Source organism: Ixodes scapularis, unplaced genomic scaffold (assembly GCF_016920785.2).
Source record: "Ixodes scapularis isolate PalLabHiFi unplaced genomic scaffold, ASM1692078v2 PGA_scaffold1__304_contigs__length_218370807, whole genome shotgun sequence".
NCBI classification, from domain to species: domain Eukaryota; kingdom Metazoa; phylum Arthropoda; class Arachnida; order Ixodida; family Ixodidae; genus Ixodes; species Ixodes scapularis.
Genome location: NW_024609846.1, coordinates 86,338,052 through 86,398,757, shown reverse-complemented (window position 1 = coordinate 86,398,757; position 60,706 = coordinate 86,338,052). Strand labels below are relative to the sequence as shown.

At 43.7% G+C, this 60,706-nt stretch overlaps 3 protein-coding genes across 4 annotated transcripts; all 3 read left to right on the top strand.

The window, feature by feature from the left end:
- The first annotated feature begins 10,795 nt into the window (after positions 1–10,795).
- On the top strand, positions 10,796–40,926 carry LOC8052798 (cytochrome P450 2J2-like). Its single transcript, XM_042290261.1, has 9 exons — positions 10,796–10,817; positions 10,931–10,952; positions 11,125–11,255; positions 17,318–17,424; positions 18,831–19,132; positions 25,506–25,621; positions 29,646–29,904; positions 39,174–39,364; positions 40,748–40,926. Exons 1-9 carry the CDS (start codon positions 10,796–10,798, stop codon positions 40,924–40,926), a joined length of 1,329 nt encoding a protein of 442 aa, XP_042146195.1.
- An 8,499-nt stretch (positions 40,927–49,425) lies between these two features.
- LOC121835771 lies at positions 49,426–50,127 on the top strand. The gene has a single exon (XM_042290260.1). It carries the CDS (start codon positions 49,426–49,428, stop codon positions 50,125–50,127), a length of 702 nt encoding a protein of 233 aa, XP_042146194.1.
- Positions 50,128–50,235: 108 nt separating this feature from the next.
- LOC121836104 lies at positions 50,236–53,987 on the top strand. Of its 2 annotated transcripts, XM_042290830.1 has the most exons (5): positions 50,236–50,273; positions 50,528–50,599; positions 51,405–51,610; positions 52,292–52,451; positions 53,618–53,987. In XM_042290830.1, the coding sequence occupies exons 2-5, from the start codon at positions 50,545–50,547 to the stop codon at positions 53,773–53,775; spliced, it is 579 nt and encodes a 192-aa protein (XP_042146764.1). In that variant the 5' UTR covers positions 50,236–50,273; positions 50,528–50,544; the 3' UTR covers positions 53,776–53,987. The 2 variants fall into 2 exon arrangements, with proteins under 2 accessions (XP_042146764.1, XP_042146765.1); XM_042290831.1 differs by lacking the exon at positions 50,528–50,599 and having other exon boundaries at positions 50,254–50,273.
- The last annotated feature ends 6,719 nt before the right edge of the window (positions 53,988–60,706 follow it).

The window sequence follows — 60,706 nt, the reverse complement described above, 5'->3', positions numbered from 1 at the left end:
GGTCACGAGTGAGACCCGGGCGTTGCATTATAGCACGTTTCTCGTAATGCTGCGCGCAGTTACGCCTACGCCGACGCCGACGCCGCTCCAGCCGGAAACGGGCGCCTAAGAGGTGCGCTGTAAAAAATCACTGCACCAGGCAAGCATAGACGCTTTACAGCAACTATGCATGGAATCATTCTGGTATCACGTGAACGCCGCCCTAGCCTCATGCTCACCTCCACTTTTTATGTCAGTGCAGTGCGTCTTCTGCTGTGCCCGCTACTACCGGAGCTTTCCTCTCGTGTTTTAACGCATTCTAAACTCATTTTATTTATTTCATTCATTGATATCGTCAGCCCGTGAGGTTTTTTACAGGGTGTAAATTACAACTTAAAAAAAAAACACATACATGCAACCAGAAATAGTAAACCAACTATACAGACGGTCAATAAAAAAACGCCAGCAGCGGATCAACAATGGCCAGAACCCTCAGAGTTCCACGGTTAACCTTGTTAACAACTTTATTTCGTGTGAGGACTAGCTGTATATTATTCCTTTGGTTTGTGGAGGACAATATATAGCAAAAACGGGGAGGTACGTTAACCACCGGCTTCGATAGCACCACTTAGAAGTGTCGCGGTGTTCTACGGAATCGTACCACCCCATCGTCGTTCATGCCCCCACTTGTCATGACTGTGCACGGTCTTTCTATCAGACTAGAGTTGTAGTGAGGCACCAGAGCAGATACGGTAGAGAAATCAACGAATCATACACAATGAGCATAGTCCAAAATAACATCTCCGCGGCTTCCCTGCGTCTTTCTAAAGCTGAAATTGAATTCTTGACGCCAGAAGTGGCCCGGATGCACGTCCATTCTCCACCCCAATTCAAAAACGTAGTTTTTAGGGCAAATCTTTTTTTCTTTCTTTACTTTTTTTTCTTCTTTTTATAGTTTTTAAACGCGATTAAATAACTTTACTCTCCCGATTCACACGTTCCTTTCGCTCACTTTTTTACCGAGAGGTTGGACTAGACAAAATGACTTTGGAGTGATTTATGTTGTTGCGAGGTGAAAGATTCGCCACCCGTCCCAAATGTGTGTTTCATTCTTTCAGCGCCAATTTCTATGTATAATAAACGCTTAGGTCAAGTGGTAGAAAAATATTAAAAAATCACACACATTCACCTCAATCGACACCACCAAAAAAAAATAATAATAATGTCACAGACAAAACGCGATATCTAGGGCGCATCTCAAACAATATTTTCGATGCATTTGAAAAAAATTCACTGAGGGATGAAAATGACATAACTTTATCGGCGAAGCATTTCACTTTTTGATTGGTCTATGGAATGAACTTAATTTAAAATAGTCATTACGAACAGATGGATTTGAATAAACATGGTGAGGTGATGCCTTAAGGATTTGCTTGAGGGTGTTTCGACGTCACATTGTACAATGAGTATACAGGTAAATTTTCCTTTAATTGCTAAATGAATACATGTGAACGTTTTGTTCTTGGGAGGAAGATTCAGGTACATGTCAAAGCCGTGGCTAAAGTTTTCCTAGATATATTCAATTGAAAATCTCGAGGCGTGAACATTGCCGAGATTTCTCTAAGGCAATTTGCACTGCCGCCAATGTCAAGACAACTAAGGCAAGTTGGTAAATTTTTTTTAAATATATTTATAGACAATTTACAACAAGCACACCATATACTAAAATTCGCTTTAATTTCGCAATACAAAAATTTGTAAACGTCTTTTAACTTTTTTTTTAATTAAGCTTCGCAATAAAATACGGCAAAACGATATATTCTAACCTTGTTTCGGCAAACACCCACGTCAAACCAAGCACATGGAGGTTCGTTGTTATGAAACTCAGCTGTCTCCAATGGCTGTCGAGAATTAGTGTTGCTCGCGCTGACAGCATTTTTATTCCACTAATTTACGCGAACTGCACAGCACGTGATTTTGGCGGATCTTGAAGGACCACAAAAGCTAAAGAAGAACATATTTAAAGGCAGTTTTTTAGTTATCTAAGTTGTTCGTGTCATTTACGACTGCCTGCACGGGAATATTGGATTCCAAAGTGACCCCCACCCCCTCCCCCATCCTCGTTGTCACCTGCAGAAAAGTGGTCATTGCGCAGCGGCTTGGGGTCGTCACTTTGCCCAAAGGCTAGTCACTCGCCTTTCAGGGTAGTCAAAGCCTCCAAAACGCCATTTTTACTAACCAGTGTAGTCACCCTTTTGTTATAGTGTGGCCACTGGTGTCGCGGCCACTCTACCGTGCCTCTGGACCCTAAGCCAAGGAGCCTTTTTTTTTCTTTCCGCCTTCTTTTCTCCTCAGAGATTGCTTCCTTTCATATCTTCATCTTATGCAATCCGGTGTCGCACACTGTGTTCAACCTGTAGATAAGTGAAAAGCTCGCGTCACAACAAAAATGTCGTGCCAGCTGGTGAAGCAACAAAACCTCTTTATTCGGAATAAATAAAGTCATTATACAAATGCAATTTAGCAAGCCTAACCGGGGCTAAAAAAGAAATATTCCAAGGATACCTAAGGACTTCTTATGAGTTATGCATGCGGAAGCATGCACGTCATTCTTCCGCTCCCTTAGTTCGTCTGCGGCGTAGTGCCGTGGACGGCCAGGTTTCGCTACTACCGAGGTTGCGGCCGTCGACGATATAGATGCCTCAGGCGCCGCCATGTTCCTCGGCGCCGAGAGAAGCAAAGCGGCCGCAGTCCCTCAACCCCCCCCCCCCCCCACCTCCCCCCGCAACGCCTGACACGAGAGCGGCGGCCGAGCGCGCGCTGTCGTGAAGCGGCCGCAGCCCCCCCCCCCCCCCCCCCCCCCTTTTCCGGAAAGGCGTGACACGAGCGGCGGACGAGCGCGGGCTCTCATGAACCGGCCGCCAATGTCTATCTGGGAGCCGTTTCGGCCAGCCATTGGGAGAATGGGAATTTATTTTGCGTTCTTTCGCGGTCAAAGACCGCCGCCGGCTCCGCTCAATGGAATAGTTAATGTTTTCGCATTAAAAAGTTCACCAACAACCGGGAATTGCACCAAACCGAGCGGAGCACGTAAGAGACGATGTGACGCTACTGTGCCCGCAAACCTCCAGACCGAAACCGAAACCACCCAAGAACCCTTGGCGTTGGACGCGCCATCTGTGAGAAGCGGTTGCAAACCGCGGCGTCCCGTCCACTGCTTCTCCCGAGCGGCGTTCCCTCGTAAACAAACAAGATTATTATTTTTTTTTATTTCTAACATTTTGTTTTGGTAATGGTAAGTGTGGAAACTTTGGCTTCTTGCTCGAACAACTGGGCCTACGTTCTGGTGGAGTTTGAGCTCTCCGCGATGTGTTGTTTGTTTTTGCGGTGCGAAAAACCGGGTTTTGCATTTCTTGGAGACATCCTGTATGTATTGCTCCAGGGCACAATATTACTACATCATCAGCGATAGCTGCATTTCTTGCGTGGGCTTACGAAGTATGAATACATTTGGACAGAACGCTGAAATGCTCCCCCCAACAAGGTAAGCTTAAGAGCATCGTCATAAACGAGGCGCGTATAACTTATGCCTTTTCCCGAGAGGCTGGAACAGACGGGATGTCGGCGCTCGAAAAATGAGGCCATAAAATGCACGCGTGTGCTGTGGAGAATCGTTGACTGCAGTAGATTATCTGTCTTGTGCAGCAAAAACAACAGGATATGTGCACAGATTGCTCACAGGATGTGCCGTTCAAAGTTTATGTTATAGTCAGCAGTAAACTAGTAGAAAATGTTGAGAACATCCTGAGACTAGTTCGCGCTTTGGGTGTTGTGTATTGTCCTACCGGTATAAAATATCACACGAGTGAAAGCGCCAACGGATTGGGCCCACAGATTTTAGTCGAGTGCTATTTCAACTGAGATTAGAGACGAATTCTCCTCAATTCCAAGTTTCTAAATTTAAACGCACCACACATTGCCAAATAGTCGTTCAAGTATATACTACCATGAACGATAACTTAGATCTCGAGCACCACACATCAGAGGTCAGTACAAATTAATTTTTACCTTTGTAATAATATCACCTATTTACCTAAAGCCTATTTTACTACTTTGTGCGAGATTTTTTTTTTTTTTCTCTCGGCATAAAACTTCAATTGCACAGAAGTGAGGTCGAAGTGAGACGCACGCAAATATTATTAGGGTAACTTTAAAGGCAGCCAGTGGTATATTTTATTTATTTGATACATTGGCATGCCAATCTATATTTTAAAAATAATGTCCAGAAAGTTCGAAGTTTATATTTTTTGTTATATCTTTTTTTTGTATATGAACTCAAAACGGGTACCAGTACATCCTGAAAAAAATATTTCATACTTAATGAGTAGAATGCAAAGGTGCAAGCGAGCTGGACAAGAATGATGAAAATGATCGCTGGAGAAGAGGAACAAGAGGGACAAAGGACAAACACAAATCTCCAAACACCGCTAGGTGACTAGTGCGCGACCGACCTTTTTTTTTTTTTTTTTTTTTTTTTTAGATATTTTGATTCTACGCCAAAATTAATATTAGTTTTCGAGTCGGACATTACGGTTCTTGTTTGAACGAAACTAATAGCATCTGGTTCGAACCTCTAGAGCAATATTTGGCCGGAGAAGGAGCGTTCGGCGAGGAATAGTTTATTTTTGAGGTAAAAAAAAAACAACTGTAAATTGTTTCGGGGTGAAACCCAGCTAATTTTCATACATTCTAATTAACTTTAAGATTAGACCTTTATATATCAGGTATGAAACGCGCTTCAACAGAGTAAAATCACGCGATATAAGCATACATATTTTCCGTACATAAACAATGATTCTTTTTCTTCTGCGTAACAAAATCTGCTTCGTAAGTCTAAGCAGAAACCAGATGCGTATAATTCGTGATAAAGTTGAGGTTTATAAGATTCATTGGTACATCACCACGAATCTTCAGAAAGACAGCTTTTAATATCTTTCGTACATGCATTCTTGAGTTCAACAACACTTTAACTAAATCAAGGGAAAATAACACCACAAGTAAAACACACTATTTTTTTTTTTAAGCGTGAATGTTTGTTGTGATTTCTGGTACGCAGTAAGACACTTGGTTAGTGTTTTATTAATACCTATTTTCTACTAAAATCGCAGAGCTCGGAACTTTTTGAATGGGCGGTCAGCATCGTTGCCACCGCTTTGCTATGCTGGCTGGGTCTAATAAGCCTACGTAGATTCGTTCGACCTCAAGCCAAGAAAGAACCTCCTGGACCATGGGAAATTCCGCTGATCGGAAGCTTAGGCATCAGCAACACCGCATCGTTGTCTCGAAAATCTGTTGAGTGGACGAAGCGTTATGGTCCCATATTCAGGTAAAATATTTCCTGTAATATAAATCATTACTTTATTTCCACAATGACCCAATGTTGGGGGAGTCGAGCGGAAAAAGCTCTCATATACAGCTTTACTTGCCCCATGCTGTTTCCTCCCCCCCCCCCCCCCCCAAAAAAAAAAATGATAACAGAAGAGCACGTATCTAATATGTCGTATTACACATTTACAAGAAACGACAAACAAAAAATCATTGCTGTACTTTGTGGGGTTATTTCATCTTAGAGTACGCCCGACTCGCAAGCCACGCTCCAGTCGTTTCCAAGGAAGTCTCACAACAAAGTGAGGGCAATCAAACGGCTCACTAACTCATATTCCTACGCCCCAAATCCCGTTCCCCTCCAGTGGCGGCTGCAGCTGAGCGGCTCCCTCCATTAATCAAGACCATCTACTAATGAATATTTCTGAGTCGAGACTCGCTCTAGTCAAAACCTCCGATAAGATCTCCTGATAAAAGCCTCATCATGACTGTTCCTTAAAGGCACTGAAGACCGTAAAACCAGGACTCTCAAATGAAGAATTCCAGTGAAGACCTTCAGTGAAGACTGTCAGTGAAGACCCCCTAGACTCCCGCCTGCTATATCCTTATATAGCCAGCGAGGCCCCTTTGTCTGCTGCTCCCTCTCATTCCTACCGATACTCTCATGCCAACATAAGGCCACGGGCGTGCGCTACAGCACCTGTCCAGCGAGAAACTCCGGCTCAGCACGGTAACGCGAACCTCTACGGAGGTTTGGCAGTAGGAAAGCAAATCACGCCATCTTCGGCGCTGTTTACGTGGCGGGCGTTAAAAGTTCCCAAACTGGCGGGGGATGGCGGCTTGGGCACTGTAGACGATGAAGGTGTCATCAAATGTTCACATTGGCGGGGAATGTGGGCTTTGGTAACGGACATGTGGAGGCAAAGTCTAAGGTGATCCACAGCTTATACATTAGAAAAATATTCACTGTACATATATGTAAACAAAGGGGGAAAAACTCGCTTGTGCACATAGCAAGCTGCCGTTAAATTAGACGATTAGGCTAAAATTTTTTGTGTTCGCCAGATGTTTCCCGCTATGTAGTAAATCTCAGTATTTCTTGCGCAAAACTGGTTGAGAATGTCGGAATAGTTTACGTAGCTGAATGCTGACCGTAAGATATTTCTAAAGGTTTTCGCTCAATATAATTCCACACTTTGTCAAAGATTAGGCTAAAATTTGTTGTGTTCGCCAGATATTTCCCGCTATGTAGTAAATCTCAATATTTCTTGCGCAAAACTGGTTGAGAATGTCGGAATAGTTTACGTAGCTGAATGCTGACCGTAAGATATTTCTAAAGGTTTTCGCTCAATATAATTCCACACTTTGTCAAAGATTAGGCTAAAATTTGTTGTGTTCGCCAGATGTTTCCCGCTATGTAGTAAATCTCAATATTTCTTGCGCAAAACTGGTTGAGAATGTCGGAATAGTTTACGTAGCTGAATGCTGACCGTAAGATATTTCTAAAGGTTTTCGCTCAATATAATTCCGCACTTTGTCAAAGATTAGGCTAAAATTTGTTGTGTTCGCCAGATGTTTCCCGCTATGTAGTAAATCTCAATATTTCTTGCGCAAAACTGGTTGAGAATGTCGGAATAGTTTACGTAGCTGAATGCTGACCGTAAGATATTTCCAAAGGTTTTCGCTCAATATAATTCCACACTTTGTCAAATAAAAAAAAAATGTTTGACATTCATTCGACTTAACAAATGCTTCTCATTATATTTTAATATGAGTATATATTGCAGATCAATTTATTTAAGCAGTATCCCATACAAGGTAACCATAATTTATATGGAAAAAATTATATATCATCTACTTATTGCTGAACGCGGTAGCATTTTTTTAAGTGCCCCCGTGAAATATTTCGGGTGCACCACGAAACGCGTGCGTATACGCTAAACAGTCAGGGGCACGTGAGTCCTTTTCTCCTGAAAGGATGCACGAGCGGGTTCTGGGACTATAGCGCTCGGTGGATGTGCCGCAGTCCTCACGAAGACCTAGCAAGAGCAGTGAGCGGATCGAAGACGGTGAACGACGTTTGGCTGGAGATAAAGCGTATATATAATCCTCAGTCACCCGCTATAGAGTTCGTCGCAATTTAAGCAACGAGATATAGCCTCCGAAGAAAACAAAGAAAGCTATCTCATATCTACTTACTGAAAGAATGGTCAATGTGTAGGCGAGCTGGTGCGTATAAATCATTATGTTTAAAACCTGAGACTGGGAAGGAAACTTGAGGATATACAATAAGAGACAGATGAAATATTACCGAACTTGTGGGACGAGCTTGGAAGAAGGGTATAAAAGCGTTCGTTGCATGAAGTGAATTTTGCTAGCTGTATTTGAGACGCTTGTCTGTTTGTTATCTTTCTTGTGTCTCTTCTAGTGTATCTTCAAGTTTCTTTTTCAATCTCAGGGCTTAAACATCATGAGTTATATCTACGTAATTGGCAGCAAAGCACTGCAGTAATATAGTACCAGTAGTTCTTGTTTAGTTCATGTGTGTGTGTGTGTGTGTGTGTGTATAGGGGGGGGGGGGGTTATTGTGCATTCGTTAGTTTGAGAAACTACCCTATTTTGAGTATTTCATTTTAATACGCTATACATTTACAAAGCGCATGAATTAGAATTGTTCAGCTAGTGTCTTGGTGGTTGGAATCATTGAAGCGCTGGTCTCGTATCGAGCTTCTCGCGACTGTCGTTAGGTGCGATGATGTTTGTATCATGAGCCACTCCAGCCTCATTTTCTTCCTCATTGTCGAGGTTCCTTCGAGTTCAATCATATCTCCCATGACGTATTTGCGGTAGAATTTAAATTTAACAAATTCGGGTAGAACACGATGCACATTATCGCGTTTCATCAAGATCACGGCTCATATTTAGTTAGGTTTTTTAATAATTCATATTGCATTGAAATTTATTGTGTCATATTCAGTATATAAAGATATGCTCATTGTGTTGCGCATTCCAAAATTTTGCGCGTTCAGAGCGCTCGTTCACGAATAACCACAGAAGCTTTTTGTGAAAGGATTTTCTTTATCCGCCTCGTTGTTTTCTTCTTTACGTTCCCCTCGTCCTCTCACGCACACGCGCACACCACGGAGAAATTTCGCCTTAATTTACAACAAATGCAATTTAATGTATTACAGTGTTTAAAAAAAAAGTTACGTATCTTATTTTACCGAAAAAAGAAAAACTAATAACCACTGATCGCGGAACGCTCATTCTTCACCCAAATGTAGCCCTGGCGGTTTGAACCACATGCCAAAGTTTAAAAGCAAAACGTTATTTTCATAAAACGTTGTAAGTGATTTTCTGAAATCTTAATAAGAAAACAGCGGCCCACGGAGTCCTTAAATATATAAAGCTGAAAAGCGCCAGTTGCCAAAAACGAGCTCAATTTTCCAATTGAAATTTTAAGAAGATCACGTATGACTTTTGAATAAGATAACGGTTTGTGCAAAAACTTTGGCATTCGATTCGGACCGCTAGCGCTACTTTTAGGCGGAGCATGAGCGTTCGGTGATGTGTCGATTATTTTTGCGGTGAGAACAAAAACATGCAAACTTCTTCGTGGAAACAAGCTGTATTTTTAGTTTCTCAATAGAAGTGGTTTCGTGTTGGAGCAACGAGTCAATACAATATTGCTATACCAACTTTGCGCACTTTGCGGCAGTAAATATGGCTGAAAAAGAATTACCCGTTGTTTGGCCACACCGTACAAAATCGTTATATAAAGAATACATTTTGAAATTGGTAAGTCTTGGTGTAATTCTTGATGTGCCGAGACTCGCGCGGCAACTTCCGACAAGAAGGCAGTTGGTTGGACTCTAAAAAATAAATGTTTAGTCTTCATTCATTCATTCATTTGTTTATTTTCTGTGTTCATCAAGAGCTGACGCCTTGGTAATGATGCACAACAAAATGTTCACAGGTTAGTTACAAAAGTCATAAAAGCTATGAAATTTGGGTTCCACACTGCGAGTCTGGCGCGGCGAACCGCGCCAGACTCGCAGTGTGAAAAGGGAAGACGTGGCGCGCTGCTTGTAAGAATGCGCTGCGTGTAGGAAAGTTTTCGCATTCCTACATGTCTAAGCCGAATTTTATAGGCATATCATCTATACGTTAGGCATATAGTAATCTTGCAGCAAAAAAGTGACGAATGGTTTTGAACCAGTTAAAATGAGCAAAGGAACTGCATTCACTGTTCTTTGAAGTTTCAAAGAACATGGTTATTTGAGTATGCGAATGCAAGCTAGCCACACCAAATAAAGCCTACTCAAATCCCTCAAGAAAATAAATGAATATGATGATCATTAAAGTATAGAGATTATGGCAGTATTTTTCTCCCCCTCCCCCCACTGGAAAAAATTTGAACGCCAATGGTCACGGAAGTAGGACCGCACTGAATCCATGTGAATTTTCCATTTTTGGTATATAAAAATGTGTCTAGCTCTTATTGGCTTCCAATAAATAGATATTGAATGACATTTACTCTAATGAAACGATAATATGAGTTATTATGGTAAAGAGGTCTTCGACCTTAAATATAATGCGTTTTCCGCTTCGCTGAGATGGCGAGATATGGGACACCTTGTGTTTGGTGGAATCATAAAAGACAATAAACGTAGAGTTTGACAACGAATGTCATGGACTCGCGCGAGACTTTATATCCGATTTTTTTTCCATTGCTCTTCTAGCCTTGCATCAAGATACTAAATTTAACACCCAACGGTGATTGCCAGTACTTAGCCAAAAAAGGAAGTTTTAAATTTAGAAATGCCATACACTCTAAAAAAAGCCCGTACGTCTACTTTCCCGCACAACACTCGGAGAGCCAATCACCGCAACCTACGGAGGCAGCTTAGTGAATGGCGATGCCGAAACATATGTTTAGACCAAAAAACGCGGTCTGAGTTGTGACATTAAGCAATGCAAAACGTCACGCTCGCATTGCTTAATGTCACAACTCAGTCTGCGTTTTTTGGTCTAATCATGGGTTTCGGCATCGTCATTCGCTAAGCTGCCTACGTAAGTTGCGCTGATTGACTCTCCAAAAATTGTGCGTGAAAGTAGACGCACAGACTTATTTTAGAGTGTAGCCCGCCTAAGTCACGATTCGTGTGATCGTTAACGACGCCGGTGATTCAACAACCCCTAAGTCATCTAATTCCTTTCGCAGGCCAAGCAATTTGGTTAAAGTGAAATCTGAATGGGAATAAAAGAAATTAGCAGAGCGCTAGAAGCACCAGGTACAAAATCGCGTAGCAGCTTTGTTATGCTGTGTACTCACGTTTTATGGAGGTTACTCAGTCTTACATTGAGCGCATAATTTAAGGTAATCGTGCAAACAGAACTCTACATGGCAAAATAGTTGTCCGAATACTATATGAGTTCTAAGAAGGTTGAAGGTGAGACCTTAGTTCGCTATGAGCCTTAACCGGTGTATATCATGAACACCTTGCTTTATAATGTTCGAGAATTAATTGACTAATATCAATAAGTTGTAATACACGCTAACAAGCGTGCTATCAATACTTCAAAAAGTAAGATACAGACTGCCGCAGAGAGAACATTTGTTGAGTTGTGCACGTTGATTCAGCATCAATAGACTTCTTTAAAAACTCCAAATGGCTGAACCTTTATGTCGCATTATAAGTGCCGCCTTTTTCTTTTTTCTTTTTTTTACTTTTAACATTTAAACGAATTATTTTGCAGGGTAAAAATTGGGGTGGCTAAAGTAGTCATTCTAAACGACATGAAACACGCCAAGACGTTCTACTCTTCAAAAGATGCCGTGGTCCGCCCTTTGAATGCGGTTCTTGAGCAAGTAAGACCCAATGCCAAAAGTAAGTGAAGATTACGTTCTAGCCAATTTATATCAGTACTCTCACCCAGAACATGTTCCTTGGTCCTTACTATTTACGCATTTGCAGCTGAAACGCCTAAACTACGCAGTGACTAATATTATCGTGCTCTAAGATCTTCGTGAGAATAAAAAATATTCCCTCAGCGTTTCAGAATTACAAACTCGCGAGACGAGAATAATTTGCGCATAGGATTATTCGGATTATCAACAGAACGCTGAGCGTTTCTTCATTTGAAAACATATCGTAAAAATAGTAGTACTCTAATTAACCTTTTCCTCGTCTGGAGTAAAATATGCCACAAGAAAATAGAAACCGTAATCGTAACATTTTTATACCACATTCGAGCTTCCGTAATGTCGTCTAGAATCGCCTTCAACTCTATCCTTATAAGATACCAGTTTTTTCTCAATCTTTTGTTTTTAAGATTTAAACGTCGATCATCGGCTTTGGTTCCCTTTTGTTGTCCTTCTAGTAATAAGCTGCCATCTGTTATCTTGATATTGTATTGAACCTTCGTATACAAAGCAAGATTGCATTTAAGGCTTCAGTCTGGGCCTCGTGTATGATATCTGCAATCTTCGCTTTGACATGACATTTGTTTTTAGAAAAAAGCAGTACTTACATTTTTTTTTTTTTTATTATTTCAACTTCTGGGAGCGAATGTTCACTCCAGAGCCCAGATGATCTTCGGACGAGCTTGGTCAAAAAGGCCTATATCTCTTATGCGTCTTTTCTTACATTGTCCATAGCAGCGTCTTCGTTTTTTCCTTCCGGCTCTCGGCTCCAACCTTTCTAATAAATTCGTTGGGGAGAAGAACATGAAAGAGTGTTTACACTGTATTCACAAAAAAAAAATACGTGAGGCTTGATAAAGGGGGAATCGTACATGCACCTTGTTTTCGCACCTGCGCTTGCAGTTTGAATACAGTCGTTCTTCTTCTTTTTTTCTTTTTTTTTCCGTTATCTTTTGACAGAGATAACGCTTCTCTAGAAGAAGTTATATGATGAGATGGTATCCTTCGCATCAGCTGAATGTCAAATAAAGGAACTACGTATGACAGGCTAACTTTCGAAATAGTCTATGCTTGACGAATACAATCCCTGGAGGAGGGGAAAAGATGGACAAAGGACAGAAACAAATCTCCAAACTCCGCTAGGTGACTAGTGCGCGACCGAAACAATCCACCTGGTTCGGGTATCGAACCCGGGACCTCTCCATTTCCACTGCAGCGCTCTACCAACTGAGCTAACCAGGAGTTAGACGTCAGAAGAGCAAACGGGTTTTATCAACTGCCACCAGTCTTACACCAACAAGCGTGAAGCTTGCAATTTTAAGGTTATGATTGTAAAGAAATTAAATGCAAAGGTGCAAGCGAGCTGTACAAGAATGACGAAAATAATCCCTGGAGAAGTGGAACAAGAGGGACAAAGGGCAAACACAAATCACCCGGACCAGGCGGATTTTTTTGTTGTCACACCAGTCACCTAGCTTTGTTTGAAGATTTGTGTTTGTCCTTTGTGCCTCTTGTTCCCCTTCTCTAGGGACTATTTTCATTATTCTTGTCCAGCTCGCTTGCACCTTTGCATTTAATTGCATTATAATCATACTCTACGCTTATTTTGACACTCTTGCGCTACGTTTCCACAGCTTTGGAAGTCGCAACAAACGGGAAAATAGCGATGGCAGCAAATTCAGGTTCAAGCATGATATATTCAAATACAAATCAAGAATTCTCCCGAAGCTACACCTTCTACATTCGGAAATACTTCGGGGCCCTGGGAACACGTCCAGCCAAATCGCGACGGACATCACGAGCGCGTGCTGGAGGCGAACGTTTTGGCGCATTCTTAGTTTGTATATGATCGCAGAGATGCATTGCTTCAAGGTTTACTATCAGTGGGTATCAGGGCATGTTGGATTTAAAAAAAACGCAAACGTTAACCAGCGTTGTTTAACCACACCTGTTAACTCCCAATCTCCAGAATACCCTGAAGATTATTGCATAATAACCTTAAAAAAAAGCAAAAAAAACATCAGTCTTCTTTGTTTCCCAGCCCATTCCTTTCCGGCCGAACCGCGCCTAAAGGCTGTGTGACATGCATCACTCTGCCAAAACGATTTCTGCGACATCACTTCCTGTCAGATGACAGAAATTACATTCATGTCTGCATCACAGAAATTGCCTTTATGTCTGCATCACAGAAATTGCATCGTAGTGATTTCGGGTGACGTAAAGTTCAACTTCCTTTGTAGCGCTCCGGGGTGCGATATAACGTAAACGAGTGGATATACATTTTCTTATTATTTTTACTCTGTGTGTGCGAATAGTGGTTTGTGTCGAGTTGCACAGTGTCATTCCTAGATTCAACACTGTGAAAAAGCCTGGAATGTCGTCTCTTTCCCATGCACTCCGAAGCTATGAACGACGCACCTGAACCACTATTCGCACATCCCTAATTTTTACTTATCCAAGCGAAAGTTCCGGCGTGTGTGAAATTGTCTTTTACACGCAACAAGAACGGTAATAGCTATAGAAAGGCAATATTCCACTCTGCCTTTTCCAGTCACGTGACACGGTGCGATCGCACCAACGCTGCGACAGAATTACAAAATCGATGAAAGCCTGTCGCAGAGCCACTCTGGCAGTGCAATATATCCCTTTCGAAAGTCACGTGCCGATTATTAGAAGGTCGGAAACAATGCACGATGGGCGAAACAACTGGCATTGTAGAACATGCAAGCCATGCCATAATAGAGCGAGAGTCGTAGTGCGGGAAACGGTACGATTCGACGAGCCAATCAAACGGCGTCGAAAGTGCAACGTCACTGTACTCATCACATTTTTTTTGCAAGATGTCTATATCTCATCGTGATTAAACAAACTATACCAACTTGACATAACATAAATAACAATTTAATCAGATGTTTCGTCTCCCATGCCGGAGACATCATCAGTGAAGCCCAGAGGCTTGCTGCCTCTTGGCTTCAGTGATTTAAAGCCAAAGTCTTATATGACTCATCGTTCAGTCGACCTTGAAAAAAAAACGTTGGCGACACGAAAGATCTCAAAATACGCCGAAAGTCCGTCGTCAGAGAGCGCGCTGCCTTCGGAGGTTCACTATCACCGGGACCACAGCCTACGCCACGATCCGAGTGAGCCAAAGGCAATGCAATTAAGAAGAAGGATGACAAAGTGAATTAAGAGGAATTAAAGCGAAATAAGTAAATAATGTGTTTGTCTTTAATGCATCGGCGCTTGGGCTTTTGCGTTTAAGTCGTCTTAGGAATTACATGAAAGACTTTGTGACTTGTAAATTGTAGTTTGTGTTATGTCAAATCGCTGCCTTTCGCTTAGTTATGATGAGTCCCGGCTTCTGGAAAATATTGTGTACTTGCTCATCGTAGTCGCAAAACCGGGATGCTGGTGAACGAAAACACCACATCAAAAGAGACGAGTCTCTCGTCGTCACGTAGCTCTAAATCGGAAACAAGCCCTATGAAGTTACTAGAGTTCTGCACGTACGTTAGAGTCTTTCCGGTGAGGGGTGAGAGAAGCCTGTGGAGGTAGTTGGAGACGGCGCGCAAAGGTGACGTTGCGAAGTCCACAATAGGTCGAAGTGGTACACCGGCCTTGTGTATCCTGGAGAGGCCGTACAACTCCGGGATGAATCCGTTCCTGCAGATGAGCCTCATGTAAAGGCTGCGGAAGTCGGGGTATTTCTGGAAGATGATTGTCAGTGTTTTGTTGGGCGTTTCTTGCACTTTTCTCGTGGTTTCTCTTGGCAAGGAAGTGTAGGCACTGCTGCCAAGGAGCTCGAGCAGCTTTTGGTCGTACTTCACCCTGTCCATGACGACGGTGGCGTTCCCCTTGTCTGCCCGCAACACTACGATGTCTTTGTCCTCCTTGAGGTGCCGCAAGGCCTGGTTTTCCTCTGCCGAAATGTTAAGAGGTGTCCGCTGAACTGCCTGAGATATGACACCGATTGCTTTCAACCGAGCCTCCTCGCGAGTAGGCAGGTCCAACCCACAAAGACCGTCTTCGATGGACGCAACCATAGCAGGAAGGAGGACCTTGCGATGGTTAAGTTAAAACCCTGGCCTCTTGCCAGTACCGATGTCTCTGAAGGGGAGAGCTCTCTCGATGAAAGATCGCACACGAACCTGGTGTCGACGCCACGTAGGCTGGAGGCTGAGTTTTCCAGCTGAGGTGCAGCCAGCTTCTTTGCATGCACCTGTTCTTTGGTGCGAGAGCACGTGGAAGCGGTGTCCCTGGCCAAAGCATCCAGGGCCTAGGCGACGCGTGTTCTTTTCTTTTCGTCACTCACCCGTGAACAAGGAACCGAACTGGTCCCGAAACGTCGGGTAAATGTTTATTAAATTTTTGGCTAGAGTCCCTATTTTTCGCTTCGTTTCTGGCGCTGGTCATTTATCCGTGAGAATGCCGTGGTCGCTCTTTGTTTCTCTCTCAATATTGAAAGACTGTCATCATAAAAAAAATAGTGGTGAAAAGGGTTCAGTTAAATTACCAATCTTAAGTGGTAAATTTCGTTTTTCGCCAGGACCAACTAAACTACAAAAAAGCGCCGAAGTCGTATTTGTGCTAATACTGTCGCCCAGTGTACAGGTCAACTGCTGCATTGCTAGAAAAAAAAAGCAATACAGACACCTGCAACACATGTGGTGTAGCTGAAGATATTAAGCATCATCTCTTTGAAGACTTCTAGAAACTGAAGCAGTGATGAAAATATCATGGTTCGGCGTTAAAACACACCATCGTATACTCGGAAACAACTTTTCTCCGCATTGCAGTGAAAGGAACGCGCACGCATGTCGTCCCGTTTTAAGCGCGGATTAAAGCCGTGCGCGCACTTTCGATCTCTCCTCGGTAATACCAAGGGAAGTTGTCCCCGATTATATTCCTACAAGACGTGGAGGAAATTGTTTATGTTATTGAAAGGGGCTAAAATAGTAACCCCAAAATATATTTCTTAACTTCCAGGAAGCCGCAGGAATACAGAATTAGCCATAAAAAAACGCACCATAAAAGAAACGGGATGGTGTAATATTTCTTACAAATCTGTTTTATATTCAGTTTCACAATTCATATTAGATATATTAGATATATTTATTTCTAAAGCTGCGATGAAAAATTCAGCCTTTTTTATTTTAAATGTGTTGACTAATTCTCGTTGACCACGATCCTTTTGGTTTTTACTCTGCTGAGTGCGTTAGCGCAGTCCGCGGGCGGCAGTCTGAAATAACGTTAGTGAACTTTGAAGTGGACAGTGCTATGGCATTGTCCACGATGTTTTCTTAATTTTATTTTGACATTTTCAGTTTATCTTCCGAAGCTATATCTGATTATAAAATTTAGATACTTTTTGTTCACTTTGTGTTGGATCTTATCAGCGCATTTTCTGAAACCACTAGCCCTGCCAATAAAAATGCTCTAAGCTAGAGATTTGTACATTTATTTTTGATAATTATTTTTTATTACTGCAGAACTTTTTTTAAACAAACTCGTGTACTTCGATAAAACCCTAAATATATTTTAATATAGTAAGCTGAAATATTACTTAAGTAATTCGGTTGATCTTTGTGTTTTAAACAATTTATTTAGACTCAAGATAAATACAGAGCTTTGTGCTAAGGGCTTTGAGAGCAAATTGTCCCTCTGGTTGCTGGAGTGTTAACTGAAAATACGAATTGGCGGTTAGATTTGTTGTACTGTTTGACACTGGCCCGATAAAAAAAACACTACTATTAAATTTTATTTATTTATGCTGTGTAGAACTACTTGATTTGAATAATATTCTTGATTAGATGCGTACACAAGTTTACCCAGTAATAATAATGCCCGGCAATCAACTATTCTAAACCGCTCTCAGACTTGCGAAGAGTTCGATACATAGTAGGTTAAGAAAGTTTTTGGAACATGGTTTCACTGAAAACCCAACCAAGACGATTGCTGGATTTTGCACACGCAGAACATGCATTCGACGCAATTATTTATATATAACCGCATTTTTAGTTGTTCCAGGCCTTACTAATTTTAATGGAAAAGCGTGGACACAGAACAGGACCTTCATCTTGCATGCATTTAGAGACCTTGGAATTGGGAAGCCTTCAATGGAAGATCATATCATGGTAAGCCGTCAGTAAAATTGCGTTCTTGGTTGGGATGACAAGAGTACGCACCTTGTCTTACTATCTGAAATGTGATGAGGAATACATTTTAACGTAAAGATCTCGAATTTAGGTCAATATATGTGGCATAATATACACTCCAGTTCAGAGATTAAGAGTACCTTTTTAGTGATCTCGGCAACGAGCCTAGATCAAGGCAATTGTACATTTTGTTAACTATTCAGATCCACAGTGCTGGAGTTACTCCCCTAAGTATTAGTTAGGTGTATAATTAAAAAAAATAAACTTCTACATTCATGAGGACATTTTTCGCAAACTTGTTTATTTCAAACTTGTTTCTGCCATTAGATCCAACAAGATCCCACACACATTTATAAATAAAGTCGCACACACCTTACGATTTTAATTCCACAAACAAATAGTTCGTAGATCCGATGTCTGGGTTTTGATACATATATCATAGTTTGTGAATTCGGCTTTAGAAAACAAGCTTGCTGTTAGTTTAAAAAAATGTCACAGATGCTATTTATTTTGACAAATCTTTGTTAATTTCAGCTTCCGAGCCTAATCTTGTTTATTCATTTGCGAAACCAAGCGCACTATAGCAAAAAGCTTATCAATGTAGTACCATTGCCTTAAAAATAATTCCCACCAATAACTTATATGAGGGTTCACGAGCAGACTGTATTAAAGGAAAATCGGTGTTGCATTTCGTGGGATGCAACGGTGCCCCAAGAAATGACAAAAGCAACGGCTGTGTCAGTACACCTTATTTGTAGTCGAGATCCTACAAAATCTGTAGAACCGTCACAAAAATCCCAGGCAGATCATATTATGTCTCGTAGTTTGATTTACCTCTGAGACTCTTCAGTGCATTGGCTATATAGTAAAAAAATATCGCTGAAATCGTTTTCAGGAAATCATACATTTCGTGACCAAGAAAAAAAATTTAGCTTTCACATTGAGTGGCGTAGCAACACAATTTGCTTCAAAAATATTTTTATTTTATTCTTTTTTTATGAAACCTTTCTTGGAGTTTATAAAGTATTTATTTGCCTGTTAGAGGTACGAAAACATCTATTTAAAATTATGTTTTAGACAACGTGATTCTTGTATAGATAATAAGGCCACGCTGATTCACTCAGTAGACCAAAAATGTTGCAAGTGCAGTATAATTTTTTTTTTTTTCATTTCCGATAAATTTTATTTTTGCGTGAAATATGATTAAGACCCCCAAGTTATTAATTTCAGCATATATTCTGTTTTGTGACCCCTATCTGAACAAAAAACGACTGCGTGCTACTTGCCAGCCGCACTAGCATTAAATACATCGCTTTTGTTATGTTTTACCAGAGATGAAAAACAAATGTTAGTTTATTTTTGCTTGGCTTCCCTTTCTTACCCAGGAAGAGTTGCAGGAGCTGGTCAGCCGAATATCTAACACAACGGGGAGCCTGATCAACGTCATCGATTACATCAAAGCAAGCGTGTTCAACAACATCGCTGCTGTTATGTTTGGATCCAGATTCAAGATAGGGGACGCCAAGCACGACTACTTAGTGAAGCTTGTTAGAAACATCCAGGATGGTTTTGAAACCGGCTTGTTGGTAGATAAGAAACCAAAGTGGCTCAGTAGAGTCGCGATCCGTCTTCAAACGAAAGTACAAATCAATGAAAAATCTCGGCTCATGATACAAGATTTTGTCAAGTAAGCCCCTGAACCTCCTTAAGATCAGAAAGAAAAAACAAACATGCGCTCCAAAATGCGACTTCGATAAACCTACTCCAGTTTCGTGATACATTTCCCAATAATTTTACTTTTAGTGTACTATCTTTCAAAATATGTAAGTAGAAAAAGAAAAGTTCCGCTTCCGAGCGATTTGTAACTGTAAGGAGTCACTAACTGTTAACAATTCTAGCCAAATTTAAAACTAATTGGTATTGACATGAACGCAATCAGACATAGCAAGAGAGTATAGATTTATCGCTTTCAAATATGAAAAATCGATTTATTACAAAATTTGAAGCCAGAGGCTGTAAAGGAGGCGTGACATGATTTTCTTAGTTGCGCTAAATACTATTCAGAATCACTCCCTTACATTCATACCTGAATAAACTTGTCTTAGTATATTTGTTTTCTCGGGAAGGGTAGTCGCCTATACTTCGTCTCATCCTACGATGGACTAAAGGCCAAAGCCACGGGCCGCAAGGTCCAATCTTGTTGCAAGCTAAAATATGGCACGCTTAGCATTGGTTAGGCGTGGACGAATGATCCTTTGAGTCCAAAAGCGCTGCATCATTTTTATAGCTTCGACACTGCAAAGAGCTTGTATGACATAGCTTTCTTTGCAATATAAAATTGTTGAGTCACTCAGTGCTATCCAATCCGAACTACCGTCCTCCCTTCCCCATTAGTGATTTGAGACGGGGGCGCCCATACGTGCATCAAAGCGAAATACCACGCAACTTGTAAGTGGCTCGTGATTGGATCTGGCGGTCCGTAGCTTCTGCCTTTAGTCCATCGTAGGGTGAGACGAAGTATAGAAGATTCGAGAAATATGAGCATCTTTCGTTTCCTCTACTCGGAGCGTCAACAAGCTGTCATATGGCCTTGCGCCTATCCTATGGGGAGCGCAAGTAAGTCTGCGTCTTTTGCGGGAGTTTCAGAGAAATGAGAACGCCGAGTTTTGATTGGCTCTGATTGAAAATATTGGGTAGACCAGAAATCAACCTGCCTCGAGGTTAGCCCACTAACTTTCAATTACAGCCAATCGGAGCTCAGCGTCGTTATGACGCAACCGCAACAGCTGCACAAGAAGAAAACTTGCTCTACGCATACCGCCAACGTGAATCAATCCCACGCGCTAGGGTTGGCAAAATAGAATATGCATGCTGAGCTCCAGGCATTTTTCGGCTATTTTCATCACCGCTGTGATTGGACGCGAGCCACTACCCGAGCATGCGCTTAGGCATTGACAGCTACACTCTAAAAAACAAAAAAGCCCGTGCGCCTACTTTCCCGCACAGCACTCGGAGAGCCAATCACCGCAGCTTATGGTGGCAGCTCAGCGAATGACGATGCCGAAACATATGTTTAGACCAAAAAAAAACGCAGTCTGAGTTGTGACATTAAGGAATGCAAGCATGACGTTTTGCGTTGCTTAATGTCACAACTCAGACTGCGTTTTTTGGTCCAAACATATTTTTCGGCGTCGTCATTCGCTGAGCTGTTTCCGTAAGCTGCGGTGATTGGCTCTCCAAGTGCTGTGTGGGAAAGTAGACGCACTGACTTTTTTTAGAGTCTACGAGCCGAAGTCGAGTGCTCCCGCAGTTCTCGTGTCCAATCCTTGTGCCACGCTCGACTGTCGTCAGGCGAGTGGTCTTGATCCCACAATTACGTCATCCAGCTTTGTGAACTTAAGACTGAAAGCGAGAGTCCACTTCTATTCTCGCCATTTCACCGCGATAAAAAAGCTTTTGAATCAGTGGTGGTCTGTGCAAGTATGCAGGTACATCAAAGTAAACTTATTTTAGGAATACCCAGGCTTTTTTTTTTACTGCTCCCGGCGTGTTATTTGTTATCTCGAAATTTAAGGTAGCTACTGAGAAAACTTCAAAAAAAGGCAATGCCAAAGCCACCATTAACATTTTTCGGCGCTTTCCACTTGGGTCAGCAAATGGAACGTAGACAACAAGGCGTACGCCCTTAGCCCCCGAACGTCATCGCTCGTGGATCCCCGCAGTGCTGCCTGGTAGTTCGCGTCAGCGTCGCCGCCGGAGCGTATTGCAGCGCCTCAGAACGAACACGACACGAGAGCACGCGGCGAAGCCAAGGCGGATACGCCCGCCGGTTTGCGGTGACTCTCGTCGAAATTCGGTATGTTTGCCGCTTCGGGCGGGTCGGCGCGTTCCGCGAACAATGAACGTCATGCATAGGCCTTGTATCCTAGGTTGCATTGGGTGACATCACACATTGAATAACTTCCGAAACGAGCAGGCAATTAAAAAAAAATGGTATTTTACGAGTCCCTTTCTTTTCCTCGTGCTGCTGGCGTCAGCTTCTTTCAGCATTCATTTAACACCGTCACACACCTTGTAACCCGTCGGGGTAAAAGCTTCACTGCCAGGCCCCATATAACAACACCTCACTCCGTACTTTTAGTGTTGCCAGTAGAAAATCTGAACCTTTCGGGCCAAACTTAAATAATGAAAAATCTTCACGAAAATTGTATTTTGGCTAGTAATTTGGGTTACTAGGTCAGATCATCATCATCATCATTTATTATCCTTGAAGGCCCTTACGGGCATTACACAAGGGAGTGGTACATTTGTTATTATTTTCCTTAATCGAACACTTCCGCACACAATTTTAACACAATAGAAGAGGAAACTAGTCGGATAATGAAGATATGAAAGTGGTTACAGAGGCGGCAAATTTATGTGTGTCAATTATGGTAACAATGTCATTTGGTAGTATGTTCCAATCGTTTATTGCCAAAGGTAAAGTTGAATTACTGTATGAAGTAGTTGACGAAAAAATGGGCCGCAACTTGCAGGAGTGGTCAAAGCGGGGGAAAATCTGCCACGGGGGTAAAAGCAGAGATTCACGAAGAGGCATGTTATAGTGAAAGATTCGGTGAAGGAGAGAGAGACGGGACACTCGGCGCCTCAATGAAAGCGTGTGAAGGTTAGCTGCTTCGCGCAATCCAGATATGCTCGTGAATGGTGAGCAATCAGAAAAAATAAAACGAAGAGCCCTGTTTTGGATGGATTTAAGTTTGTTAGATAGGTAAGATTGCCAAGGGCACCACACAGAAGAAGCGAATTCAAGCTTAGACCGAACCAAAGTTGAGTATGCTAATTGTTTTATCTCTGGTGTTGCGGGTTTCAGGTTTCGGCGCAAAAAACCGAGGGTATACGGTTTGCGCTAGCTACTATATTACTGATGTGAGACGTCCATGAAAGGTCATATGTTAAATGAATACCGAGATATTTATATGAACTGCAAATGGTGATGGGGGACGCGTCAAAATGGTAAGAAAAAGGTTGAAGAGCACGACGAGAAAAGGAAAGGGATTTACATTTGTCAAAATTGAGAGTCATCTGCCATTTATTGCACCATTGAATGACTTGTGAAATATCTGTTTGCAAGGTATGGTGATCGCCGAACGAGGGAATGGGCCTGTAAATTGCGCAGTCGTCTGCAAATAACCGAACTGATGAGGAGATGTGCTCATGAATATCATTGATGTAGATTAAAAAGAGTAAGGGCCCGAGCACACCACCCGAGGGACGCCTGAGGTTACCGGGCACGAGGGAGATTTAGAGTTATTAATGGTGGTGTACTGGGTGCGGTTAGTCAAGAATTCGGATATCCAATTTACGATAGTGGGATGGATCTTAAATTCGTTAAGTTTTATTTTAAGACGTTGATGAGGGACCCTATCAAACGCTTTAGAAAAGTCGAGAAAAATGGCGTCAGCCTGAATGTTGGTATTAAAAGCTGCGTGAATGTCATGAAGAAACGCCGTTAGTTGGGTTGTTGGTGATTAAAAAGGAGGTTGTTATCTTCTGAATAATTGATTATATTGGAGTAAAGTACGTGTTCCATGAGCTTAGATGATACGCAAGTTAGGGAGATGGGCCGATAGTTTGTAATTAGGTGGCGGTCACCAGATTTGAACACAGGGGTTACGTTTCCAGTTTTCCAATCCCTCGGAATTTCAGAAAGTTTAATTGACTGGGAAAATATGTCACAAAGAAAAGCTGCGGAAATGTGTTTCGTGTTTATTAGAACCTTCGAATTGATTTGGTCATCTCCTGAGCTGGAAGACAGCTTCAAGTTCTCAATTGCTTTCAGGACGCCGGCATAGTCAAAAGTGATGGGCCCCATAGGAGTGTGCAATGACTGACGTGGGACAGGAATATTACTCAGGTTTTCTTCTGTAAAGACAGAACTAAATAAGTTATTAAGTGAAAGACACTTCGGTGATCGGAAAGATTATGCCCGCTGTTGTCAGTGAATTGCAAGGGAGACGACGTAGAAGGATTAATAATCTTCCAAAATTTCTTTGGCTTGTTAACCAAAATGTTGGAGAGGTCCCGAGTATATAATTTAGTTTTTAATTCCTTTATAGCTGTTTTGTATCCCGTTGCACAATCGTGGTATTTGTTCCAGGCTTCCAGTGTGTCGCAACACTTAGCCTGTCTATAAAGCCTTTTCTTTTTGTTGGAGTGCTTATGAATGGTTTTGTTATACCACGGATTGTTGTTATCAGAGATGACACGAGTGAGTGGTATGAAAGACTCAATAAGTTGATTTAGTTTATCTTTGTACAGCGTCCAGTTAGCGTTGACAGATCTTTCCTCAAAACCGTGAGAGAACGTGTCGTAGAAGTGTTCCAGTTGCGAGTTGACAGAGCTATAGTCAGCACCCGCGTAATTCCGAATGAATTTAGTATAGCGTGATTTGTGAGGAGTGGTAAGGGAGAGTGTTAATTCAATAACAAGATGGTCACTAATGCCGGGTAAGTATGTAACATTACTGATAAGGTCTGGCTCTTGCGTTCGGCACAAGTCCAGCACATTGCTGTAGATTTTGGTAGTTCTGGTAGGTTGAGTGATAACGTTGGAAAAATTAAAGTCAAGGCAAAGGTCTACGAAAGCATCGGAAAAAGCACTGCCGGAGGAGAGGGCAGTCCAATCAATGTCTGGGCGATTAACGTCTCCAAGAAGAACAAGGGTGGCACTAGGAAAAGGGGATGTAAGCTGAAAGAGACACTTATGAAGCTCAGTAATGAAATCCCTACCACCATCTGGCGGCCTGTAACATACACCCCTTATAATACTTGGCTTAGAGGTAAGCTTCTACTGGCGTTATTCTGACGGCGTTGGTAGATTGAAGATTCCGGCATCCAGAGTGGATCGGGTGAAAAAGTTCTCGTGACTCCATTTGAAGCCATAAACGCTTGATTATCACTCACACCTTCGCGTGCAGCACAAGGAAATCTTCATCTCGGTAACAGAATTAAAATCCCGGGCTCCCTCAACATGAACGAACCTCGGTGAAAAAGACTGCACTTGTCTGTCGTTTCGCTTCTCTATTGATTTACTCCAACCACGCAATTAACAAAAAGAAATGATACACAAAATCCTTAACTCTTTTTTTTACCCCCCCTAATAAACCATACTTTTAATAAATATAATTTTAGTGCGTTATCAGAATTACATTTACTAGTTTAACCGCAGGTTTTGCAAGTTCGAAAATAGTTAGAAACGTGTTCCGGGAGAAGGCCAGAGAAAGATGGCGCCATCAGTGCACAAGCCCTGACCTCACAGCCCTGAGGGCGCCAACTGGCAGAACTGGCGAACATCTTTCCAGCGTTATCTGGAAGATCACTGGAAAAACTCAGTGGTAACCTACTTCTACTGGGCAGCCGAGCGTTTGGAACAACACCACCTAGATAGGCATGTCATAGTGCTGAAGTTTCAACATCACCCTATAGATGCGAACGTGATTAGACCGAGTGCTGCCTCAGTGTTCGGCTCGGACTCGTGTCCTCACTGGTTCGAGACGAGTTACAGCCGAACGCTTATGCAACACTCGTATCCAATCACGTTCGTCTCCTTGGGTGACGTTGATAATTCTGCGATACGGCCTTTTCATCTACGGTGTGTTGTCTGGAGATGCCGGACGAAGCTCGCCAATCTCGGATGCCGCAGCATTGATTGTTCAGTTCAGTACTTTGGCACCATAATCTTCTAAGAGTTTCATAAGCAATTCCCTTCGATACTTGTAAAAAAAATTAAGGTTTCTTTAGTCTTTCCGAATAGATTTGCTCTCGGAAATGCCGTCGTGTTCTAAATTAAATAGGTTACTTAAATATACTTTCAATCTTCGTAACAGCACCCTGCTTTCTGACGCGGGCATGTTTCACGACACCAGGTGCATTCATTTATATCAACGAGTGCATTGAAGTGGTCGATAACCGTCAAATTGTTTTTAAGTGGCTATTCCAAGTTACTTTTTCTTCTCTAAGCATTCGACAACTCGTGCAATCCCGTCTTTGTTTTATTCGTAGAGAAAAAATCACGGAACACAAAAACACACTGAATCCAGACTTCAATCGAGACTTCATCGATGGCTACATAAAGAAGATAAAGGAAAGTGATTCTGAGTCAGCTTCTCATTTCAACGGTAGGTTGACACAAACCATTGTTACAGCTGGCATACTTTCTAAGAAAAAGAATATCAGTGAGTTTGCTTTCCTGCAGAGCACAAAACAACCAATCACAGCACACAGTTGAAAGGACAACAGCAAATGACGAAGCTAAGAATAGGATTAGACCAAAGAATACGATGTGCTCAGGAACAATGTGCACGACGTTTTCCTTGCTCCATCGGAGTGCACAAATCAAGTCGTATTATAAGCTTCGCCATTCGCTGACATCTTTCTATCCTAGACCTTGCTTTTTTATCTTATGTTCTGCAGGAAAGCAGACTCACTGACGTCTTTTGCGATGCATCCTATCGGCGCTCCTCAGCCAATAGATTGCGGTATTAGCTTACCCGGAGGGGAAAGAACCATTCATGAGCCCAGAAGAATGAACGTATTAGACCACGCCCTGCTTTTCTTTGGTTGTTAGTGACTAAACGGAGCGCAAGCTCGTCTGCTTCTTTTGCAGGGGCTGTGATGACGTCAGAACACCGAGCTCTGATTGTCTCTGATTGAATGATAAAAGTATACATCAAAGGAGCTATATATTAGACGCACATACTTTTTTTAGAGTGTACACTCTAAAAAAAGTTTTTGCGTCTACTTTCACGTACAACCCTCGAAGAGCCAATCAGCGCAACTTACGGAGGCAGCTCAGCGAATGACAATGCCGAAACATACGTTTAGACCAAAAAACGCAGTCTGGGTTGTGACATTACGTAGTGCCAAACGTCACGCTTTCATTGCTTAATGTCACAACTCAGTCTGCGTCTTTTTTGGTCTAAACAGATGTTTTGGCATCGTTATTCGCAGAGCTGCCTCCGTAAGTTGCGCTGATTGGATCTCCGAGTGTTGTGCGTGAAAGTCGACGCATATACTTTTTTTAGAGTGTATAGCCGAGGTGTTTCAAACACACGGCCCGCGGTCCGCTACTGTCTGGGACGCAGTCCCGAGGGGTCCCCGAGGCTGCGAGCTCCCGTTCCGATGTCTCCAGCGCAACATGCGTCGTAAATAATGACCTTATACCGTTTATTACTTTCCACTCGAAACGTAGCTGTACTCCAATAAGCTATTTACATGTTATAGAACATTTTCTATTTAAAGGAGGATCCTTTTGTCCTATATGTCATCAAAAGACAAGTCCTTTTTTTCTATATTGTTGCTATAAAAATTGTCATTAAAGCAAAAAACGGTTGCATGAAAAGTTTTTTGTAGTTGTTTTTCAGGCATGTTTAGTTTAGTTTATTCGCGACTGAATTGAACGACATCGCAACGACACTGTGTTTTTGTTATATTGAAATCGTTTAGGGCACATTGGTCAGTGGGTGGCATTGGTTACCATATCAGGTATGTGCCGAAAGTAGTCATGTGGGCAAATCAAAGCTAACGATGTCACTGGCAAAACGAAGAATTTAAGAAAGCCAAGAGGATTGATCTCTTCGCTTCAGAAGTCCTTGGGGTGTCACTGAGAGACTCAGCTGCTTTGAACCGTCGATTCCTCTTTGTTTTCTTCCTTTGTCCTATAACGTATTCACGTTTTCCCTTAGCCATACGTTGTCCCTCGCATAAGTGATCCCCTGCGGGAGCGAAAAATGACAACCCCCGTGTGTAGCGAACAATTTGAGTCCGGTACCTTGTAAAATTTCAAGCGGCAGTTTTCCTGCTAAAAATTAAAGCAAAAACTTCATAAAGTCCACGTTAGGCGCGCGACCGAGTTACCGACCCTATGTGGAGCGCAAGTTCGTCTGCTTCTTTTGCAGCAGTTGTAGTGACGTTCGAACCCTCAGCTCCTATTGGCTCTGATTGAGGTATAGGGGGTAGACCTCAATGCGATTTGTCTTGAGGTCTACCCACTATTATTTCAATCAGAGCCAATCAGAGCTCTGCGTACTGATGGAACCAGAACCCCTAAAGGAGAAGCAGACGAACCTGAGTTCCGAATTAACTTGTGGCGCAATGTCCCGATAGGCGTATCGAGCACAAAACAAAGTACGTCGTCTGCTCGTTGCGTCTATCGGGAGACGGCGCCGTAAGTTAATAGCGTCGGTAACTCTGTCGTCTGCGAACGCGCCTAACGTCGACTTTAGCAAGAGCGTTTTGTTTCAATTTTTACAGGAAGATAGCTACCCCTTCAGTATTCACACACTAAAGGCTGACCTGCTTGGTGCACATTCGGGGAAATTATGAGCTTCCTACGTCCATCCGCCGAATTTTCCAGCTTGTTTTAGAGTGGACCGTTTGCTTGGGACACCATATTATTTCTCTCATCTCAAAAACTAAACAACTCAACCGCAAAAGAAAAAAAGAATTGTAAGTTTACTATGGTAGGAGGCCTTCGGTGTTTTGAAAAGGTCACCTAATATGAATGGATGCTGTCTGGCGACACTATACTCCGTTCACTCTTAAGTCATGCACCCTTTCTAATAGGAGTATAAACATGCAGGCACGTGCAACCAAAGCTCTGCTGAAGCCAGCGAGCTCGCGCTAAAAGCAGAGCTTCTAGTCTCAGCTAGTGCCACTAAATAAGCTACGCTTCAGAGTAAGGACACTTGGCCATATTGTGGCTTAAAATCATGGCTGGTGGTTATCTGAAGCTTTATCTGAAATAACAAGAAACGCCTTTCCGGTTTTCACAAATGTTTAAATAGTTCACGACAAAGCTAAGCAATATTACATGAGCTTCCTAACACCGAATCTAATGATGAGGAAGTCGCAGTTTTGAATTATGACGATCGGCAGTTGCGTCTGCTCTGCACAAGCAACAAAATGGCGGCGCCCAAAACAATGTCGGAGAACGAAGTGCCAATACTCTAAGCGCAGCTCTTTTAGTGGCTGTAGTCTCAGCTTAAGGGAGAACGTAGCATAACCTATCCTTCTGAGTACCAACCTCTCCTTTCATAATGTATTATGCATCACCAGCCCCAGATGGTAACTCCCTCCAAAACTCAAAGGTAGAAAGGGAGTTACTAGCCAAAGGATCAGGTCAGTAGAAGTTAAGGGGCTAATACGCTGTGTGGGAACCCATTGATTAAGTGTATAGTGAGTACGAGATGAACGGCTCACGGGCAGCGCTTGTGCCCAATTCGTGTTAATATCTCCCATGCACAAGTTACGAGTTATCCGCCCCAGTTGTCACCTTTAACTTTTTCGTTCACCAATCACGAGAAATCTGCCATCATTATGTCAGAAATGCCTCATACACAGACGATGCGATAGATATGATAGTGGCCGAACCGAAATACCGATCTCATAAGCCAGCTTGGCCACGCCACCACCGCCGCAATGGGTCGAGGAGACTTTAGCTTTTTTACGCGTGCACGACAACCTCAAGTTCTGCGTCGTGCACTACACGCGACGGCACGAGCTTTTTTCGCACAGTGTCGCCTTCCTCCGGTGAGCTAAACCTATGGCTGCGTCACGCACGCTCCGCACGCATGGTGAGATCGGTCAATTGCAGAAGGGGTCCATCGTGAAGTACCTAAACTTGAAAAGGCTTTAGCAGAAATATCACTGCGAACCCCCATCCTCCCAGACCTGGTCTCACCCTTTTTTCATTGGCAATGAAAGTCATTGTATTATTCATTGAAGACTTAAAATACGCGGGGCGTGGCACTTCCCGCGGATGTTATTATTGCTGCGCCGCCGTTCAAGTAGCTGCATTAGCCGAAAGGGTGTCCAGATTGCAGAGTATGTTTTAATAAGGGTGTAGTATGCTCGTGGTGCCTTAATTTAGATCAAATAAAGCTAAGCGTGTCCGTTGACACACAATTAATATCCCTCCTTCGGGGCTCAACAATAATATAACGAAGACGCACTCGGTCGGCGGTAAAAATAAAGCGAAGGATGCGTCAGGCGCGTGGAGTCAACAGTACTTCCTGACTTTCTAAGGTATCTTGTTATTTCCGTTCACTGGTCAGACATTCATCACGTCCATCTTGTAGCTTGTTGTAATTCTGGTTAGCGCTTGGTAAGCTTTATTCCATTGTTGTATACATCTCTCTGCAGAAAATAATCTCCTGGGAAGCACCGCGGAATTTCTTCTGACCGGAACGGGCCCCCCTTCGAGTCAGATTTTCTGGTTTCTTCACATTTGTGCCCAGAATCCCAACTCGGTACAGAACAAAATCCAGAAGGAAATTGATGATATCGTCGGACCTCACAGGCAGCCTACATGGAAGGACCGTAAGAGCATGCCCTTCACCATGGCCAGCTTGAAAGAGGGACTGCGATGGAAGACAATAGGAATCATCAGTGGCTCCAGGGGGTAGGTACTCCCCTTTCCTGCCACGTTTTCTTGTTAGTACGACAGTGAACCTCACAAAACTACTTCCAGTCCCTGCCGTGCTTCAGCAAATTAATTGCGGTGGGAGTCGAGACGCTGCCCACTCCTGCAATGTGCATTTCGCTAGCGTACTTGTACAAAGCCTTGGAGCCTGCTCACGACGTAAGGCAGGATGTAGCCACTCACACACCTCGGTCATCGTCGTCAATACCCCCCCCCCCCCCCCCCACCCTGTTGGCAGCAGTCCCGAACTTCCCGAAAACGAGAAAAGAAATGGACGACAGCGTGGAGACGAGGAGGAAAGCGTGGTTTATGAAAACGTACGCGAGCGCCGAAACGTTCGCGTTTTCTACTTTTTTTTACGTGCACGTGTTTTTTTCTTTGTGTGTGTGTGTGTGTGTGCACACAGCAGGAGCCTGTTCTCTCTGGAGAGCTCTTTACACTGTCGCGTTTAAACTTAGCAGAACGTTAGGCCCCTTAAGTTTAAACGTGGTGGACTTACGTACCCCTGAATTTGGCGGAAGGTGTTCATATGACACTGTAACGTCACGTGACGCCTTGATAGCTCGTCACACTGACATCCCGTGGCGCCATGTCGAGATAAATGACTATACTCCCGCTACATTTTGCTTAGAAATTCTTTAGGTTTAGCGGAAGTATTAAACACTGCATTTAGAGGGCCACTGTGACGTCACGTGGCACGGCATCACGTTACACGATGACGTACCTGTTACAATCCGTTATGGTTCCGTTTTGACTTTGGTTTTGGAGCGCTATCATTATCTTGATCAAACATGGCAGTTCAGTAAACATGCCACCTCGTGGGTCTCCTATAAAAAGACACACATAACATGGTGTCAGAAGCGGCAAGAAGTGCGAAACGGCTCTAAAACAATTAAGAACCACTGAGCAACGAACAAACTTCATGAGACCGTAAGTGCGCCGCGAGCGAACGACCGCGACGACGTGACGGCGCTGCCCGACCAAGAGAATGGCGAGCAACATGGCGATCCAGCCACCAGAGAAAATGTGCCTCACCGGAGACCTTCGTGCCAACTGGAAGTCCTTCAAGCAACGCTTCGAACTGGACGTGACCGTAACAGGTCAAAATAACGAGTCAGACGAACAAAAGATTGCACTGCTGCTTACTCTAGCGGGATCAGGCGTCATCGACGTGTAAAACACGTTGGACTTCAGCGAGCCGACAGCGACCGTTCCAGAACTGAAAAAAGTGCTAAGCCTCGTGGAGGAGAAGTTCGACAAGTACTTCGCGCCCAGAAGAAACGAAGTGTACGCTCGATACCTAATACGATGCAGGAAGCATGAGCCGCGTGAAGCCTTCGACGCGTTCCTCAGATATCTCAAAGTGAAGGCGAAATACTGCAACTACGAAGGGCAGCGAGACAAGATGATCCGCGACCAAGTCATTTTTTGGGTCAACAATGAAGAGGTCCGCATGAAACTGTTTGAACTGGAGGACCCAACGCTAGAGACTGTAGCAAAGGAATGCCTCGTGCACAAAGCGTCGGCGAATCAGCTCGACGCATTCAGGCATGATCCCACCGTGACCAAGGGCGACACAGGCCCTTGCACGCCATGAAGACAAACAAACCCAAGCAGCACGCTGTGAAGCCATTACCCACCAAACCGTGCAGGTACTGTGGAAAGATTCACGTTTTCAAGAAAGCTGCATGTCTTGCATGGGGTAAAGAATGTAGCAAGTGCAGAAAGAAAAATCACTTTGCTAAGCAATGCAAGTCGAAAGACAGCGTCCGAGCGATACAAGAGAGCGACTCAAGCTCTGAGAAAGTCCTCTCTCTGCACAAGTAGAAGGACGGCATCTTTGTTGCGCTTGAGATGAGAGACAAGGGTGAGATCAGATTCCAGGTCGACAGTGGAGCCTCTGTGAATCTGATTCCAGAAAGGTTTGTACGAAACAAGAAGCTTGAAGAAGCATACTCGTACCTTAAGATGTACAACGGAACAACCATCGTTCCAAAGGGCAAGTGCAGACTCCATTTCAGAAATCCAACGACGCAGAAGAAGTGCTCGGTTGCGTTTGTCCTTGTGGACAAGCACTTTGCACCACTGCTGGGAAGAGAAACCTCTGAAAAAATGCCACTGATCAGTATCAACTACGACCTTGCCTCAACTGTCCAGAACAAGACGATGTCACAGCATGAACTACTGATGAGCATGTACCCAGTTGTCTTGGGAAACGAACAAAGTTGCTTCCCTGGTCAAGTACCCCTGAAAGTTTAACCGTCGGTTGAACCTCCGTCGACTGCCTGCAGAGCACCCGTGAGCATCAAACCGAATCTACAGAAACTGCTTAGGGAACTAACGGCAAAGAAAATCATCGCCAAGGTTGATGAACCTAAGCAGTGGGTCAGTCGCATGGTTGTTGCCACCAAGAAAGACGGTGAGCTACGGATCTGCATCGATCCACAAGCACTCAACCAAGCTCTCAAGAGGGAACGATACCCGTTGCCATTCCTGGAGGATGTGTTGACAGAACTGACAGAAGCAAGAGTATTCTCCCAGCTTGACCTGCTCAACCGATACTGGCACTGCATGCTTGACTCAGAGTCTAGCCTGCTCACGACCTTTAAGACGCCATTCGGACGGCACGAGTGGCTTCGACTACCCTTTTTGTTTAACAGCTAGCGGCGAAACCTTTCAAAAGCGGCTGCAGAGCGCGTTGGACGACCTAGAAGGTGTGACCTGCGTGGCAGACGACATCATAGTGTACGGAAAGGGTCCCAACGAAGACGTTGCACAGAAGAAACACAAGAACCTTCACAGTCTTATGCTGAGATGTCATGAACAAGGCATTCGCATTAACAAGTCCAAGCTTACTGAACGCTGAAGAGATTACTTTCATGAGTCACAAGCTAAAATCACGTGGATTGGAGATCGACCACGACAAGGTAAAAGCCATTCTCAACTTGGATGCACCTTCAGTCGTGAGTAGAGTGCTGCGGATTCGTGGAATGGTGAACAATCTGGCAAGATTTGTGTCGGGTATGTCCGACATTATGGAGCCACTCAGGAGACTGACAACTAAGAATGCAGAGTGGGCGTGGACCTATCAGCAGGACCGAACATTCAAGAAATTGAAAGAACTGCTGTCCTCTCCACCGGTCCTCGAGCTCTATGATTCCCACAAGGAACTCTCAATACAATGTGACACCAGCGACAAAGGCTTGGGAGTTGTTCTGCTACACGAGGGCTCTTCAATCTGCTATGCAAGCCGTGCTCTGACAGCACCTTAGACCAGGTATGCCCAGATAGAGAAAGAGATGTTTGCTCTAAACAAGTTCGACCAGTGTTCCTTTGGCAGACATACGACTGTGATCTTCGACCACAAGCCACCCCAGAGAATCACAAAGAAAGCCCTTGACAAGGTACCTAAGCGGCTGCAAAGCATGTTGCTGTAGTACAGAGATATGACTTCACAGTCAAGTACTGCCAAGGAAAAGAATTTGTTGTAGCAGATACGATTCCAGGAGCCTACTTAAAAGACACAGGTCGTGACTTACCTGCAGAGGAAGTCAATTTTGTCTGTTGTTGGCGCATAAAGCCTAAACCCTCGAAACAATCAATGAACAGTTCCAAAGTGACCAACTGCTGCAAAACCTGACATGATTAATCCTGAAAGGATGGCGAAGAGAGTAGTCGAGTCTCCCGGAAGGAACCTCTGCATACTTCAATTTTCGTGACGAACTTGCAGTTGAGGTTGGTGTGATCTACAAGGGACAGAGAGCAGCCATACCTCTGAGTATGCGTGCTGACATAAAGCAAACCCTTTATGCGTCGCACCTGAGGATAGAGAGCTGACTTCGAAGGGCAAGGGAGTGTGTCTTCTGGCCCGGAATGAATGCTGAAATTAAAGATTTCTTCTTGTCCTGTCAGGTGTGCCAGAGGCACAGCCACGCGCAATTGAAGGAACCTTTATTGCCTCACCGCAGCCAGCGCGTTCATGGGGAGAGTCGGCATCAAAATTATGGAATAGTAGAATTGGAACTTCCTCGTCACTGTCGATTACTTCAGCAACTTCTGGGGGCTGGATGAACTGACTTCAACCACAGCTTCTGCAATCATCAGGAAACTTAAAGCACACTTTGGCAGGTATGGCATACCTGCAGTGCTCATCAGCGACAACGGTCCTCAGTTCGCCAATGCTGTATTTGCCAAGTTTGCTACTCAGTGACAGCTCATACACAACACCTCAAGTCCAGCTAGGTCATGCCCAATGCAACGGAATGGTTGAATCGGCTGTCAAGACTGAAAATTCGCTTCTCAAGAAGGCCTTAGAGGGTGGTCACGATCTACAGTTTTTTCCGGATCACCGCAACACCCCTTGTCACAGCAGAAAGGCAAGCCCAGCACAACTAATGATGGGCAGGAGGGCTCGAACCACTCTACCGACAACAAATGCACTCTTGAAGCCACGCACTCTAAACTGACAAACAGAGTGAAAGAACAAAACAAGACGGATGCAAAACTACCACAACAAGACTGCGAGAGAACTCCCAACTCTGAAAAAGGTGGACACCGTCAGAGTTCAACCGTTCACCCCTGGATCACGATGGGAAAAAGGTACAGTCATGGAACCTGTGACAACCAGATCATACATCGTAAACATCCATGGCAAAATACTGAGAAGGAGCATGGTACATCTACGACAAGTTCCTGCAACTGCCCAAACGGCAGCAAGCCCAGTGAAGAATCCAACAGTTATGCAAGAGGTAACTACTGGCACAGACACTGCTAATACAGCGTCAGAGCAAGCACCAGTGACACTGCATGAATCAGCAAGCAATCAATCACCAAAGACAACGGATGGTCGGAAGGACGGTTCACAAGAACCATCGGTACAGCGCAGACACCGACCTGTTAGGAAGTAGCTGTTACTGCGACACCTCAGTGACTTTGCAGTGTCATAGTTAAGACTGTCTTCTTTCCCTCAAAGAAAAAAGGATATTACAATATCTTATGGTTTCGTTTTCACTTTGGTTTCGGAGCGCTATCATAATCTTGATCAGACAATAAAAACATGGCTGTTAAATAAACATGCTGCCTCGTGGGTCTCCTATAAAAAGACACACAAAACAGTTCCAATGTCTTGACGCTGCGGCTTTGAAACAAAGCGGTTCACATACTTTCATAGCAAGCGACATTATTAGCAGATTTTTGTTTGATATATGCTATGTGCTAGCATGCGTGGTTGGCAGTGTCTTGACCTAATGTGAACCCCAAAGTTACGCTTCATATTCTAAATTTTACGCGACCAAAGCTCACAACGAAGACTTGTCGTTGTTCAAAGATATTACAAAAGTTGATAAGGAAGTAAACGGCCTAAATGCCATATCAGGGAATGTTTGAAGGCGTCAAGGTTTGACCCTGTTGCCGTAAGTGCTAAAAGAACCTAGCTTCTATATGTGAATTATGACGATAGTCGGTCATTCTAAGTGGCTGCGACTTCATTGATCTTGAAGTGGGCATATGCCGTAGCAATGCTTTCAAAAGTGGAGCGCAGCCTGCGATATTTAAAATAAGGATATTATTAGTGGGCCTGTAAAACGAGCAAAGAGTGCAGGACACCAAAGACGTTCCGACACGCGGGCCTTGCAACACTATTGGATTTCAGTGGGTCTCACTTTACGCAATCATACGGCACTCGTCTGCCCAAGTATACTCGCGCGCAACGATAGTAACCCAGAAGATTATTTTTGTTGGGATGTAAAAAGAAAAACGAACACGAACTGTTTTCTTAAGTCTCCTTCATTCAGATTGATGACGTAGTGGTGAAGATTCCAGTGTTGACGTATGCAGAGAGAAACTGAAAGAGAAAGATGAGAGCATGCGGTGGACGTCAGAGTGCCGAGCTCTGATTCGAAGGATTAGTGTGTAGACGCAAGACCTAGCAGCTCTTGTTTGCATACCTACTGTCTCCCTCCAGTCAGAACAAGCAAGAGTGATCGTCTGCTCCTCGTATACACCAACTCATGTTTAAAAATAAATCGGAGCGCCCCTAGCGTACGCCACCGGCGCCGCGCATGCGCGGTGGACGGTGGGCAAGAAGCCTGCCGTCGCCCATAAACAAACCAATGCATTGCGTTGTTTTCGGCGTCGGTGGGAGTCCCCGTGCTCTTTTTCGCGTTGGAATTGATTTTACGTCCTCCTAACAATGGCTGACTACTTGAGCGGCTTCAGCAAAATTAACGAGGCACATTTTTGCGTGAATAATGTGACTTGCGGTGATTCATTCCACGTGGACGCCGCAGAATGGCCGCTAAAGCCTGACTCCCACGATGAGATGCTGCTCGCTATATTCAGTCGCGACGTCGCTCGGGCTGCAAAAGCGTGGACCCTAGCTGAGATGGTGGACGTCGATACTGAAAACCGCAAGTAGAATCGGGCATTATAAATCGGTGATGGCCACTGGTAACAATGATCAACATCTTCTTGTATCTACTGTTTACACTTAGCCTACGTACCCCAACCAACCTTCAAAAGTGTTTTGAGGCCTGCACTTAGTTCTTATTGCAATTACCGGGTCAACGTTTGGTTTACAGACCGCTGTCGTTTGAACGCGCTGACGACAAAAAGCAGACAAGTTCGAAACAGCAGACGACAGTTCGAACGCATGCGAAATGGAATGCGGGCAAGAAGCACCGCGTCCCGCGTCCACAAACCATTAGAATGTCACGTTGTCGGCGTCTGTGTGAGTCTGCATACTCTTTTTGGCGTTGGAATTGTCGATTATACGTCCTCATAGCAATGTCTTACCACTTTAATCGCCTGAGCGAAACTATCAAGGCTCGTTACACCGCTAAACTTTCCATAAATAATTTGACGTGCGGTGATTCATTCACGTGAACGCCACAGAATGGACGCCAAAAACCACGATGAGATTCTTCTAAATATTTTCGGTCCCGACGTCGCTCATGCTGCAAAAGTGTAGAAGTTTTTTCGCTCCTGACGTCGATATTGAAATTCGGAAGCGGAAACAGACCAAGCCTAACAAGTCGTTGATGGCCACTGGTACCAATGATCAACATCTTGTATGTACTGCTTACACCGAGCCTACTTAAGTCGTTTAATCCTGCAATTACTTCTTATTGCAATCACCGGGTCAAAGTTTGGTCTACGGGCCACTTTTGTTTGAGCGAGCAGACGACAAAAAGCAGACAAAATCGAATGAGCAGACGAAAGTTCGGACGATCAGGTGGCCGTGTGAATTTGAAGACGCTCCGAACCCGCGGGTGGCCCGGACAACTTGGCGGTTTTCTCTCGTTCATGCTGGAACAAAACAAATACATCTGGCGACCACAAAATGTTGCCCGCACAAGCAATCGTAGTTCGACATCGTCTGGTTTACTCTTTTCACGGCTACTATCCACGTACTGGGACGAACGGAGCGGGCAGTAACACATGAAAACGGATCTTCAAACCTTTCCATACTCTATTGGTACAGCCCCCGTCGCAGCATTTTGACGAAAATGCAGGTTTTTTTTTCTGGTTTCTCCGAAAAGAAGACAAGAATGCTTGTCTCGCACGGCGACTTCTGCCCACCGCCTCAGACCGGAAGTGCGTCCGACGCGCCACCACCGCGGCGTGACGTAGGAGAGTTGAGTTCGTGTATAGAACCTGGCGTTCGAACGTCGAACGGCAGCGTCTAGGGTTCTACATCAAGGCCGTTCGCAATGAGCAAACGAAGTTCTTGTTTGCTCTGATTCGAGGGAGACAGTAGTTATGGAGACAACGGCAGCTAGCATTCTCGTGTACCCACTAATCCTTCCAATCAAAAGCTCTACACTCTGACGTCAGGGCGAGCTCTCCTATTATTCTCTCACTCAGTATACTTCCATACAGAACTGTTTTTTTTTTATTCACTTACTATTACTCATGCGGTTTACGTGTAGAGCAGGGGTGGCCAAGCTGCGGCTCGCGAACCGCATGCGGCTCTTCGCGAGTTAAAGTGCGGCTCGCAGCTCCCTTCCCTTCCCCTCCCCCGTCTCCCTCCTGGTCACACAAGCACTCCCCCCAAAAGAGAAATGGAACGAAGAACAGGTTGCGGTTTGGTGGTCTTGTGCTACTGCTACCTTACATACAGTTGGACGGCTTTTGACTCGGATACATTGAAAATAGTTCAGGTTTCATTTATTGCTCTCGACAAAAGTCCCCCCCCCCCCCAACCCCGCTTTCCACCACAGCTCTTGGAAGCTTCGTGGTTTTGTTTGCAGCTCTTAGGCCGGGTCAGTCTGGCCAACCCTGGTATAGAGTATGGAAGATGAAACAATGAAAACATTTTAATCTCGAAGAAGTTCACGATTTTCCAATGGTGTAATGAAAGCAAACTATGATCTCACCAATACAAGATGTTCCGCCCTTCGAAATGACGACTGTACCGTAAAGATAAAATAAAATGTAAACCAGACTTGCACGCGGCGTAGTCACTTTTCAAATATAGTTATGAGTGGCGCCTGTATGTCTGGTTTCTCCCTCGTGTCCGTTGTTTATTGCGCCTTACACCATGATTTCAAACGTTCACTAACTAGCCCAACTACAAGTTCTTCGACTTAGTTACCACATGCTGTAAACTGTGCCTTATTGTTCTTAACGAGGTCAACAAATTTTGTGTTTTTAAATGTGTGCTGCAAAAACTATGCACCCTGCAGCAAAGCTATGCCAATGACAGCTGATTTTATGGGATTGCATAGAAAATACATGTGCCTTCGTCATGTGACCACGTCGCCTTACGTCAGGTAATATGGTGTCACAATGTCACGGAACATACTGCCACGTGACATTACATACGTCACTTCAGAACGTGCCGTTAGTGACTTCACGGTGTAACGTGACATTGCGTTATGTCACAGCGTCTCTTGTCTTTTACTTCAAGTGACACTACCACTCGTGTCACTTGAGAACATCGAGTGAAGTCGGGTAATGTGATGTCGTCACAGTGTCACATGACACTGTGCCACGTGACGTCCCGTTAATAATCAAATTGTGCCAACAACACACATCTCATGAACGCACCGCTTCTCCTACAATGCGATTGTGCATGTGACAGTTTAATAGGCAGCTGCCATTATTTAAATAAACAGTTTCAGATAACTACTAATATTCTCTAAAATTTAGATTTTGGGGCGGCATCGCTTTGAATTCGTTTCTTGTTTTTTTTTTTTTTTTTTTTTTGGGGGGGTTATTGAACATGTTTTGTTTTTTCTATCTTGCAGAATACTAAAAGACACCTTTATCGGCGAATACTTCATTCCTAAGGGCACCATTGTTTTCTTAAATTTGAGGGCGGTGCACAAAAATCCGGCTTACTGGAACAATCCCGACGAATTTGACCCAACAAGATTCATGACGAGTGACGGCAAATTGCTCGAAAAGAACGAGGACTGCTTCGTACCATTCGGAGTCGGTAAGTAGAATCCAGAGATATAATTTCCTAGAATCTGTTATGAGCAAACAAAGTCAAGCTATTGATAATAAAAATGTTTTCAAAACAGTTTACTCAATAATGTAATTTTGACAAATTACAAAATTAATTTGACGAAGTTGTTAAAGCCGTGTAGTCCGCCTAATTTTTGAAAATATATTTTAAGATTTCCTCTTATTAATATGCCGTCACTTCAAAAACAAAAACAAAAACAAAAAAAGAACTATTCAGATGTTAGACATTCGTCGTGCAATGACAAACCAGTCTCCCTACCTTGATATTCCACCATTTCGTATGACATATTCATTCATGGAAATCAAAAGTGACTATATGGGTCATTGTTAACAGCTAGACATTTACAGTTCTACAGAGCTAGTAATTTCTTCATTCACAAACAAATCAAAATAAAAAACAGCCACCTATGGGCGATCGTCTTTAAATTTTTAATGAATAAATTATTCTCCCCTTAATAAAACCAAAAACATGCTTCACATAATTTGTTTGTTTTTAGGCGAGGATTCCATTTAGAAGATGGCGTCTTTCAAATGCGCTAGTTCTGTCAAAAAGCAGTTGCCGAAAAATAACGTTTTACTTAGTTTTACCAGGTCATTTGTTCGAGATGCTATTTATGTTCGATCCTAATGAAACTTTCTGTAGATTGTGCGTTCTAAACTTTATTTCTCGATAATACAAACTATTTTTAATAAATGCACGTTGTACGTACTACTTTACTTTGTAAAACTATGTCCAACCTTTAGTTTCTTACAAGGTCGAATACAAAAATAAATAGAACCCGTGTGCGTAAGTGCCTCCTATAACTGTCATGCGTCGTATGGTATATCGTTCTCTAATAAAAACGAATTGATAAAAAAAATCATGTTAAGCTAGACATTACAATCTTGATACATTTTAAAGATTAATATCCCTTATAAAAATACATTCAGCTTAAGTATAAAAAAATCCGGGGACTGGCTGCGTACTGAACACTCCTTAATGATTGAAATTTTGATGTTCGAGCGCCATCAGCGATGATACGAAAAGTGGACGATTAATGACGACTCTCAGATGATTCACGTCATGAATGTTATTGGTGCTGTATTATACTCTCAGAGGACGATGGATTTTAGTTTCCAGTCGCCATTTTGTTGCTCATTCTTTATTACAACGCCGCCCAAAATTGTCTGTTGAAGTGAAAACGCGAAAGAAAATGAACAGGTCTTTAACAAAAGGCTTGACAATGGAGCACGTAGGAACCAGTATGCAGTTTGTTTTAGCACTAAGTATAGTGATTTTATTACCTTGGGGTTGTTTACGTTTATTGAAATGCTGTTATACCTCCGGTCATACTTCATTTATTTTTTCTAGGCAGAAGAAATTGTCCAGGCCAGGTTCTAGGCAACGCCCAGCTGTTCTTGTACACCACAACACTGCTGCAGAAGTTCAACGTTTTTCCCGAATACCAGGACCAGCTAGACATCATAGGTTCCGTAGACCTAGCAGAGATTGATCCCCGTGTTCAAAGATTGCGCTTTGTCCCGCGATAACATCCTCGCCAAGAAGGAAATTATGCTGCTGCCGTATACGTGTGGGCGAAAAATAATCAAGTCTTACGATATCTCACTATAGTAAACAATTGTGCACTCTCAGAAAAAAAAAAAAAAAAAAAACAGGTATAGGCTTACACCCCTTGTCCCATATAAGACACCCCAAAGCTTCATTTCGACGTACAGTGTGCTGACGTCGAACTGACGGCCTCAACTTTTACGAGGTGATCGAGAACGGCGAGATAAACCTCATTAAACAGCTGAAGCACGTATCAAAGACTGCAGAAGAGAAACACTGAGGTTTTGCAGTAATACCAAGAAAACCCTAATTACTTGTTTTCTTGTCAACAACACGCACATTAGCTATTTCAATAGGTTGTACCACTCGGTTATCAAGCCACATGTGAAAGTTAGGAACGACGGTTCGCGACTTCAGCGCGCTGTACGTCCAACTCAAGTTTTGGAGAGTCGTATATGGGACAAGGGGTGTGAGACTATACCCTTTTTTTTTTTTCTGAGAGTGTGGACACGCAAGGTATAGACCTTTTCTGCAAGGGCGCCGCCATCTTGAATTAACGTCACTTCCAGTATGGGCGAAAACATTGTTTTGCCTTTGCCACGCAAATAGAAGGCATTTAGGAGATAAGCGTAACCGTCACCCATTCTTGTTTTGCCTCCCCTCTATTTTTTTACTATTTTCAGGTTGAAACGTTTAAGTATTTTTTCGTCGCCCATACCGGATACGCCTATTAGGTGGCTTGGGACGAGAGTACACAGAAAAGGTCTATATACGTTTTCGTTTGCTGTGTATGGGCGGCGCCATAACTGGCCTTCGTTTTTGTTTTCTTTATTTCTGTTCGCTTTGCTTCTTCACTGGGGTTACACAAGTATTTGTTTACCTTCCAGACATCGCAGTGCCCTTGACCTCAAAGCGTGCTTTTGTATTGATTTTGTCCGTGCTCATCTTGGTGGTCGGTCATCTCGGCGAGGCGGCAGAAGGTCAAGTGTGGCGGCGCAAATCTGGTACAGGTGAAAATGATCTGTGGCTTATTCTTGTATTCAAGAGAACAAAATTAGGTTCTGGTGGTTGGGGCAAATTAGCACCAGGCGTTGATTTTGGCCCCGCCTTTATGTTCGCTATATACGCCGCATTATTTGTAAGGAGACGTCACATCTCTTCACAACCTTCATTCATTTTCTCTCTTTCTCTTTCTCTACGGAACGTTGTCAAAATGTCTTCACATTTCTAGTATCTTTGAGACTAATAAATACTTGGTGTGTGATCAAAGTGCATTCAAATAAACTCAATAGCTGCACAAAACAGTCAATCACCCACATGTTTGCTAGGTGAAGCATAGTGATTTAGGTCCGCCTCCCCCATTGATCCTCCCCTAAACACACACACACACACACACACACACACACACACACACACACACACACACACACACACACACACACACACACACACACACACACCTTTCTTTTTAACGCTTCGTTTCAGAAAGTGTAACAAATTTTCTTTGTATTACAGCAAAAACTAATCTTGCTTGGAATTTTTTTTTTCTTACACAAGGATTGAATCTTTTTGTCTAAAAGCCAATGTCAACAAAATCCCTGCACAAGGCAAGTATAGTCGCTCTACAGCAACTTGGCATGGTATCACCTGGTATCAGGGGACCGCCGCCGTAGCCTCATGCTAACCTTTAGCTTTTTTTTTTTTTTCTTTTTTTTTGTACGCTTTCTGCTGATCCCGCTAGCACCGGAGCTTCCTTTTCGTGTTTCTATACAAAATTTCACTCTAAACTCACTTCATGTATTTCATTTACTGACACTGTCAGTCCCGTAGTGAAATTACATTGGTGGAAATTACAACGTAAAATACGAAAAATTAACAGAAATAGTAAACAGATTACATTGTTACAAACGGCATCTTTAAACTCGGCACTTTCAACTATGTCGAAGATGTGAGTGGGAAAGCGATTTCAATCCAAAGATGTCATTGGTATCAAAGACTGGTGAAAACTTGATCTGTGACAAGGGGGATAGCTACTTTATTTCGATGATCGATACGCGAAAAAAACGTAAGAGGGTTCAGTTATCAAAAGTTGTAAGTGCGGGTTATAATGATAAACTTTATAAAACAAGATAGTCTGGATACTTTTCTGCGAAGAGAGTGGATAGGCGGGCCCAAAGTGTTTTTCATTTCAGTCACGCTGGATTTGCGATGAAAGTTATGTAAAATCAATTGGACGGAACGCTTTCGAACGGCTTCAAGCAATAATGCAAGTGATTTGGCCGGATCCCAAATGGCAGCAGCGTATTCTAGTTTACTACTGAGTAACGATTTATAAATAAGCAGTTTTAAGGACAGGGAAGTCAAAGAGAAATTTCTTTTACTAAAGCCTAGCATGCGGTTAGCTGTAGTTACATATTCAATGTGAGTGTACAAAGAAAGGTTGTTATTTATGTATATGCCAAGATACTTATATGATGTTACGGGTTCCAGTAAAACATTGCCGATGTAGTTAGACTGACAGGTCTTATTTTGAAGTGAGGCTCTCATGGATTTGCACTTCTCATTATTGAGCTTCATCTTTCATTTATTACACCAGCGCGAAATATTGTTAAGGTCCGTCTGTAGTGATTGAACATCAGAATCATTAGTTATTTGAGAGTAAATGACGCAATCGTCCGCGAAGAGACCAGTGGTTGATGAGACATGTGCTGGGAGGTCATTAATGAAGATTAGGAACAAAATAGGACCTAAAACAGAACCTTGTGGGACACCCTAAGTTACGGGGCAGGAGTGCGAGTTATTGTCGTTGACATGAACAAATTGGGAGCGATAAGATAGAAAGGATTTTATCCAAGCCAATAATTGACTATCAATGTTGAGTGTACTTAGTTTATACAAAAGGAGCCTATGTGAAGCAGTGTCGAATGCTTTAGCAAAGTCCGAGAATATGCAATCAACCTGAGATTAACGATCCAGTGAGGTATGGATATTGTGAGTAAGTGTCCAAAGTTGAGATTCACATGAAAACTGTTTCCTGAAGCCGTGTTGAGCAGGAGTGAAAAATGCATGCGCGTTAAGAAATTTTGCAAGGAATGCTTGTTAACGAGATTGGACGGTAATTACTAGGGTAGGATTTATCGCCACTTTTATCGATATGGATCACCTTCCCCACTCTCCAGTCTTCCGGGGTGGTACCGAGTTCAAGCGATTGCCGAAAAAGTTCAGTCAAAATAATAGAGGAGTAAATTGAAGTATTTCGTTAGAAACTTCGAGTTAATATTATCCACACCACTTGATGACGAAACTTTTAAATTATCAATAATTCTCACAATTCAGGTACATTCAACGTCAATGGGGTCCATGGTATCAATACTCGGCCGGCTTAAATTTGTATAATGAGAGTCATCTACACTAGAAAAGGACTTCGTGAACATTTTGTTTATTAAAGCTGCACATTCGCTTGTTTCTACCATTTCACCGTCAATGTTTCTTAGCTGTAGGGCGATTTTCTTCGAATGGTTTACAGTATTCCCAAATTGCTGAGGATTGCTGCGCAACATGAAGGGCAAGGTATTGTTGAAGAAACGAAGTTTAGCCTCTTTAATAACTGCCTCGTATATAGCAGCGGCTGAAAAATACGCTGCCAAGCGATGTTCAGCAATGGAATCCACAGAAAGTTTTGTGGCCCAGAACAATATTTTCTTTTTGTTTTAGAGTTTTCTGGGAGTTCCATTAAACCAAGGGGACCGGGCACAATTTCGTATAGTTCGTACAGGAATAATGTATTTACTTGAAAGTGAAGAAACCTTTTCTTTAAATAACGCCCAGTTAGTCTCAATAGAACGATCAGAAAACACATCAACACAAGTCTGGAAACAAAAAAAGTCCATCGACTCTCAGCAGCTTGAGAATTTCGTTGAATGTTTTGAAAGCAGTTAGAATGTGTCGTCTTTGTCCGTCTGTTCATTAGTACATAGTTATTTAACGCTAACCACTTGCTTCCGTTCAACAACTATCAAAGTGTTATGCTGTAGCTTTGTGGCAAAATCATGATTAGCTTTGAGGTTAACAGATATTTAAAACATTATCTAGTTCGTGTAAGTACACTATGTGGAATCTTGAAATAGTTTCTCTGGAAAGTTCAGGTTTTATGAAGTTCAATTTCTTATCAAGTTGAATTTTTTTAAACCTGAACTTTTCAGACTGCTTCACACACCGACATGACGCTGGGTTTTTAAGCTTTTAGTCTCATATTTCAAATACAAAATGAATGCATCTTAGTTTTATCTCCTTTCCCCATCTGATACTTTTCTATCGTCGAAATTTGTATCTCTCCCCATCCAAAATATATTGTCGCTTTATGGGGGGGGGGGGGGGGGGGGTATTTTGTTCTTGTTTCTTGCTAGTTGAATGATGTGTTTTGTGCTCCGTCCTTCTTGTTTATTCTTTCGAATGTAAAAAGGGTGCCAAGTTGCTCTCCGCCTGATGGAGAGCGAATGCCCCGCAGGGGCTTTCCCGTCAAAAGGTATCTCAACTAACGGCTACTTGTCGTGATATGGGTCCACTTCCGTCCGCCGTAGCGAAAGGTTACGTGATCACGATCTCCGACGGAGCGGTGATAACGGACATCTCAGGTCTGTCCTTGCAATCGCTGCGAATTACCAGATTATTCTGCCTCAACTGCCTACTGGGTGAGTGACTGTCAATGTGGTCTTCCTGCGTTGTGATGTAAAAGGAAGGCCCTACCGGGTGCAAGATTCTCGTCATTAACTCGAGCGGCTGGTCGGGATGAAAGACCTGGCGAATGCCGGGCCCCGGCAGATGAACCACGTCTGTGTGCTGAGAATGCGTTCACTAGCTGCCAAGCAAAGACTGGTCGATGCTAAGGAACTGACCATCAAGGTGGGTCAAAGGGGAAGGGGGGGGGGGGGGGGATGCGGTGCGTCGTCATCGACCCGGCGAACACGGCCGTGTAGGTCAGACTTCACTGGGTCCCGTACGACGTCCCGAATCGCAAGGTGAAAAGGGAGGTGGAGCCTTACGACAAGGTCTCTGAGCTAACCAGGGACCTCTTTTGGGAAGGAAATTCGAGTCTATCGAATCCAACACCCACAGTGTACGCCTGACCCTCAAGGAATGTTACATTGTCGAAAGCCTCACCCACGAGCTCCACCTGGAAAGGTTTAAGGTGCTCGTTGTTGTGTCAGTACGCGCCCGCTCTGGTGTGGACGGGCCCGCTCTGCTGCGCTGTCAGTCACCGTTATGGTCACGAGGCAGCGGACTGCGTCAAGACGTATGTCACAATGGCCTGTGACCACAGGGCAGACGACCAGACAGACTACATGATGAATGACGCCGGAGCGGAGGAGGCGGTCGGTGCTTCAGCGCCGGTGTACACTGTTAGCAAGTGCCGTGTATTTGGTGAATATTTGGGGTGAAAAACACGCTATTTACACAAATTACCATAAATTTACACGATGAGTAACGGATAATACGTTCAGATATCATGCGAGGTTGTAAAAAACGTGTTTTGGTTCGGTCATACACGCATAACCGTGTTGCCGACCTCGATAACACGCATCGCCTCCGGCGACGACCGCGGCATTGCCGGCTATCGAAGCACCGGAATGCTTGGGGACACACTTAGAAAGGACCGTCGAGACAAATGCCGCGGAAAGAAACATGTCTCGGAAACAGATAAGCACAAAAAGCAATTACGCCATGTCGCGGGACGTTGGCGAAACCTAGCGAAACCCGCGCTTACCGTGGCTCGCCGCCATTTTCTGGTCGATGGCAATGCGGCTTCCCTCATGTCGCCCATGTTTGCATTTAGTTTAGGGCTCTTGATAATAGTTTCTTACACACCACAAATAAAGTCATGGGTCCAATTATTCGTTCAAAACAGTTAAAATGGATATAAAAAGCGTGTCTTCGATGTGAACACGTGACATTGCAGTTGGTTTCGGTTTTGCTTCAACCTTCAACTGCTTCAACTGCAAGCGATCTGGCCGATCTGGCCATGACGCAAGCAACGCAAGCGCAACGTCGATGTACGGAGGAAGGAAGAGCCGGTTGGCTTTCGTTCTTTTTGCTTGACCGGAGAAATTTCTGGCAGCCGCTATAGTTTTGGTTTGACGGGACGCGAGAAGCTTCGCATAGAGCTTCGCAGTTTGCGAGCACATATACCCAGACAACACCAAACGTCCCTCGGACGTCCTAAAAACGTGCGAACGTCCCACGTCCCATTGCTGACGTCCTGCGGACGTCCCACGGATGTCCGGGGCGGCATAATCCGGAACACGTCCCAGCGCGACTGTGATCAGGACACGCATTTTTTTTTTTTTTTTTGACGATTACAGCAGCGGCTTTAGGCACTGTCACCGCACAAGATCGTGGCTCGTATTGCAATCGTCGCTTTTGGTTCAGCCGTTAGAAAAATCAGTTTCAAGTTATTTTGGGTTTTGATCATCCGCGCTTGCCGTACAGTCGGCGTACGCGCCCCTACAAATTGCACTGCCCTTTCTCCGCAATAAATGTGCCGGCGTGCAACCACGGCGAACGGAGGGAGCCAAAAACAGAAAAAGCGACCTATCGTATTTCTTGAGTCTTGTCGCCAACAGAATCACTCGCGTTTCTTCGCAGACACCAAGAGCAAGAGCGATAGTAAAAAGCCTAAAGGCAGCTCTTTTAAATTCTCAGGCACACAAGAATTATGTTAAAAAATGAACCGCTTTAAATACATTCGAAAGCGGAACTATGGCGAAACCGAAACGGTCCTAAAACTCGGTTAGTTTCTATTTTTAATTTCACATTAATAATTTTTATATCATATATTTATATATTTTTACAAATTATTTTTTTAATAAAACATAGATAATTATATTAGTGAAATTAAGTAATTCAGGCAGAGCTTTCAATCGCCACCGCTGTGCAATCATCATCATCATTAATAGCGTGCGCGCGGGAAAGCTGCAGCCCTACAGCCGACTACAGCCCGGAGTGCTGCCGTGCTGCCGTGCTACTGCGGTAACCTGAGAACTGTGAGAACTCACTAGCCACCATGGCTGGAGGAAGTAAGTATGATTTCACGTTTTGTTTGGAGCGACAGTCGGGATTTTTACCAAACCGGTCCCCTGATCCGCCACCGCGGGACCGCGGTATTGAGGCTCGCGCTCCCCCTTTGAAGCAGCGCGCGGCCAGAGGGCTACTGCGCTCGCAATAGCCAACAGTAACGCTTTGCTAATACTCCGTATTAAGTGACATAGGCCGAGTAATGAAAGTGTTACAACATTTCCATCGTTCGCAGAGCTTGGCTGTTGCAAGACAAGGCGAACCACTCGAAGATCGTAGATATGGACAATATGGCTGCTCTACCCAGAACAACAGCTTATCGGCGCGTTCGTCGTGCGGCGGAAAGCGATCTCAAACTTATACTGTCAGTTAGTAGAGAAAATGCAATGTGCTCAGCTGAAGCTTTGGATGAGGCTTCTGTAGAAAGGCCCGCTGGGTCGCCGGAACTAGTTGCAGGAGCGCCGCAAAAACACGCGGGATCGCCGGAACTAATTGCAGAGCCATCACGTCTCTCGTGTCAGCAAGATGTCCTGACAACGTGCTGTTTTTCTGAAACTGTGCCTGATACTCCGGAACCGGTCTTCGGTGCAAGCGCCATTCACTCGAGACAGGGCGTCCCTGTAGATTCGGAAGGATTGCCTTACAGTCGTGAACACCACTTAGAAAGAGACAATCGAAGGAATGTCGAGTTGGATGAATTGTCTGAATCAGAGGAATCCGACGTTTCACGTTTCAAGGAAAAGCTGCGGCGGTGGAGCGTAGAGGGGGCAGTTCCTCATGATACCGTTGCAAAGCTCCTGAAGATACTGCACTCGCATTCTTGTTTCTCAGACCTCCCAACATGTGCCAGGGCACTTTTGTCTACACCAAGAGTCACTGATAATGTGAGGCCCATGGATTCCGGCCATTACTGCCATTTAGGCTTGAGTGAGGGGCTCCGGGCAGCGCTGCAACCTGTGCGCAATATACCGGATCCAATAATCCTTCATGTGAATGTAGATGGACTACCATTGACGAAAAGCACGCGGGATCAGTTCTGGCCCATTCTCTGCCAAGCTGCTAACTGTGCAGGCAGTGACCCATTTCCAGTTGGTGTCTATCATGGCCAGTGTAAGGCTCTTCAGTCAAATGTCTTCCTTAGTCCATTTGTGTCTGACCTGAAAGGTGTTCTCTCTGAAGGTGTTGCTATTGGCAACAGGGTCTTCCGAGTGCAAGTTGGAGCAATAATCTGCGACGCACCTGCCAAGTCATACATTCTTGGCACCAAAGGGCACAGCGGCTACTTCAGTTGCTCAAAGTGCACGACTGAAGGAGAATTTGTGCGGGGACGAATGTGCTTCCCTGATCTTGATGCTCCATTACGAACAAATGCTAGCTTTAGGCGTGCAGAGCAAGAGGACCACCACATCATGGAAACTATCTTAAAAGAACTTCCCATAGATATTGTTGACCAGGTGCCACTTGACTATATGCACCTCATCTGTCTGGGTGTTGTGCGCAAGCTTGTACTCCTTTGGCTGAAAGGTGATAAAACCTACCGCATTGGAAGTGCATCAAGAGATTCTGCGTCGGGAGCTAACATTGAAATGAGGCACTATGTACCATCAGACATGTCTCGGAAGCCACGCAGCTTGTCCGACATTGATAGGTGGAAAGCGTCAGAATTTCGCTTGCTTGTACTTTACACGGGGCCAGCGGTGCTGAGGTCAAGGATCCCCAAGCCTCTGATGGACAACTTCATGACACTTCACTGTGCAGTCACCATACTTTGCAGCCCATTACTTTGTAGAGAGCACTTAGGGTATGCAGAAAGGCTCTTAAGGCATTTTGTTGAGACCTACATAACACTATATGGTAGACATGCAGTCTCTCACAATGTTCATGGCTTGATTCATGTGGCAAGCGATGTAAGAGTTCATGGACCTCTTCACAACTATAGTGCTTTCCCATTCGAAAATTACATGCGTAAACTCAAAAGCTATGTACGCAAACCAGAAAGGCCCTTGCAGCAAGTCTACAATCGAATCGTAGAAGAACGAATTTTGGTTGCATCTCCTGCTGTCAACACTGGAGAGTCGGCAGCGTCGACTCCACAAAGGACTGCAGCTTAAGTGGCATTCGATAGATTTGACTCATTTCTTTCTCACCTTTTTTAAATATTTTTATAGCATTCAGCATTTTGTACAAAATTGCTTCTCAATTTCACGTGCCACTGATGTCCCTCTAGCGGCGGCAACACTGTGGCAGCAACACCACGGTGAGTTTTATTTTGTGAATGCTAAAGTTTTCATATCCTTTGAAATAACATCAAAGTTGAGAACTGTTATGTACTGACTGACAGACTGGCGCTTATCAGCTCGTGGCCACTCGAGGAGCGTGGGCACTGAGCGCTCGAGGCTCGGGGTGCGCGGGCTGACGAACGCCGGGCTCCGAATTGATTAAACCGATTTGACCAGTGGTCTCCTGTGAACCGACTCGATGTAACAAGAACAGCATTTTATAAAATTTCAGATGCACCTGTAACCCCTATGAACATGTCTCACCCTGGCACTGGACGGGTAAACACAGATGCACGAGTGCCTGGTACGTAATATCTATATAGATCTTCAATCAGAAACAAATTTTGCGATAGTGGTTTTTGGGCTTCTACTTCTTATGCTATGTGCATGACAAAGACGATTCGGAAAAGGTATTGTGTCTAGAAACGTTTTTTTCTAATGAGTGTGAGTTGTCGTGAGGGGCATGGCTTTCCTAAAACATACAATATATGTCAGGAAGCAGTATTTATCTTAGTGTTTTTATTTAAAGAGGCACTAAGGTGGTTTCTGAATAAGATTGTTCTTGATGTTATTTTATAGCTGCCAGTTAATAAATATATCCAGTGCCAAATTACAAAACTGCCTATGTATCTCAAGGCAACAGAAATACATGCATACTATACACACTAGAGCAATGAAAACACTTGAATGTGTGGAGATTTTGACTGTTTGTACTAATATAGTTTGTTTTGAAAAGAAGTCCGATCCACACGTTCAGAAATCACGCCACTCGTTTGCTGCACGAAAAGCCATCGCTAGCAATTGGCTGACAAGCGCCCCTTGTTGGCTGCCTCACAATAATATTCATCTCAGAGAAGGGGGCGTGTAACAATCTTTAATCACGTTTTTAGTAGGAAAATGGGCCCCGCCTGATTGTGTAATTTCGGGTTTTCAGAACGCTTGGAGCACTTAGATTGAGTTATTGTCACTAAAAAAACTCTCAGAAACTGCTTTCGTACTCCTTTAACTTTGCTATATCACGGAGAGTTACTATTTCATGTTATGTCAACAGTTCTGCAATGAGGATGCTACTGTGGTTGCAAGATGGAGCTCTGTTCTGTCCATTTCAGTGTTTATGGAAAGGATCCTGTTGGCACTGAATTCCATCAAGGTGACACAGCAGACCCACTCCAAGTACTTTAGCTTACTGCTCAGAAACACCGAAGATGCCCCACTTGATCCAGAGGGCCTGCCGGACTTGCCTTTTTCTACAGAACAGGACTTTGTGCACTTCGACAAAGAGCTGGAGGTCGACAAGAGAGCAAGACTTCGTATGGTAAATGATGGTTATTCTAAACTAAGCTCTGTATTTTGCATCTATGCATGATTGAACTTTTTTTTTTGTTATGAGCAACTGTATTTTTGGAACTCCATCTTGTAAATATTCAGGTGATAAAGGTTTGCTTACCAGGTGCCAGAGTTCAGTTACAAGCATAGCTTATAATAAAAGCTCATTAGGGTCATGAACACAATTTCGTGTTAGTAATCACATTTCATGACTGAATTCCTGAAAAGGTACTTCAGTGTTGTCAATAAAATCTTATTTTTTAAGTTTAGATATACCTAACTTTAATTTGCATCATGTGTATATGTCGGTCACTCTTACAGTACCGAGAAAGCGAGTCAAAATTGGGCGGAAATGATCTCATAGTGCCCATACTTCTAAGCGTGCGGTTTTGTTTCTAAGATTTATGTGCATCCGTAGGGAAGATGTTCCTGCTATGCCATCAAAATTTATATCTCAACATAGCTATTAGAACTACGGCACATTTTGAAAATTTTTCAGTGTTTTAACAATGTGAATGCTTTATGTGCCAGTGGTGATAAAACGCTTGAGAACCACTATGCTTATGAAACCACACTAAGATTGTGATATGCTTAAAATTCTAAATGAGTTAGTAGTTTAATGTTAGCCCATATTTCTGATCTGATTGCTGTTTTGATTCTTTTTTACCAGAGACAACATATGTTAGTTCAAGGAGGTGATACACCTAAAGAACGGACCACCCGAATTTTGAGAAGTATACTATCTTCAAGTGTCGCAGCCGAGTACAGCTGGTGTGGCGCCAAGGGAAAACACAAGTTTTCTGATCTCAACATCTGCAAGCTCCTGTGTAGTAAGTTAGATATCTGAACCTGCACAAGTGCAATTCTTAGTATGTACTGAAGTCTAATATAAAAGAATAGTGCAAAACCTTTTTGGAAAATTAGGTATATAACTTGATATAAGAGTGTAACAAATGAAATAATTAGCATATTTTCCAGTGTGTAAGTCACTGTTTTTTTTCCCAGTGTTACATTGATGTTCTTATACAGCAGAGCAGTTTATAACAGGCACCTGCACTTGTCCCGCCACCAACCACCGAAGAAAAAAAGACATGTTCTTATTTCTTTAAAATGGTACACAGTATAGGTCCTAGATCCACGAGACGTAGCCTTCAGGTAAAGTGGATCGGCTTTTCCACATAATCAATGCCCAGGAATGTGATGGCTACCTGTAGAAGGGTTTTGTATCATTTCATAGATGCACGTTTCACTGACAACTTTTTATTGACACACATTTCATTGACACTGCTTACACAAAGCACATGCCGCTGCGTCATCTAGCTGTTCTGGCTACTTTGAGCACCAGTTTTTATTTAGAAGTAGTGCTTGCAACTAGTTTCTGTTCATGAGAGTAGTACCAGTTACTAGCATCTTGAGCTAGTCACTTACTATTTCGCTAGGTGGATTGCATTGGACTTTTGGCTTTATTTTGCTGATTCCGGCAAGCTAGGCATTCTAACAGACCGCGTTGCGCACTGTCATCCCTTGCTTCACTCCGCTTGGGAGTTTAACATCCCCTCCGGCTCCCGCCTTTGGTAAGCCTGTTCGGAATCGCCAAAGGCTTAGCAGGCTAGGATAGTTATGGGGATGGCGGAAACAGAATGTCGGCAAAGAGGCTCCGCTTTATTACATGCCAGCAACATCCAGGCCACCAAAGAGGTACATGCAAGGCTATGTCGCGAAGAAGAGGCTGTCGAAGGATCTGTCAATGAAATGGCATTCAATGAACTGATTGCTACTGCTGTAGAGTGACGCAGGCACATCAAAACAAATTTGCTTCAAGGGTTGTGTTTCTCATTTGGTTTGTTTGCAAGAATAATGAAATTGGTTTCTGCTTATGCATACTTCGCCTGAAGTTGTTGATATGGCAGTTAGCTTGACTGCATAATGCAGCTCACATTTTTTCTGCCAGTCTAAAATATCTTGCTGAGCTTGACAACAACTTTTTTATATGCAGGCACCCTCACCTACCGTCAAAACTTGGAAGAAGCCAAGGCAACTAAGAAGGACATAGAAAAAGCAGGCATGTCGTGGCTCCGTCATGCTGCTGAGCGGGCAGCGGCAGAAAAAAAGTCCATGGGAAGGAAGGACGGCACACCATTTACACTAGACTAAGAAATCACTTCAACAGGGCAGCCCTTTGAAAGGAACTATGCAAGTCTGTTTCTTAACGTTTTGCACTACAATTTGCAACAGCGGTGCCCGCAGGGAGTGTGGTAATGTATCTGGAGAGCTACATTTTCAAAGAAACAACTTAATTGAGTAAAAGTTTAAAAGTCTGAATGCTTTTCTCTACATATGGTGTTTGTTTGCTTATGGCACACATCTGATTGTCGCAACAGCTGATAAACTGCAGCAGCAGTTCACAAATAAAATACTCGCATAGCATTTTTGGTTTTAAAAGACCGTCTGCTTTGACCGAGGGGGCCGTATGTCGGCTGTTTCACCAGCCAGACTTGTGACGTTAGGCGAATGCTGCAGATAAGGAGAAGACATTCCTATTTTTTAACTTTCTTCTCAGGTAAAGCCATTCATTGAAATTTGGATGGAAAATTTCACCACCTACGGACACCAGTGTCGTAAATTGTAGCACAGTACATTAAGACAACATTTTATACAGTTCCTTTGAAGTGCCCTGTATGTAAGATGTGCACCAATTTTTTTTTTGGCAATTCACTATCGATTCAATATTCTAACAGCCATTCTGGCATTTCAGTTTCGTGATACTTTATACGAGATGTATTTGTCACACTTGTTTACACTACTCTTTTCTATGCAGTTCATGCATTTTTTCCTGTATTAAGCAAGTTCAGAGTCACTGATGTCACTTGCTTTTAGTATAAATTTAGCTATTCAGTGCTCGACTGCTACTGTAGACTTTGTGCATTATTTAATGTAGATGTCTGGTCTTGCTGACCTTGGTCACATGGCAATATTTTTTCTAGATTTTGCCAAAGTAATTCTTTTGCACGACTTGCATACAATCATTATACACTGTTGGCACCTAAGCTGAAAGGGGGTTAGTCATTTTTACTGGCATTACTGTCCTGCAACTTGCATTTTTAGTACTTGGCATGTACTGCTTCTATGCCTTGCCATAACTGTATTTCAGTTTTAGATAATGTGTTATTTTTTTATAATTAACAACTCTAGTGCAATACTGTGATAACATATTCTATGTTTCTGCACTTCAAAAGAAATGTTTGAGTGATATGCAGAAGTAAGCATTCTAGTGAAATACTGTGATAATATGAGGGGGCATCAAAACGTTTCTGAACTGGCATCACTGAACAAAAACAAAACAAGTACAGCAGTGTGACACCAGCTGACACTTCCCGACAAGCTTGCAGTCTGTGCCGAAATTTACTGTGCAGGGCGAGAGTGATCTCTAGCGGTGCTTGTTTGTTCAGAAGGGATTTTGCAACTTTCTCACCGTGAAACACAAATGAAAAACTCGAACCACGTCCATACATCATTTTCTGTGAAAATTGAAAGAACACATTAGAAACTCAGAAACTCTGTCAGCAAGCATTCGGTGACTGATCTAGGTCACACAAATCTGTGAGTGGCATGGACATTTTAAGTGAGGCTGAGAATCGCTTGAAAACAATGAATCAAGAGGATGCCCTCCAACAAACCTAACATTTAAAAATGCAGAAAAAATCCTCGTTAATTCAGTAACACTGTCTGAGAACGATTTCGGACATTGCTGAACAACTCAACATTATTTATGGTTCAGCAATATCCGAAATGCGCTTCCGACGGTCTTCGTGAAATAACACATAGATTTTTTTTCGGCATTCTGAAATGTTATGTTTCTCGGAGGGCATTCTCTTCATCGTCTCCAAGGAATTCTCGGCCTTGCCTAAAATGTCCATGCCACTCACTTATACATGTTTTTACTAAATCATGGTCACCAAATGCTTGGTGAGGAGTGTGGTATTTTGACATGTTCTTCCCAATTCTCACAGGAAATTTGATGTAAACGTGCAGTTTGAGCTTTTTATTTGCCTTATGCGGTCAGAAAGTTGTGAAATACCTTTTAAACAAACAAGCACAGCTCGGAATTCATTTTGTCACCACACAGTGACTGGCAAGCCTTCTAGGAAGGGTCAAGTGTGTCGCACTGTGGTGCTGCATTTTCTTTTTGTTCAGTGGTGGCTGTTCAGATACTTATTGATGCCACCTCATATGTTATTTCTCTGTCTTTGCTTTTTACATTGAAATAATAAAGCTTTATTTGTTTCGAGACTTGTGTGGTCTTATCCCACTGTAGTGTAAATTAGTACACCAGTATGAAAATATACAATGTCCTATATATGTCCTAATAAAGTCCAGGAAACATCCTTTCCTGGACATCCTGAGGACGTCCTTTGGTGTTTCACTTCGGATGTCTTCTGGACATTATTCGGACATCCGCAGGACGTCCCTAATGTCCCAGTCGGGACATCCTTTGGATGTCCAGCGGATGTCTGTGTGTTGTCTGGGTAGTGAAGACGTGACCGGAGAAGTGCCCCTGTGATGTTCCCGGAAGACGGAAAGTACCATTCGTCGTGTGTGCTTTGAAAGCGAGGGGAGTCACAGGGTCCACGAGTGCGCAACTACAAGCCAAGGTTCACGACAGCGCTGCGTTCTTCGGCGATCTCGTTCTGTTTGGGGCAACACGGCGATGCGAGAAAGGGCCGAAACGTTCATGGTGTGTGGTGCGGTGCTTGTAGGTAGAAACCCGCACTAACGCGGAGCTCATATTGGTTGTTGTGGGGTTGCGTTTGACGGGTTTAGCCCCGTCGTCGTCAACTGATCCGGTCCAGCTGGTCGGGGAGGACGCAGCGAGCGTTCTTAAAAGTAAATCTTCCTTCGTTCCGTTTCAAAATGTGGAAGATTCCCGACGCATACCGTGAGTAAAATGCTGCGGACGTTTTCAACAAAATTACGTCGTTTTAATTGAACAAGGGACTTCGGATAGTTTCCCTAAATCTGCCGTTTCTATGCTTCGTGTCGTTAGACTGCATTTGCACAGCGACGTGTTCGCACAGCGACGCACACCGCTCGAGTAGATGATTCGGTCCCGCAAACGACCGGTTATACAGAATTTCAGGGAAACTTAAGTCACCACCGATGTTTTCCTGTAAATCTCGTGTGACTCGTGTGAGTTTGTTGCGCTCATCATGCGGTGTGAATAAACTAGGGCAAGATTTTCTACCTGCCCAAAGATGCATGAACTGAGACCAATTTTTTACGTAGAGAACATAGTGGTTTTTCTTTACATTGGGAAGAGGCCGGAATTTGTCTCTTTTCCCTCTGGCACTGCCCCAAGTTTCAAGTTGCAGTTTCAGTAGACATACCTACTAACAGGTACAAACTGCTCTAAAGCAGGTAAAAGACTGGGAAGTCAGGACGGTGCGGACACCGTGTTTTGCGCTTCTCGCAAGGTGACTGATGCTTTTGCGAGGTATGCGGAATATGCAAACGATTTTGTTATGCCCTTCGTTTGCGTCTCCAGAAAAAAGAATAAGATTATTTACAAATTTTGGCGCAATCACAAGCCAAGATTTACGATAACAGTGCGTTCGCTTCGGTGGTCCGTGTAGTGGTATTATACGCTGCTTTCTGCAACACCGCGTCATGACGAAGAGCTGGAACGGTCACGGTCTGTGCTGGGCTAGCGGTTGACAGAAACCCGCATCGCCCGCATCGGCACCGAGTGCACTTGGGCTGATGATGTTCGAGCCTTTCATACGTGGCTTGTCGCCAGCTGATCCTGCTGCTCGACGGTGAGGAAGCGCCCGCATCGGCACCGAGTGCACTTGGGCTGATGATGCTCGAGCCTTTCATACGCGGCTTGTCGCCAGCTGATCCTGCTGCTCGACGGTGAGGAAGCGGCGAGTGTGACCTCTGAAGTAAATGTAAATCCTCGTTCATCCAGTTATCCAGTGTCAAAGTGTGGAAGATGTCCAACGTGTACTGAGGGCGGGAACTACGAGCGTTTTGCCTTGCTTTTATAACCGAAACCAGAGCAGCGAGATAATTGCCTTGCGTACTCCAAAATGACGCAAGCAATAAGTTTCAACAGGTCGATTACGTCACCGCGGATGTAGGCGAGACTGTGCACTGTTTAAACGCTTGCAGTATCCACGAGTGCTACCAGAAAAACGACGTCAACAGGGAAGGAGCTCGCGATTTTAGCATAATGCAGTGCCACGGGCTCGTGAATTTTCAATGTGGCTATATAGAAATATTAAAAAAAAAAAAAAAAACGCATCAGCGCCACATTAATGATCACGAATAACACCGGTCACAAACCCCCAAGCCTCACCGCTTCGCTCGACACCAACACGACATACGACAACAATCTGCATCAAAACGCCCCAAAAGTGAAGGCGTCTGCTCCCGTACGCGTACTGCGCGTACTACAACTAGCGGAAGTGAAGTGTTGGGCGGATGTCCTTCACAATAATATATATAAAAAGTGCCTTGCGCAAGTATAATTTCCATTGATTATTGAATACGTACTGATAAAATCCCAATCATTTGTTTTTCTATCTGATTCAAGCGAGTCGGACTGCTCATAACACTGGTCGAGCATGAAAATAACAAAAATTTGAACTTTTTCATGGCTGGTTTAAGATTTATTGTTAGTACATCGTTGTTTTTCGCAAAGGACTAATTTTACAGATTTTGCCTCCATACTTTTTAAATGCAAACAGTTCTTACATACGGCTGTCCATTGTGCCGTGTCTTGTGTCTTCTTCTATAAATCGGTAACGATCAGCGACCAAAGAGCTCACCCGTACATGTCAAGCATATATACGCCGCGGGGAGAGTCCGTTGTTAGTAGGAAGTGTCGGGCGTAGTGTCGGTGTTGTGTTTGTGTATGTGTCGGTGCTGTGTTCTGCGTGGTGCTCGTGTTGTCTGTGATGTATGAGAGTAGCAGTCTGCTCGTGATAGTTCCCAGCGTATTAACCCGTATTTACCGACTCCTGCTTTTTTTTCATTGGTTGCTAGAAATCGCACTAGGTGGCGCAAGTTACCGCCCGATTACAAGAGTTTGCTTGAGCTATTTATCCATGTAAGCTCAATATTCGTTTTTTGTTTGCTTTTGTTTTTGTCTAGCGGTTTTGTCGTAGCTGCCGACGCCACCGACCGCCGACGATGCACGTAGGTACCTTTGCACGTAGCTACGTCCGCCGCTCGGAGACTGTTTACTGTGCATAAAAGACATCGAACGAGAACGAACGCGTCCTGTATGCTTTCAGTTCGGCTGAAAGGCGCGGCTGGCTGGGCTCATCCCTCGCCTGTTCTCGGCTGCTGGCCGCCATGTTTCATAAGGAACACGTTGAACCGTGCTTCTCGGAAGGCAAACACGGTGTAGCGTGTTAACTTTACACAGCACCTCATGTGTAGACGAAAAACACAGATGGCTCCGTGTAAAACGAACACGTTTCGACGTGTCCGCTATGGGACAACGGTTTACACGTCTGGGCGTGTTATTTTTGCTAACAGTGTAGGAAGCTGATCCATCCACTTGAACAGAAACACTACGGTAGTAATTATTGCGTACACCTAAACTACAACCACAGTAGTTGTGGCGTACGCGAAAGCAACAACGGTAGTTTTTTACGGGTACGCGAAACTATCCTCACGCCAAAGTGACTACCCACTATACAGTAAAAAGCGACCGACGACTGAAACAAGTAACATAAGGCCGGTCGCAGTTGTAAAGTTCTGCATTTTGTGTAAACAGGAGAAAAAAACGTCCAGCAAGCAACCCTCAGTGTGCTGGGGTCCGGGCCAACAATGGCTGTGGTTGGCGACCGCTGGCGATGACGTTTTTAGGCATTTAGAAGCGTTGGCTGCCTGAGATCAACCTAACTTTGCCGGAATGGACTTACTGGTGATGGTTGTGACCCCTGATCGTGATCGCCGTGATAGCGGTCTGGTGAACTGAGTGCTTGTTTATTTGGGATATTTGCAGCTTCATAAGCAAATGGTCTCTACAAATGAAAGGGAGTTCTCTGTTCAAAGCTTTTTTTTCGGCGACTCAACTGACGACGACAGCTAGGCATGGACGTGAATATCCGCACTGTTTATGACAACAACCTGAGGGTTCGCTTTTCCGCCGAGCACGCCGATTGCCAATCACCGCGATCGACAGCGTGAGTCCAGCGGTTTACAAGGCAGATATAAAGTCTTCCGACGAAGATACCATCTATGAAGATTGCATTTGCATCTACGAAGATTGCATAACGCTGTGACTAAAGTGCCGTCTGACGGTACTCTTGCAGAGCGTTAAAGTGCCGTCCGACGGCACTTTACTCGATCGCGCCTTCAAGTGCCGCCCAAAAGTATTAAGCATGGAACGGATGAGCGATGAAACTGGGCGCTGTGTGCCGTTCGCCGCTCACCGCCAGGAGCACCGCCGGTCGCCCCGGTTACCGCCTGTTACCACCACGCGGCTTTATCTGTGATACCACGTACCGCGCTATGCCGCGCTATGATACTGCCTCGCGGCGCCCGTTTTCATCGCTCGTGCGACTCCTGGTTTAAGCACAAGTCACGCATTTTCTGACATCTGTTCCATCTGCCGCTCCACAATTTGTTTTAACATAAAACGCGAGCGAGACAAACGCCACAGGAGTTTGCTTTAGTGGCGCTCTCTGAAATGTTGCGATTGTGATTTCAACAAAAAAGAAGAGTTTTAATCTCACGTTTTCCAATGCAACAGCAGCCTCAACAAAGAATTTAAAAAAAATTGATATATATATATATTCTAAGGCACGCGTGTTGAACCTAAACATTTCTGAGACCATAGAGTTCTAGCCAGCCTTTACGATATTAAAGCGAGTCTTCCTCCGCAAGATGTTCATTTACACGATTATATATTATATGACTAGATTTCATAAATGATGACATTGAACCAAGTTAGGGATGTCATCCTTAGGTTTTGAGATATTTGTTATGAAGAAATGTTTATGGAATCTGAGTAAACACGAGTAAATAGATAAGTTGACACAAAAAGGTACAGCGAAAGTAGGCATGCTAATTT

Coding starts and splice junctions, on each gene's coding strand:
- LOC8052798 (XM_042290261.1), top strand. CDS start 10,796: ATGAGTTCTAAGAAGGTTGAAG. Junction 10,818..10,930: donor GAGTTCTAAGAAGGTTGAAG/GTGAGACCTTAG, acceptor CACGCTAACAAG/CGTGCTATCAATACTTCAAA. Junction 29,905..39,173: donor ATCATCAGTGGCTCCAGGGG/GTAGGTACTCCC, acceptor TCTATCTTGCAG/AATACTAAAAGACACCTTTA.
- LOC121836104 (XM_042290830.1), top strand. CDS start 50,545: ATGAACATGTCTCACCCTGGCACTGGACGGGTAAACACAGATGCACGA. Junction 50,600..51,404: donor CACAGATGCACGAGTGCCTG/GTACGTAATATC, acceptor TGTCCATTTCAG/TGTTTATGGAAAGGATCCTG. Junction 52,452..53,617: donor CATCTGCAAGCTCCTGTGTA/GTAAGTTAGATA, acceptor TTTTATATGCAG/GCACCCTCACCTACCGTCAA.
- LOC121835771 (XM_042290260.1), top strand. CDS start 49,426: ATGGAAACTATCTTAAAAGAACTTCCCATAGATATTGTTGACCAGGTG.